The sequence below is a fragment of the Cannabis sativa genome, chromosome 9 (genome assembly GCF_029168945.1).
Source record: "Cannabis sativa cultivar Pink pepper isolate KNU-18-1 chromosome 9, ASM2916894v1, whole genome shotgun sequence".
Taxonomy (NCBI): Eukaryota; Viridiplantae; Streptophyta; class Magnoliopsida; order Rosales; family Cannabaceae; genus Cannabis; species Cannabis sativa.
The window spans coordinates 31,667,132-31,739,220 of NC_083609.1; the positions used below are offsets into that span (position 1 = coordinate 31,667,132).

General features: G+C 33.3%; 2 protein-coding genes across 6 annotated transcripts; one reads left to right on the top strand and one right to left on the bottom strand.

Moving 5' to 3' along the window:
* The first annotated feature begins 22,777 nt into the window (after positions 1–22,777).
* On the top strand, positions 22,778–27,005 carry LOC115722175 (PTI1-like tyrosine-protein kinase 3). 3 transcript variants are annotated; one of them, XM_030651308.2, is made up of 8 exons: positions 22,778–22,936; positions 24,077–24,251; positions 24,708–24,964; positions 25,048–25,174; positions 25,281–25,554; positions 25,969–26,101; positions 26,203–26,289; positions 26,407–27,005. In XM_030651308.2, the coding sequence occupies exons 2-8, from the start codon at positions 24,158–24,160 to the stop codon at positions 26,527–26,529; spliced, it is 1,095 nt and encodes a 364-aa protein (XP_030507168.2). In that variant the 5' UTR covers positions 22,778–22,936; positions 24,077–24,157; the 3' UTR covers positions 26,530–27,005. The 3 variants fall into 3 exon arrangements, with proteins under 3 accessions (XP_030507168.2, XP_030507169.2, XP_060959677.1); XM_030651309.2 differs by having other exon boundaries at positions 22,789–22,936; positions 24,121–24,251; XM_061103694.1 differs by having other exon boundaries at positions 22,828–23,349.
* Positions 27,006–32,049: 5,044 nt separating this feature from the next.
* On the bottom strand, positions 32,050–35,593 carry LOC115723200 (pentatricopeptide repeat-containing protein At5g64320, mitochondrial). Of its 3 annotated transcripts, none has more exons than XR_004012914.2 (3): positions 35,398–35,593; positions 32,761–35,283; positions 32,050–32,301 (listed from the first exon to the last, which is right to left on the bottom strand). XR_004012914.2 is itself a non-coding variant. In XM_030652635.2 (2 exons), exon 2 carries the CDS (start codon positions 35,188–35,190, stop codon positions 33,016–33,018), a length of 2,175 nt encoding a protein of 724 aa, XP_030508495.2. In that variant the 5' UTR covers positions 35,191–35,283; positions 35,398–35,593; the 3' UTR covers positions 32,050–33,015. The 3 variants fall into 3 exon arrangements, 1 of the variants encoding a protein (XP_030508495.2); XR_009684348.1 differs by having other exon boundaries at positions 32,720–35,283; XM_030652635.2 differs by having other exon boundaries at positions 32,050–35,283.
* Positions 35,594–72,089: the final 36,496 nt, after the last annotated feature.

Consider the following 72,089-nt stretch of genomic DNA (forward strand, 5'->3'; position numbering starts at 1 on the left):
TCAAATTTTTGAAAAGATACTTAGTCAAATAAGATATTTTCTAGATAGTAATTTCTAGACTACTTATTATTTCTAATATTCAAATAGGAAAATATTATACATTGTGAAATTAATTATTTAAATAATTAATTTTGGTACAATTTTATTTAAGTATATTTTTCCTAGTATTAAACTAGAAATTAATAATTAAGCCTTCTCTACACTTAATTATTATTTCTTGAATTTAATACATTTAATTAACTTGAAAAATCTAAATATCTAAGTTGATTTTAATCATGATACTTGAATATTTATTGATTTTTCATGACACTTAATTAAATAGAAAATTATTTTTAGGTTGAAATTTAATTTTTCAACTTAAATTTAAATAATTTTCAATATATATTTTTCCTTTATTTTATTAATCAATTTCGAAAAATGGCATTTTATTTATGCAATATTTTCGAATTTTTTTATTTTGAAAAATAGATTGAGTTGTAAATTAATTATTTATTTTAATTAATTCTTGGGCCAACTTAAATTAATGATTTTTTCAAATATTGATTAATTTAAAATAAAAGAAATTTAAAATATATATATATATATTATTAGAAATTGAATTAATTAGTCAAAAGAAAATCTAGATAGGTGATATTTTTGCTTGAAGTATTTCTTTTCTAATTTTTATTATTTTTCGAAATTTGTATATTTCTTTTATATACTTTAAATTTTCGAACTCAATAAATATATTCTCAAAGGAAATTTTTAAGTTGCTAATTATTTAATTTAATTCAACTTAAATTAATTTTCTTAATATTTATATTTAAGATTATTACTAAGATGAAAATAATTAATTTTATTTCAGTCACCATCTAAGTATAATTTTATAAATATTATATTAAATTCTTATTTTTGAATTTTAATTCTAAATTTCGAATTTAATGAGAATTTATTTATTAGAATAATAAAGAAAATACATTTTAAAGAATGAGCTTTATTATTATTAAGATATTCGATCTCCATTGTGGGTTTTACACCGCGTTTGTTTTAGTGAGTAATCCTCCCTAATGGAGGAACGTTCATTAGCAATTTCGCACCGTTTAATCTCGCATGATAAGTGGTTTGTAAGTGTTTTATATGGTATAGATCACCCTAATGGTGGCGACCATATTTGACTTGCAAATTGCAAAACAATGGTAGAAGCTCATAAGATAGAATAGCCTTGACTCTCGCCTAAACGGGACAACGCTGGATTCCAATCTTGATCGAATAAAAGGTTGCTAGAATGTTTAACATTTTAGATGAGCTGACAACTCTATTCAATGGATGGTAGCTTTGACTCTCGCCTAAACGGGACACTGATATCAGTTTGTTGAAAAACCTTGGAAATTATTTAGGATTGAATTTTTTAAGTATTTTCTCATATCATTCCTACTTGCTACGTGCTTATAATTTCTGAATTGATTTTGTGTTAAGCCATTATTAATTTCTAGTTGTTGATTTCTATTATTTTGTAGTATCTTGTATTATCAAAATGAATCCCATGTTATCACTGTTGACTGAAAACAAGCTGAATGGATTTAACTTTAATAAGTGGAATGAGAACATTAATATTGCTCTCATAGGAGAAAGTGCCTTGTTTGTTTTAACTGAGCCGTCACCTGAAGTGCCTGGGGACAATGCTTCCAAAGTTGTGAAAGAAAAGTATGAGCGTTGGCAGAAAGCAAATGACAAAGCTCTATACTTTATGCTTTCTAGCATGGTTGACACCCTCAAAACTCGGTTTTCTAAAACTGAGAAGGCTGCTGAAGTTATGACGAAGTTAAATGAGCTATTCGGTAAGGCATCACTTCAGTCACGCTTTGACGCGACTAAGAAGTACATTAATGCACGGATGGAATCTCATCAAAACGTGCGTGACCATGTTCTCCTAATGTCAAGTTATTTCCAAGAAGCCCAGGATCATGGTGCTGAAATGGATAGTGCTACTCAAGTAAGTCTTATCTTGAATAGCCTAACTCCAGTATTTCTACCATACACTTCAAATTATGTCATGAATAAGAAGGAAATTGACTTTCATGAATTAGTCAATGACCTTCAAACTTATGAAAATTTGATTGGAGGACCCAAGAAGAAAGGGAGTAAACCTCACAATCCTGGGAATGGTAATGGGACGATGAAACCTGAAGCAAATGTTGCCTTTGCTTCGAAGCCCAAATCGAAGAAGAAGTGGAACAACACCAAGAAGCGAACAAAAGCCATGAAGAATAAAAAGGCTGTTCCTTCTGGTGATGCTACACTTAAAGGAAAGTGTTACTACTCCAATGAGAAAGGTCATTGGAAACCCCAGTGTCCTAAACTTCTTGCAAAGAAACAAGGTATTTCCATTTATAAACTTTAAAAGTTTTAGTGAATTATTATCCAATTGGATTTATGATTCTGGACTAACTTTGTTTATTTGTTTTCTTCTTCTTATAGGCCAAGCTACTTGAACTCAGATGAGTTGGATCAGAAAGCTGGACCAAGGGTGAAATTGTCCAGATGAAGATGAAGCTCTTCAATTTATTTTTGAATTAATTGTTTTAGTTTAAAGACAATTTGGATTTCAAATTTTAGTTAGGGATATTTATCCCTGTTTCTCTCATATTGTTGCAATATTTTTTTTTATTAATAAAGTTTCTATTTTTCGAAATTTACTATTACAAATTATGAGATTGAGCTTCATTTATTTTATCTTCATCAACTATTACCACATTATATTTATATGTTTGCATGTGTAAGTGTTTTTATTATTGATGCAAATTCTATTATATTTACAACTCTTCATAGAGTTATATTAAATAAATACTAGAAATTATTTCTATGTTTATTAATAATTGTTCATTCTAATACAATTATTAAGAATTTGTTTAATAAAAGGATCTTTTGATCTGATAGGGGTGGAGAAAAGTTAAGAAAACTATGGAGTTCAACGATCTTTTAAATCTAATGAACTCTGGATAGTATTCAACTCCACATAAACTCTATCACACTAAGAGAATAATGATCTTTACAACCTTTAGGGGTGGATCATAATCTCTATATACTTAGGGGTGGAGGTTATCCACAAGTACCCTATATGTATATTCTTAGGGGTGGAGTCCATTCCACAATTCCCTATGTAACACATATCTTCTTTAAACATGGAAGTAATATAATGAGTTAGCTGTTATCAATATAAATTCTTGATCTTGATTGTATGTTCCATTTCGATTTTACTGTTGTAAGTAAAAGTTTGATACCTTTGAAAGTTCTTTGTTAAAGTTTCACACTACCTTAATTGAGTGGGAGAATTTTTAAATTCTATACCCATCTTCATTAGGTTGATACTTGTGATAGGTACTTAAGAACATTACTGAAAAGCAAATCTATCCATTCACATGGATAGGAATAGCTTATCAGAATTATGAGAATAAGATAAAGAACTCTAGTTCAGTCCATTCGAATGACTTGAACTTAGAATTCTTAATCCTCATAAAATTTTATGGTATCTTAAATTTGATTACTTTATCTCTGGCATGTATTTTTCACTTCAAAAGACTAGTCTGCTATGTTGATGACTTAGTCTTAACTTAAAGTTTCAGACTAATACAAAAGTCACAACTGGATAACTTTCTAAACAATAAGAGGTTAAAAGTATTATTTAACCAGACATCTGTTATTGAGTGGGAGCTATCTGAGATGTAATCAAATAGGGAACATTAGAAGATATTCAAGAAGGATTTATGAAAGTGATCTATATGTTAGATATTAAGGAACTGTGTATCAGTTGTCTTTGTATCTCACCATCTAATTTCGAAATTCTTGAGATGGTGCTTACTTTGGGGGTGGAGAAATTATTGAATAATAATTCAAGCTCTACCAGAGAAGAATTGTAACTTGGTCTATTCGAAAATACCAAAAAGTTATATCACTGAAGAAAAGTCTACACTGTATTATCTCAATTACATATTTTAAAATATGAGAGACATGTCTTCTATTTATTCAGATGTACTTTTAAAACAGTAAAAGATTTCAGTATCCCTTGATGAGTAAAGCATATAGTAAAGGATGTTTCATAAGAGTATTTATGAACTAGTTCCAGAAGTTTGGGTGGATTCAAATATACTACACTTGATCTGAAGATCAAGATATCAGATTGACCTATTTGCACAGTTTGTTTTATATTAGTGCAAGTGGGAGTTTGTTGGGTTTTATGCTCTAAATAAAACTCTTTACAATCTGATTAGTTATCAATATAAGAAATTTGAAGTGATTGATGTTTGCATGAAATTTACATGCTAATGGTTTAAATATGTTTATTACATTTACACACAAAATCAGTTTAATCCAGATCATATGTTTATTCACAATTATAGTATCGTCAACACAGTGGAATGTGATTGTGATCATATGAATCAAAAGACTTGGTCCCTGTTTCATCAGTGTTATTGGGTTTACACTAATGTGATAATCAGCGATGATGTATACTTACACTTGGAGTAAGTGTTATGTTCTTTCCAGGACATTAGTAAAGTATACTAGTTTCGAATGTATGGAGTATACATTGGACTGGACCGATATTGCAACTAAGTTAAGATATTACAAACTTACCGTTATACATATCTTTCCAAGTCAATATCAGTAGTTGATCTTAAGATTAAAAGAATCTAAATCCTGATATGCTTAGGCTCAACTCAGGAGTGCTATTCATGTTCTTTGATTTATTAGTTAAGCCTACTTTTAGGTCAGGGTGATACGTATATTTTGGGAACATGATAGTATGATTGAGTGGGAGTGCTGAACATAAATATGGAATCTATAGCTTCTACTGGTGTATAGAAGTCAAGTGATGATTCCCTTCGAGCTTGGCAAATAGAAGTAAATGGATGAGCTCTTGTTTAACTGACTAATTATTAGATCACTAAACACCATTTACAGGTAGCTAAGTGTTTTAAGGGGCAAAATACATTGAGGGGTGAGAACGGTAAAGAAATCCCATCTCGATGTAGATCATCTATATAGAGGATCTTTAAATCACAATAAGATTATAACAATGGTTAAATGAGATAGCATATTGATATCGTGGAACATATAATATGCTCTATATAAGTCTGAGAGTGCAATTCTAAGTTCTAAGAGTGGATTCAACGAAGAATTAATAAGTAGAAATTTACTTGGTAAATTTGGTTCACTTATTGGAAGCTCAGCATATAGATCCACGGTCCCCATTCTAGTTGAGAACATTCTGCTTGTAAGACTCATTAATTGATTCGTGATTGATCAATTATAATTCTAAAGTTAGACTATGTCTAATTTTATAAATTTTCACTAAGCAGGGGTGAAATTGTAAAGAAAAGAGTTTCTAGGTTTATTTATTTATTAATGGACTTTATATGTCTAATTAATAATTAAATTAAATGACAATATTATTTAATAATCTATTTTAGTTATTAAATAATTAGTTTTGGCATTTAAAAGGTTAGAATTGGAAAATTGGCGTTTTTGAGAAAATAGAGATAAAATTTGATAAAACTGCAAAATCAAGTGGGGCCCACTATAACACCATGGCCGGCCACTTATCATTGGTTTTTCAAATTAATATTTTTCATTATTTTAATGCCAAATAATTCTGAATCTAAACCTAGTAGTTGCCTATAAATAGAAAGTGATGGCTCAGTCACAACATATGCTTTCACAAGTTTTCATATCATCTTCTGGCAGAAATTTCTCTCTTCAGAAAAACTGAGCCTTCCCCACTTTCTATACCTGGCCGAAATCCCTATTCTCTTTTCCCTTCATCAATTTCGAACCCTAGTGAGAGAGAGTAAGTGCCCACACACAGCAAGCAGTAACTCAATCATAGATTGGAAGACTGTGAAGGATCAAACTTGAAGAAGAAGGACATTCGGGCTCAGATCTTGATTATACTCTGCTACAGAAAGGATACAAGGGTTAGAGATCTGAGTGGAAGGAGACATTAATTCCGCTGCATCAATGTAATGTTTTCTTAACTTTATATGTGTTTAATTTATCGTTTTAGAAAGTTCATATTTAGGGTGTTTAAACAACATACTTGTGAGTAGATCTAAGATCCTGGTAAAATAAATTTCCAACAGTCTGATCATAACCCGGGATTTATGTATGATTATGATTTATGCTTTTCTTACTGAGTATGTCGACTCACAGTGCTATGTTTATGTGTAGGTAAGGGCAAGGCCAAGGCTGAGGAACCGTGAGGATGAGCCGATGAAGATTGTACATGTCGGGGCGGTTAGGCCTAGAGCGTACGATCCTTGGGACAACAGTGCTTTTTGTAATTAGTCGCTAGGCGACAAGTATTTTGTATTAATCAGTAACCTTTTGTAAAGTTTTTTTTTTTTGTAAATGGGATCCCACAGTATTTTGTAAGAAATATTTTATAAGTTTAATTAAAAAACAAAAATTTTAATTAATCACGATTTCCATAAACCTCGTTGATTAGCAACGAGCTGCACAGTATGTTTAAAAATCACGTAATACGCCTATGCTAGTTAGGGTGTTACAGCTCACAAAACCTCCCGTCCTTTCTAAACCTCTAGACGGTGAGGAACTAGGGATATACCTAGTAGTAACGGAGCATGCCGTGAGTTCCTAACTGATCAGAGAAGAAGACGGCATGCAACATCCAGCCTATTCCATTAGTAAAAGACTCGTCAAGGCCGAAGGCCGATATCCGTTAATAGAAAAGCTCGCCTACTGCCTCATTCTAGCTACAAGAAAGCTAAGACCTTACTTTCAAGCTCATCCTGTTCGGGTGTACACCGACCAACCACTACAACAAATACTGCAAAAGCCAGAATCCTCTAGACGGTTACTCAAGTGGGCGGTAGAATTGTGTCAGTACGAAATCAACTTCCAACCCCGAACAGCTATCAAAGGCCAAGCCTTGGCCGAATTTGTGGTGGAATGCACAGGCAAAACTGAAAGCATACCAGAAAGCAATCTCGAGTCAATACCACAGCCGAGTAATACTGAAATCGAACCGACCTGGAAGCTACTTGTGGATGGGTCAGCAACAGATCAATTATCCGGCGCAGGAATCGCCCTTGTCACACCTGGGGGCAACACCTGCATGCAACGGTCAAATTAGGATTCAAAGCCTCTAACAACAAGGCCGAATATGAAGCCCTAATCGCTGGACTTAAACTAGCGAAGGAGATGAAGGTCGAGCGCATTGAGATCTGCAGTGATTCATAGCTAGTGGTAAATCATGTATTTGGAGAATACGAGGCTCAGGAAGAAAAAATGATAGCATATCTGAGCAAAATACATGATCTGCTCGCACAATTCAAAAGCTACAACCTCAGACAAATTCCAAGAGAAGAAAATACAACGGCAGATGCGTTAGCCCGATTGGCGAGCAGCAATATAAGTGACAAGGCAAACCTGGTCCCGATCTAGTTTCTTGAAGAGCGTAGCATCACTGGCACGGAAGAAATCGAAATGATTGACACATCTCCAAACTGGATGACGCCAATAGCAGCCTATCTCAACTCTAGGGAACTCCCAGATAACTGAAATGAAGCTCGAAAAATGAGAAGAAAGGCAGCATGGTACATCATAGTAGAAGGGATCATGTACAAAAGAGGATTCTCAATGCCATTACTCAGATGCGTCACACGAAATGAAGCTGCACGGCTTCTATATGAAGTTCACGACAGATTCTACGGAAATCATGTAGCCGGATAGAGCTTATTAAAGAAAATCCTAAGGCAAGGCTACTTCTGGCCGACGATGATTGAAGATTCGAAAGCTTATGTCAAAAAGTGCGACAAATGCCAGAGATTTTCAAAGATACCAAGAGCTCCGCCCAGCGAGCTGTCACAAATGCAAAGTCTGTGGCCCTTTGCCATTTGGGGAATTGACCTAGTCGGGCAGTTACCTAAAGGTAAAGGCGGAGTGCAGTACGCAGTGGTAGCGGTCGACTACTTTACTAAGTGGACTGAAGCCGAACCACTCGCAACTATCACATCAAAGAAGGTTCAAGACTTTATAGTGAAGAACATCATATGCCGGTTCGGGCTACCGTACAAAATAATTTCGGACAACGGCAAACAGTTCGACAGTCAATCTTTCACTGATTTCTGTGCGAACCATGGTATCATCAAAAGTTTCTCCGCAGTGGCACATCCTCAAGCAAACGGTCAAGTTGAAGCAGTCAACAAGACCTTGAAGGATACATAAAAGAAGAAACTAGAAGATGCCAAAGGAAATTGGCCAGAAGAACTCCCCGAGGTTCTATGGTCATACCGTACAACGGAAAAAACAACAACCGGTCAGACACCATTTGCAATGGCGTACGGTTATGAAGTTATGCTGCCCGTTGAACTCGAGCCACCGTCCCACAGAAGATTGACGTACGATCAAGGTACCAATCACATACTCCTTGCTGAATCACTTGATGAAATCGAAGAAAAACGAGCAACTGCAAACTTAAAGTTGGTAGCTCATCAACAAAAAGTAGCTCAGTATTTCAACAAACAAGTGAAAGCTCGGAAATTCTTCGTAGGAGATATGGTCCTAAGAAGGGTATTCCTAGACACCAAAGACAGCACGTCAGGTGTACTAGGACCTAACTGGGAAGGACCATACTAGATGGTCGAAGTTCTCGACTCCGGAGCATACAAACTGGGTAAGTATGACGAAAAAATGCAACTCATTCTAGTACCACGGTACTGAAATGGAGAAAATTTAAGGAAATACTAACAATAAAGTACTCAGGTCGGGTAGACCGTTTCAAAGTACTCAGGTCGGACAGACCAGTTCAAAGTACTCAGGTCGGGTAGACCATATTAAAGTACTATTGAATATTCGCTTCTAAGTGAATGGCCTCTTAGGCGGACTACGCGCAAAGGCTTCAGAAACAAAGTACTCAGGTCGGGTAGACCACTTTAAAGTACAGTTTCTTATTTGTTTTATGTCATGTTAAGGTGAAAGATCAGATTAGATCACTAGCTCTGATGTAAGTTACTACGGTAACAAATACATTTTCGATCAATAAATGAATAAAGATAGTATTTCCAATTCTATTGAGTCGAAAAAATCAGCATGATTATAATTTACCTAAAGTGCGTACAAAAGGTTTAGTAAAACCCAAAACACCGAACAGAAAAGCAATATATTTGCGAAAGACAAGTGACCATGAGTCATACGTCTGCTCGGTCACTTGGGGGCACCTATACCTGTACAAAGCATTTGGTAAACATTAAACAATCACAATTGCACAGCAATTATAAACAGAGAATGAAATTCATTAAGGATGACAAAAGCACGTAGTACCGGGATTAAAAGCTGCTCGATCAGCCCGTTGTCCAAAAAATGAAAAATAATTCCAAGTTTAAAGACTGCTTGGTCGGTCACGATGTCTTAAAGGCCTTGAGGCCACATAATATATATATAAACAGGAGATAAAAAGAGAAGTGTTTAAACAGCTGGAGTCTCAGGCTCTTGGTTCAGTTCTTCTGAGCCAACTAGAGCAGGAGGATCTGTTGTTCGAGCAGGAGAAGCATCAGCAGCCTGGTCAGAAGCTTGGCCAGAAGTTGAAGCAGCCACCTCTTTCCCACCATAAGCAACTTGGGTCGCGCAACACTCAAGGTACATGTCCTTAGCGTCGCCCAAGTAGTCGAAATTGGCCTGGGGATTAGCCTTCCAGAAATCGAAGAAGAGCTCGAGGCCGGCAGTCTCCAAAGCATTAACCTTCTCCTTCAATTGGTACGCCTCGGTCACCTTGGCGTCTCTCTCCTCCTTTAGCCGAAGAAGAACTTGCCCCAGAGAACTCCTCTCATCCTGAAGACTGTTAACTTCAACAGATAAGATCTCGATGGTCTCCTCAAAGCGATCAGCAGCCTCGAGGTCCTTTGTTAGCACGGAGATCTTCTTCTCGGCAGCAAACAACTTCTTGTTAGCTTCGCCCAGCTCATGCCGAACAGCTCCAGTTTTCGCCCTGGCCTCCTCAGCTTCCTTCTTGGCCAAGTCCGCCTCCACCCTCAAGGTGTCGGACAGAGCCGCACTCTTGGAAGTAGCAGATTTAGCCCGGGAGTAAGTGTAAGCCAACTTCAAACCGGCCTGCACAAAGGAAAAAGTCAGCATATGGAGCTAAGTGTGAAAAGTTAAAAGGGAAGTATCAAAAAAGACTAGCCCTGGTGAGCTCCTTCAAGACTCCGCCCACCAACACATCGAGAGATGAGTCACTATCAGCACCAGCCAGTTGCTCACTGACCTCAAGAACCAGCCAGTTCATGTAGTGGGCCAGCATCTCCTTGCCCTTCTTGCCCTCTGGCAGCACGGGCAAAGGTGGAGTTGGTGCCTGTACCCGCTCAGGGACCCTCCTGACCAGCTTAGACCCAGTCATTGGTGGCCTAGACTCCTTAGACTTGGCAGATTTGGGAGTAGAAGGATTTGCAGCAGTCAGCTCCTCGGAAAGGTCAATAACCTCTCCAGAAGGTCTCTTCTCCGAAGACCCCTCTCCGCCCTTAAGCTTCTTGGCCGGAGGGGAGGCGCTAGAGCTTCCGCCCATCCTCTTCCTTAGAGCATCAAGCATCTGCCGAGACATGTCTGCACAGAGCAAAAACAGCGTGGTTAGAAAAAGCCAGCAGAAAATACAAAGCATGAAAGTCAAGAAGCTGAAAAAGAAGTAAAATGAAGAGTGACTGCCCGCCCAGAAAATTGGAAGTCCATCATCACCTGACATCAAGTTTATCTCAGACATGACAGCCTTCCCTTTTCCAGCAAAGGGATAAGATGGCCGAACAGGTGAAATGGGCTCCCTTATGCGAATTTCATGTTCAACAGGCCTGGGCGTGGCCGGGAGTTTCTTTTTCCTCTTCAATGGGGTCACCTGCTCAGCCTCAGCCTCAGCCTCGACTTCATCTTCAAGATTCATGGGCTTTTGAGCATACTGCTTGGCCCTGGCACCTCCCTTCAACTTAGCCTCTCGCTTTAGTTGAATCAACTCATTCTCCGGATGAGTTCGTTCAGGCCGGCCAGCATTAGACTTCCCCTTCTTCCCCGCCACGGACTTAGGAGAAAAGTCCTCTGGGTAAAGCCCATACTTCACCAGATTATCATCGGAGGTCAACTGGATGATATTCCTGTCTTCCTCCGGCAAACGGGCAAGATTCTGAGCTCTATCCCTAAGAGCAAGGGTGAGGGGAGGACGGTGATATGTCGGAATTTGCTGAAACCGAGTTCGGGTGATGTTCGGATCCTTCACCATGAAGTACTCATCAACAAAATGCCCTATTTTGCTGATGGCCTTGTCATCCGTGCCGCTCAACCACTTGAAGCCTGGCTGAGAGAAGTAAAAATACCCTGACCTGCCTTGCTTGGGGGTAGACTTCAGGTCGAAGAACCAAGAGACCTCGTGAGGGGAAGGAGCATCCCATCCTTGGGAAGCGTAGAGGACGAAGAGAGCGGACAAATACTTAATGCCCTTTGGAGTAATCTGGGCCGGGCAGAGGCCAAAGAAGTCCGCCACATCCCTGAAGTACTTATGCAAGGGCATCAGCGCCCCTTACTGGCCGTGAGCCCCCGACCAAGCACACATTCCCTTATCAGGATTTGTGGCGCGATTGTCGTGGGCGGGAATGTAGCAGTCCAGCTCGCCCAGGTACCCGTCCTGGTCGAGAGTGCGGAGGCGTGCCTCCGAAATCTTGGACGGAGGACTTACCCACCTGGCGCCCAAGGCACCCTGCCTCCTACGAGGAACCGCCTCGGCAAGCTCCTCACTGATGTAGTCCACGCCCTCAACCAGGACGTCTCCTTCAGCATCGACTGGTTGCCTAGCCTCATTGTACTCCCCGAAGTCAGAGGGTCCAACCTCTTCCTCTCCCTCCGCAGCGGGAGGACTGCCCGGACGCGCTGTTGGAAATATTTTACCAGGATCTAGATTTACTATCAAGTATGTTTCATTAACATCCTAATATGAATTCTAAAACAATGAAATAAACACATATAAAGTTTAGTAAACCTTACATTGGGTGCAGCAGAATATAATGACTCCTTCCGTTCAGATCTCTAGCCCTTGATTCCTTTCTATAACAGAACATAATCAAGATCTGAACCTGGATCTCTTTCTCTCCTTCTTTGATGTTGATTCTCCTTCTTGTTGTTTGGATTCTCCTACAGTCTTACACACTATGATTGAGATACCACTTGATGTGTGTGGGCACTACTCTATCACTCAAGGAATTTTCGAAATTTGAAGAGAAGAAAAGAGAGAGGAAAGTGGCTATGGCTTTCTCTGAAAGAAACAATGTGCAAGTCATGAGTTTCCTGAAGCCAATACTTTCTATTTATAGAATGCCTTCTAGGTTTAGGTTAGAATTGTATGGCATTAAAATGATGGAAAAATAAAATGGTAAACCCTTTGCATAGTGGGCGGCCATATAAGGAACTTGGGCCTCACTTTGCAACTTTCCCATTTTCTTATTTTTCATTCCCATTTTCTCAAAAATGCCAATTTTCCAATTTTAACCATTTAAATGCCAATTCTAATTATTTAATAACTTAAAAATAATTATTAAATAATATTGTCATTTAATTTATTTATTAATTTAGACATATAAAGTATCTTAATTAATAAATAAACCTAGAATCTCTTTTCTTTACAATTTCGCCCTTGCTTAGTGAAAATTCATAAACTAGACATAGTCTAACTTTAGAATTCTAATTGATTAATCAAAATAAATTAACTGAGTCTTGCAAGCAGTATGGTCTCAACTAGTATGGGGAACATGGGCCTATATTTTCGAGCTTCCAATAAGTCGAACCGAATTTACCAAGTAAATTCCCTAACTTATTAATTCCTTATTGAATCCACACTTAGAACTTGGAATTGCACTCTCAGTCATATAGAACGCTCTATATGTTCCACGATATAGATACGTCATTAGTTATCCATTGTTATAATCCTAATTTGATCAATGACCCTCTAATAGATGATCTACATTGAATAGGCACTAAATGACCGTTACACCTTCAATGTATTTTATCCTTAAAACACTTAGCTCCGTATAAATGATATTTCAGCGAAGTGAAATGAGATCTCCACCATTTATCTCTGTTTAGCCAAGCTCGAAGGATATCATCGTTTCACTTCTAAATTCCTATAGAAGTTATAGACTCCATATTTATGTTAGCGCTCCCACTCAATTATACTATCATGTTCCCAAAATGTACGTATCACCCTGACCCAAAAGTAGGCTTAACTAACAAATCAAAGAACATGTATAGCACTCTTGAGATCGAACCTAACCATATCAGGATTAAGATCATTTGATCTAGGATCAGCGGGTGATATTGAATTGAATAGATATTACGGTAAATTTTAATATATCTAATCAAAGTTCAATATCGGTCCCTTCCGATGTATACTCCATACATCCGATATTGGTAAACTTTGCCAATGCCCTGGAAAGGACATAACACTTTTCCAAGGTGTAAGAATACCTATCGTTGATTATCATGTCAGTCTAAATCCAGTGAACTGACAAATCAGGGAATAAACTTTCAAACATATAATTAAGATTATATTCCACTGTGCTGAGAACACAATAATCTTTAACAAATTCATATGTTCTGGACTTAAATAGAATTCATACATTATATATATAATCATGAAATAAATCATGTGAACCATGTAACATAAAATGTTATTTATGATCTTTATTAATAAGTAAATCTGATTATATTGAAATGGGTTTTATTTAGGGCATAAAACCCAACACGCGCCTCGTCCAGCTCCTCAACCTCCTGGACTTCAGCGTCCCCCTCACGGTCCTCCTCCATCGGAACTGCCAAATCCTGTTCGGCGTCGGGCAGAGTGGCGAGCCGAGCCACTTGAGGATCAGAAGCGTCAACTAGACGTGTGATTTTCTTCGTACGAGCCATCATCCTATGGCAGAGTACGGGGTCAGAAGAATTTCCTTCGCTAGAAGGAGGGCTAGCACGAAGACGAGGGTGAACTTCGTGCAGAAGTTGAAGCAAATCCTTGTCGATCTGATGCTCGAGCTCCCAAGACTCACCTGGGTTCATCTACAAAAGACAACACACAAGATGAGTGTTGGACGGAGTATCATACGAAAAACAAGCAAGTGTGCCGACCATGAGTACTCAACAGATTAAAAAACGACCATATTCGAAGAAAAGTCAAAACTCAAGAAGTCAGAAAGTTTTCTTGAGTTAGGGCAAAAAAGTTCATGAAGCTTGGAATAAGCAAGATGGAAAACAGACGAAATGCAGTTCAAAAATAAGCCCTACGGCTGAAAGCCAACATAAGGACATGGAAAAGAAGAGTCGCAGAAGTTTCTAACCCTAGGGTTTCCTAAGCGTTCTTTCTACAACATAGTTACATTCAAAGCGTAAACATGCAATGGAAAGCATAAAGGGAATCAGAAACTTACTCAAAGATTCGAATGTCCGGGTTCAAGCAAGCCAGTAATCGTCTGTAGGCACTTCGGCAACTCTGAAGCCAGAAAACTCTCTCTTTGCGCTCTGAAGTTTACTTAACAACGAAGGGTGATAAAATGAGTAATGTGTCAATACAAGGAGTATTTATAGGCAAAAGGGTAACTGTACATGAAGGAACCTTAGACACCTCGGCTTCCCACCTCAAAAGTAAATATGGGAAATCAAAAGTAATCGAGTGCAACCATCAGCCGTGGAGAGAGAAATTCAGATTTTCAAAATATTAATTGTCAGAGCATTAATTAGCCAAAAACCGAAGGGACGCTCAGTCAGCTTCACATCGAGTCTCGAACGGTCATGCTCGACACGTATCCCCTTCCAAAGGCAGAGTCAGCTCGGAATAAGTTTACATGCAACCTCGGAGATCCCGTACAGACTTGGGGGGCTGATGTTATCCCAAATTTAGCACTCTGACGTGGCATCACGAGAATGGTGACACGTGGACTCTACTTGGAGCATCTGTTCGGAACAATATGCCCAGCAGGATGACTCGCTGGCACATCCAGTATGGAATATTCACAAGCCGTGCAGAATGATCAACACTTAGCGAATTCAGCTTAACGCATCATGAGTCACCAGCTCAATCCCTACAACTCAGGGATCAACTTACGTGGATGTGGCACACACACGATCCCACTATCGGTGTATTCAGCCTCAATCCCACGATCCTTGCATTCAGCATTGATCACACGATCTTTCTGTTTATGCGCATTGTAACAAGAGAGGAAACTCTTCCTCCTCAAGTTTCCAGCCCTATAAATAGTGAGGAATGTTCACTGGGCAAAGGACCGAGAAATTATAAGCCGAAACGCAGTAAGCTAAGGCTATCTAAGAATTATACATTCAGAGATACTATTGTAAGAGCTATAAGAAAAGGAAACTTCTTCCTTGTTCTTAAGTCAATACAAATAACGAGAATTAGGCTATTACCGAACTACTCGGGGCTGAACCTCTATAAAATTTCTGTGTCTTGTTATTGCTTTATTATATATTCTCATTCCGACATATCGTTCATCGCTTAGCAAAAATACTCATTGTCGTTGGCTAAAAGCGAAGTCAACAATAACAATCATGAACTTTAAAAGTAACCCCTAAACGTTAAATTTAAAAGTCTCGATGATTCATGCAAATACATGCACAGCCACCCAAGTCTGACCGGTTCGCCTTTAACCACATTTATTTTGCAACGACGGCACCCTTCGGGAAACTTTGGGGGTGGAAAAAAGAGATCACCATTCCTTTGAAGGCGTGTGAACCTCCTTTCATTTTCCACCCTTTCACGTTCAAACCATTCCATACATTCCCTTTTCTCTCTTTGCTGAAAGCAACAATATTCTTAACTATGTTTCGCTCTCAATTGTCTGACTTGACATTTAACATCAACAAGAACACGAAGGGGGATTTTTTGCCCTTCATTAGCACATAAGTTGTGCATCCAATCAAAGTTAGATAGCGTATCGCTCCTTTTCCTAGCTAGATAATGATCCACCAATCTACGAACCTGCTCGTCATGGCTTGCAGAACTAGAATTACCAAACATATACAGCTTAGAGGAGACGAATACTCTAGGGTTAAAGAAGAAGAAAGATATATAACATATGAATAAGAATTTTTCTTTAATAGATCAAACTAGTTGTTAGGAAGGTGGGATAATAAATTGTTGGAATATGTTGTTAGGAAGACATATATACTGTTGTAAGAGCTATAAGAAAAGGAACCTTTCTCCTTGTTCTTGAGTCAACACAAATAACGAGGATTAGGCTATTACCGAGCTGCTCGGGGCTGAACCTCTATAAAATTCTTGTGTCTTTACATCGCTTTATTATATATCGATTGCTATAAATCACCTATCGCTTACTAAATAAGACCCATTGTCGTTGGCTAAAAGCGAGGTCAACATAATGCTAAGGGGTTGTGGTTTTTTTTTTTAATTTTTTTTTAATATTTATATGGGGTTTTAATGCCATATGTTTGTAAAAAAGATGGAAATCCCATATTTGTAAATAATAATAAGTTTTGTCGAAAAAGTCACCGGTGTTGGAAAAGTCTTCAGTGTCGAAAAAATCACCGGAAAAGTCACCGTCGCCGGAAAAAGTGTTGGGTTTTATGCCCTAAATAAAACTCTTTACAATCTGATTAGTAATCAATATAAGAAATTTGAAGTGATTTATGTTTGCATGAATTTTACATGCTAATGGTTTAATATGTTTATTACATTTACACACAAAATCAGTTTAATCCAAATCATATGTTTATTCACAATTACAGTATCGTCAACACAGTGGAATGTGATTGTGATCATATGAATCAAAAGACTAAGTCCCTGTTTCATCAGTGTTTTAGATTTACACTAATGTGATAATCAGCGATGATGTGTACTTACACTTGGAGTAAGTGTTATGTTCTTTCTAGGACATTAGTAAAGTATATTAGTTTCGAATGTATGGTGTATACATTGGACTGGACCGATATTGCAACTTAGTTAAGATATTATAAACTTACCGTTATATCTTTCCAAGTCAATATCAGTAGTTGATCTGAAGATTAAAAGAATCTAAATCCTGATATGCTTAGGCTCAACTCAGGAGTACTATTCATGTTCTTTGATTTATTAGTTAAGCCTACTTTTGGGTCAGGGTGATACGTATATTTTGGGAACATGATAGTATGATTGAGTGGGAGTGCTGAACATAAATATGGAATATATAACTTCTACTGGTGTATAGAAGTCAAGTGATGATTCCCTTCGAGCTTAGCAAATAGAAGTAAGTGGATGTGCTCTTGTTTAAGTGACTAATTCTTAGATCACTAAACATCATTTACAGGAAGATAAGTGTTTTAAGGGGCAAAATACATTGAGGGGTGAGAACGGTAAAATTATCCCATCTCGATGTAAATCATCTATATAGAGGATCTTTGATCACAATAAGATTTTAACAATGGTTAAATGAGATAGCATATCTATATCGTGGAACATATAATATGCTCTATATAAGTCTGAGAGTGCAATTCTAAGTTCTAAGAGTGGATTCAACGAAGAATTAATAAGTAGGAATTTACTTAGTAAATTCGGTTCACTTATTGGAAGCTCAGCATATAGATCCATGGTCCCCATTCTAGTTGAGAATATACTGCTTGTAAGACTCAATAATTGATTCGTGATTAATCAATTATAATCCTAAAGTTAGACTATGTCTGATTTGTAAATTTTCACTAAGCACGGGCGAAATTGTAAAGAAAAGAGATTCTAGGTTTATTTATTTATTAATAGACTTTATATGTCTAATTAATAATTAAATTAAATGACAATAATATTTAATAGTCTGTTTTGGTTATTAAATAATTAGTTTTGGCATTTAAATGGTTAGAATTGGAAAATTGGCGTTTTTGAGAAAATAGAAATAAAATTTGTGAAAACTGCAAAACCAAGTGGGGCCCATTATACACACCATGGCCGGCCACTTAAATAGGTTTTTCAAATTGATATTTTCATTATTTTAATGCCAAATAATTCCTAACCTAAACCTAGTAGTTGCCTATAAATAGAAAGTGATGGCTCAGTTAAAATTACACACTTTTTCATTATTTTTTTGTCAAAAAATTTTCTCTTCGGAAAAACTAAGCCTTCCCTTTCTCTTCTTTGGCCGAAATCATTCCATCTCTTTTCCTCTTCATAAATTTCGAACCTTAGTGATAGAGTAAGTGCCCACACACAGCAAGTGGTAACTCAATCATAGATTGGAAGACTGTGAAGGATCACACACAAATAGAAGGACATTCGGGCTCAGATCTTGATAATACTCTGCGACAGAAAGGATACAAGAGTTAGAGATCTGAGTGGAAGGAGACATTAATTCCGCTGCATCAATGTAAGGTTTTCTTAACTTTATATGTGTTTATTTTATCGTTTTAGAAAGTTCATATTTAGGGTGTTAAACAACATACTTGTGAGTAGATCTAAGATCCTGGTAAAATAAATTCCAACAAAAAGTTACTAAAAAAGTCATTAAAAGTAGATGTCTCAAATATAAACAAAAATAGAACCAGTTCTATAACATAATGAATGAAAATAAATAACACAAAATAACTTAAACCGGTTATAATTGAAATATAACTAGTTCTGTAACATAAAAAATAAAAACAAATAAACTAAAATAACTTAAACTAATTATAATTAAATTATAACCGGTTCTATAACATAATGAATGAAAATAAATAACACAAAATAACTCAAATCGGTTATAATTGAAATATAACTGGTTCTGTAACATAAAGAATAAAAATAAATAAAACAAAATAACTCAAACTATAATAAAATTAGAACCAGTTTTATAACAATGTTATAATGAATAAAAATAAATAACTTGAAATAACTCAAAATAGAACCGATTATATAGACATAATGAATGAGTATTTTTTAGGTAGATATGGTATGAGTGTAATTATTTGGTGGGTTTGAGCATGTTGAATGGATGCTTTTGTTTAAGCTATTTTATTTAACTGGTTTGTGTGTGTGAGTTTTTAACTTAGTTGCTTTTCGGAACCAATTTTTTTGTCTTAAATTTTTAACTAGTTGATAAATATAAACGGTTTCTTTATATTATATTTGAGTTATTGTGTGTTATTATTTGTGTTTATTTATTTTGTTATGGAACTGGGTCTTTTCATATTTATGCCTCAATATTTTTTGAAATTGATCTTCATTTTTTAAAAAAAATTATAATCAATTTTATGATGTATTATGGGTTATGAGATTTTTTTTATTATAGAACTAGTTTTGTTTTTAATTTATGTTTCAACGTTTTAGGAACTGATTTCCCCTTTATTTTTTAATTGTAATCAGTTTGAATTATTGTGTATTACTTGTTTGTATTCATTATGTTATATAACCGGTTCTATTTTAGTTATGACCGGTTTTGAGTTATTTCATGTTATTGGTTTTTAGTCATTATAACAATGTTATAAAACCGGTTCTATTTTAATTATAACTGGTTTAAGTTATTTTGTGTTATTTATTTTTATTCATTATGTTACAGAACCGGTTATATTTTAATGTAATAATTACATAAGGCACCATTTTTTATAAAAAAAATTACATTTTTATGTTTACAGATTTTTTTTTTATATATTTTTACGGTCTTTCATAAAAATAACACGAAAACAACAAGAGAACTACATAAAAGTAACATGAAAATAACATCTAAATAACAACAAAAAATAACATACAAATAACAGAAAAATCAACAAAAGTACAACATAAAAAGACCGTATTTTCTGTAAATAAAATAAAAAAATCATAAAAATGTTTAAAATTCCGTTAAACCGTATTTTGTAACTTTTTTGTTGTTTTTGTGTATTTGTGAAATAATCCATATTTTAATTATAAACGGTTTGAGTTATTTTGTGTTATTTATTTTTATTAATTATGTTATAGAACTAGTTCTATTTTTATTATATCCGATACATTTGATCTCCAGTTTTTTATGTTATAGAACCAGTTCTATTTTTATTATATCCGAGACATTTGATCCCCAATTTTTTTTAAATTATAACCGGTTTTATGAGGTATTTTGTGTTATGAAGTATTTTATTGTGAAACTAGTTTTGTTTTTAATTTATATATCAGTGTTTTAGGAACTGATTTCTTCTTTGTTTTTAATTGTAATCGGTTTGAGTTGTTGCATGTTTTTTTTTGAATTAATAAGGAGATTTATTAACTAAACTCATTCAAAACAATAGAACACACTTCAGAGGAACAATCCTCCAACTGAAGCACACAACCTATAGAGAAACAAGAGTCTCTTGCCAAGCAATGAGCCAACTTGTTTGCAAATCGTTTTAACAAAACATAACTCAACAAAAGGTAAAGCCAAAAGTAAATTCCTAACATCTTGAACAATAAGACAAAACTGTGAGGACATAAAAACTTTACTTTGGACTGCTTGGACACACACCAAACTATACGTTTCTAACACTACATTGTCCCAGGGATGAGTCACAATCCAACTCAATGCTTCTTTGATGCCTACGATCTCAACAATTTCGGTTTGGACATACCCAACCTTTTCCTTCTTGAAAGCTTCTACCATGGTTCCATGATGATCTCGAGCTACACAGCCCATTCCAAACTGACCCTCTTGTTCAAATAAAGCCCCATCAACATTAACTTTAATCTTGTTTAACACAGGTGCAATCCAACGCTCACAGTTTCGCCCCCATCATTCAAAGGAGACAACGAAAGGCCCTTCCTTTCCTGAGCAAATTTGTATTGATCAAGTAAGATTCTAGCCGATGTTACAATATTTGAAGCAAGCCAACTCTTCTTTTGCCAAACAAAGTCATTCCGCGCACGCCAAATAGCCCAACTCACCATCGCTGCTTCCTCCATTTTAATTCGTGCCCCTGGTGAAAATTCCCAACAACCAGCTGGTGAACGTTGCAGCCCCAGCCCCGACGTCCACTATGCTACGATGCCAAGCAGCCTTTGCGACCGAGCATTCCACCAATGCATGTTGAATAGTTTCAGTACTAGAGTTGCACACAGGGCAATCAACATTGACAATAACATGACACTTTTGGAGTTGAAAACAAGTTGGAAGCACACTCGAAGCAGCTCGCCATAAAAAACTACTGATCTTAGGAGGAATTTTTAATGACCAAAGCCGCTTCCTAAACTCAGTATTGGCATCCCGGCATTAAGCACCCTTAGATTCTTGCAAGAACTTATATGCACTTTTAACCAAATAATTCTCACAAGTCTCAAGTCGCCAACTCCAACCATCATTAGCGGCCGAATCACTGAGCTGAATGGACAAAATAAGGTCATGATCATGGGCAACAAACAGGTCCCTCACAACATCCTCATCCCACGCGAGAGAGTTGTTGCATGTTAATTGTTTGTATTCATTATGTTATATAACCGGTTTGAGTTATTTCATGTTATTTGTTTTTATTCATTATAACACTATTATATAACCGATTCAATTTTAATTATAACTTATTTGAGTAAGTTTATGTTATTTGTATTTATTTATTACGTTACAGAACCAGTTATAGTTAATTATAACCGGTTTGAGTTATTAGTTTTTATTCATAGAACCGGTTATATTTTAGTTATATCTAAGACATTTACTTCTAGTGACTTTTCCCGCAACAATGACTTTTCCGGCGACATTGACTTTTTCGGTGACTTTTCGACGACAGTAATTTTTTCGGTGCCATCGACTTTTTCGGTGACTTTTCCAATGCCGACGACTTTCCAGCAAAACTTATTATTGTTTTACAAATATGAGATTTCTATTTTTTTTTTACAAAAATATAACATGAAAAAACCCATATAAATATAACATGTAAAAAAAATAAAAAAACTTATAACCCTATAGTATTATTTATTTATGTCATACAAATCTAAACTAGTGGAAATTGCATTGTATACCCTTTTTACTTTTTTCGTTTTGATTTTTACCTTCATTATCATATTCTTTAAGATATACCCACTTTTATAAATGATGTTCCTATTATACCCCTTATATTAATGTAAATTATGTGCTACACTTAAGTGAATGACAAAGATATATTAGACAAGTCACTCATAAAAGTGGGTAGATTTTAATGAAATATAATATAAAAGTATTTTTAATTAATGCATAGAAAAAAGAGGTATTCCTCAACTTATCCACCTTCAATTCCCATATTTATATTTATAAGAATTCCCATTAAAGATTATTCCAAAACCGTCCAACCATAAATGTGGAAAGTTCTCATACAAACTGAAAAGAACTTTAAAAAAAATAAAATAAAATATAAAACAAACCAGTTAGAAAAATTATATAATATTCTTTTGAAAAAAAAAAAAAAAACAACAAAAGAAAAGGAAAATTATATAATATATAGGGATAAAAAAGAAAGTTGTGAATAGTCGACAAAAGAACACCGTTGGCAATTCCCCACCACTTTGCTTATAGCCCACCGACCTTAGGCTTTGGACCTTTGCTTTGCTTATTCGCTAGATAAACATTTCCTAAAGCCATTTTTTATTTTTTTGACATTTCTATAAAATCATGTCATATCCATTACATTAATTTTTTTTTGACTTGATATCATTACATTAAATTAGTCATATATAAATTTTATAAAGCATTAAATTAGCCTTAATAATTTTGTTAAAAAAAAAAGCCATTATAATGTAAGGAAGGAAAGGGAGATTTATTGATTTATTAAAAAAAAGTAAATTATTATGATTTTTTATTTTTATTTTTATTTTTTAAAAAAATAGGAAAGAAGTGATTTTTATTGGTTTGACGTTCCCAACCCAAACCCCGCGTTGCTTCTCTGTCCATCTCTCTCAGACCCAACAAAAGCAACCAACAGCCAATCTCACCTGTCTTCTTCCTCTTCTCACACAATCACAAACCCTAGAATTTCAATAAAGGTAATTTCTTCATTCTTTGTTGATCTTCTTCTTCTTCTTCTTCTTCTCCTTTGTTTTCTCTGTTGTTATTATTTTCTGTTACTCTAATTTCGGCTTTGACGATCCAAACTTCTATTTTTATTTTTGAATTTTCTTGTATCCAAACGCTCTAATTTTAGCATAGCCCATCTGTCAATCCTGTGTTTTTCCCTATTTGACTCCTTCGTTTTCCTTTCCAATTCTTTCCTTATCCCATACGGTTCTCCTATTTCTTCTTGCTTGGTTGTTTTTTCTTTTTTTCAATTTCGCTATTTTTTTTAACTCTTTTGGGAGAACTGGGATCATTTCATTTCAGAAGTTTTTCATTTTTGTGACATTATAAAACTGTATTTTCTTTTATGGATAGAAGAGATTATCAGCGAAACGGTTTAGTGGTAAGAATATATTGGGGAGTTCTTTGTTTTTGAAATATGGGATTTTCATTCTTTGGCCAATAAATGTATGTATGATGCATATTTGTATACATGGATAATTCTTGTATTATAAAAATTATTATATATTTTGTGAAGAAAATGAATTTTCCTTACAGAATTGCTACAGTAATCATTTAAATAAAAACGTATAAATGTATATTAAATCACTAGATAGTTAAATTGGTGTTGAAATCATCGTTTTCTGTTTCATGATTACCATTGATTTTCTTGTCATTTTCAATCAAAAACCCTTGAATTGTGTTCTCAATAGGTGTTTTCTCTGATGCCTCAGTTTTATGTCATTTTCATGGTTGGTGAATGTGCCCATGATTTCTGTCTTTCACCACACATTTTTATTATATATATTTATATATACATCTGATTTGATTTGGAATTGGTAATTGTGTTAGATTGACTTTGATTTGGATTTGGATGCCACTGGCTGCATTTAGCTATTCAATTGTTCTACTTTGTTACATTTGAATTAATCGGTGGATCAAACAAGAATTTGTTCTTAGTTTGACACAAATTGGGGATTTTGTTTGTTGTATTTTCTGTAAGCGTTATGTTGGTATTGGTATTTGTTTTTGAATTGGGTTGAAATTCTCATGGAATTAGTATCCATTACGAATTTCTAGGATGTCTTATGCTTGGGGTTATTATGATTCAAGATTTACTCACTGTGCAGGCACATGCACCTCCTCCTGGCTACTTTGTACGTTTGGAAAACAGAACTGAAGACGATTTGTATTTGAGGAAGAGAGTCAGGATGCGTAGGTGGCTTTGTTGTACTTGTCAGGTAGAAGAGTCTTACCCTTCAAATGAAAATGAGCATTTGAAGAGTCCGAGGAATTATTCAGATGGTATGTACAAGCGAAGCTGTTTTTTGTTTTTCCCTAATTATATATAATATATATATCATGACAAGCTTAGAATATAGTTCAAACAAATGTCTTGCAATATATTTCATACCATATTGTTGATTGTGCTTCCTATCTGTCGTCAGTGCATTTGTCTTAATGGCCGTACCTGCTGAACTCATTGAGAGCTTCTGTTCTGTGTATTTGTAGACTGTTGTAGGGTTCTTTTGTAATAGAAACTTCTAACTATAAGTCATATTGAAGTTTTTCATTTCTAAAAAACTGAGAAAAAAAACCTTGAAAGATTCTATACATGTATTCTACACATATTATACATCTATATGTAAGTTAAACTTCTGACCAGTCTATCATTGTTTGTAATTTGTTTTTCCTCTTTACTATTTTCTTGTTTGTTTATCAATGTATGATAACTGGGTCTTTTATTTTACTGATGGTAAGGGAACCAAAAGGGTTCAAGAGTAGCAGCTCCTGTCAAACCTGACGTACAAAAGGCAGCACCACCACCTATTGAGGTGGCTGCTTTGTCTCTGGAAGAACTCAAAGAGAAGACTGATAATTTTGGATCCAAGGCATTGATTGGTGAAGGATCCTATGGAAGAGTGTATTATGCAAGCCTGAACAATGGGAAAGCTGTGGCTGTAAAGAAACTTGATGTTTCTTCTGAACCTGAGACAAATGTTGAATTTTTGACCCAGGTGTGCAACAACTTAAATGTTGATATAAATTGCCTTGTAGCTTTTTAATTTTCTTTCTGACTGTTTGATATGAATTTTTACAGGTTTCCATGGTTTCTAGATTGAAGCAGGAAAATCTTGTTGAGTTGCTTGGTTATTGTGTTGAAGGAAATCTTCGTGTACTTGCATATGAATTTGCCACCATGGGATCTTTACATGACATATTGCATGGTGAGGAATGCCACTTTCATCTTGTCCATTAATTTACAAATTGATTTTTCATCTTTAAAAGTTGAGAATAGTTGTAACATTTCAATTTTCAAATCACGATTTGCAGGTAGAAAGGGAGTTCAAGGTGCACAACCAGGTCCAACACTTGATTGGATGCAGCGAGTGAGGATTGCTGTTGATGCAGCTAGAGGATTGGAATACTTGCATGAGAAGGTTCAACCTTCTATAATACATAGGGATATCAGATCTAGCAATGTGCTTCTCTTTGAAGACTTCAAAGCCAAGGTTGCAGATTTCAACCTTTCAAATCAGGCCCCTGACATGGCTGCTCGTCTTCATTCTACTCGAGTTTTGGGAACCTTCGGTTATCATGCACCAGAGTAATGTTTCTGGAATTCCTTTTCTGCATCTATACTAGTCTATGAGACGTTTTTGTTTCACACGTTTCTTAATCGATATTGCCTGTGCTGTACAGCTTAGTTGCTGTTTTTAACTGGTCTAACTAGTAATAACCATACTTTTTGTATGGTTTCATGTTCTTCCGATTCAGTTAGAGTCTGAGTAATAATTTTGTTTCTACATTGGACAGGAGTAATGGTTATCAAAACTAGGTGATGGTAACGTAATTAGGCATATCCTTGTATTTAAAGTTGTTAACTGGGTATTGTTTGCAACGCTGCAGTCTTTCCTATAATGAAATTCTATTTCTCCCTCTCCTTTTTTAATCTGAAAGCAAAATTTTTGTATATTTAAATGTTATTCGGTTGCTAAATTGTCATTAAATTGTTCTACAGGTACGCAATGACAGGACAATTGACACAGAAAAGTGATGTGTACAGCTTTGGAGTGGTTCTTCTTGAGCTTTTAACTGGGAGGAAGCCTGTTGATCATACCATGCCTCGTGGACAGCAGAGTCTTGTTACTTGGGTTAGTTTGTTTGCCTTTCTCCTCTACAATTTTGTATTTTACCAATATTATAATCTGACATGTTTGCACTCACCACCGTTTCTTTTCTTTGTTTTCTTCAGGCTACTCCAAGGTTGAGTGAAGACAAAGTCAAACAATGTGTAGATCCAAAGCTGAAGGGAGAATATCCTCCCAAAGGGGTTGCAAAGGTCTCTCTCTCTCTCTCTCTCTCTCTCTCTATATATATAGATATATATATACGCATGTTCCAACTAACTTGTCTTTTAGAATTTCGCAACTGATGCAAATTTCCTCCGGTAACACAGTTGGCAGCTGTGGCAGCATTGTGTGTTCAGTATGAAGCTGAGTTCCGGCCAAATATGAGCATTGTTGTGAAGGCACTTCAACCGCTCCTGAAGCCACCGGCCCCAGCTCCAGATGCTTCATAAACAGAGCAGGTCAGGTATCCCAGTTCTATCAGCAGTCACAACATTGTTAATTATTCAGAAATGCGGGGTTTGTTTGCCTGGGAGGATAGCAAGACGGAAGTTTCTATATAAATATATATTTGTTTATTTTTTATGAGATTGGATGTGTAGGGTTGGATTGGCCAATTTCATTTCCTTGCCAAAAATTTGTCTGTTGATTACTGAGCCAGAGTGTAAAAGACTGCTAGAAGAGTCACAAACTGACTGGGATTGGGTTGGGGAGGGTGGAGATTTCTTTCTTTCTTTTGCTAAATCTTTTTTCTTTCTTTTTTCCGGATTTATATTTATAATTTATGTGCTACAAAATGTGTTTGGTATTCTGTTCCTCATACACTATTGCTTCTTTCACTGTTGATTATTAACACTTGTACAAGGCAAACCTAATTGTCGTCTACATTGATGATATCCACTTCATGTAAAGTTTGATGTCTTGTTCATCCAGCTCGCAATCTTTTCTTTTTTAGTTTTTCTCTGGGCAATAAATATTTACAGTATTTGTTTGCCTAGAACATGAGAGAAACTATTACATGCATAAAATTGATTTTAGTTATTATGCATATTTCGATGTTTGGAAAATAAAAAACTGTTACTCGGAAACACGGAGTCCAAGAGAAAAATCAAGAGTAATTTATGGTATAATATTTAAATATAATTTATGATTGTAGATAAATATTTAAGTTGAACGGTAATATCATCTTTTGAAACTTTTATAGGCATCATGGTCATGTGGGGTATTAAATTTTTATTTTATTATTTAAAAATAAATTTAAATATACTAATAAAAAATAATGGATAATAACTTTGATTTAATAATTAGATACTTAGAGCAGTTCCAATGCTTTTTTTATTACGGATGTCCATCTGTCTTTGTCAGGGGTATAGCTACTAGGAAGAGGAGCTAATGCATTGGAGCAAAAAATACTTAACTACTCCAGCTAGGGGTGTTTACAAAGTATCCGATTCAATCCAATCCGCACGATCCAATCCAATCCAATCCGCAAAATGCGGATATCCGCACTTGTGCGGATTGGATTGGATTGAAAAATCCAAAATCCGCACTTGTGCGGATTGGATGTTGTTTGACCTCAAAAAGTAACCGATCCAATCCAATCCGCACTTAATTATATATATTTTTAAAAAATTATAATATATAATATATATTAATCAAAACAAAGACACAAACTTCTAATTTCTTAATCTTTTTTTAGTAATACATTGAGTTAGTAATACTTGTGCGGATTAGATGTTGTTTGACCTCAAAAAGTAACCGATCCAATCCAATCCGCACTTAATTATATATATTTTTAAAAAATTATAATATATAATATATATTAATCAAAACAAGACACAAACTTCTAATTTCTTAATCTTTTTTTAGTAATACATTGAGTTGGTACATTTTATTTATTTTATAATAAAAAACACAAGAAAAATAATTCTTATTCACATAGACACATACACATAAATTTAAATATATGTATACTAGCTTATTATTTTAGTAAGAGATACATATATATTTTAGTGTAAATCTAAAGATAAGTACATATACATTGATATATAAATATATATATATATATTGGTTTGATTTGTATATAAATAGATTATTATTGGAGATTAAAAAACAATAGTCTTTTTTTAATTTTTTTTCTATGAAATATTAAATAATTTATTATTAAAAAAATAACCGATCCAAAATAACCGATCCAATCCGCACTATTGCGGATTGGATTGGATTGGATTGGATTTAAACTCTTATGCGGATCGGATTGGATCCAAACTATGAAATCCGCACTTAGTGCGGATTGGATGTTGTTTGACCAAAAATGTGCGGATTGGATCGGATGAACACCCCTAACTCCAGCTACAACACAGGGGCAATGGTCAATATTTTTTTAAAAAATTAAAGTAAATATTGAAGATAAATATAGTGTGTGGAATCATAGTAGTAACTTTTATAGTTGTTAAGTATTGGAGTAATTTTTAGTAGTAAGTGGCCAAAAATAATGTGGATGAGGGAAAAAATAAAATATTATATTTTGGAATGATGTGGAATTTTATGGCAATTTTTAGAATTATTTGCATTGAAGATGCTCTTATGGAAGTTTTAGAAATATAATTTAAATACTATTACCGTTAAAAATTAAACTTATGGTGTGAATTTCTTGCTTAGAAATATGAGTTCAGTCTCGTGAAAATTGCCACGTGGAGGTAGTCCACATAGGAAAAGATAATTTGTTGCAAGTGTGCACTTGTCTCCACTCCTGTGCTGTTAACCACAGAAAGTGTTGTTAATCGCAGAAAGTGATGTTAACTGCAGAAAGAAGTGTGGACACAACAACCAATGTGATCAGAGAATGATCGCTCCACCTCGCATGATGCGAACTTGTGAGAAAATGCAACCGGGGCAGGGTCTAGTAGCATACTTCCTTTCTCCAGTTTCGATTCGAAAAGAAAAAATGGAAAAAATAAAGAGAAAAACAAATATCAAATCACACCAGAGTATAGAGATACTCATCATTATATGCAAATATAAAAAAATAAAACAGTTATTTACACAAAAAAAAAAAAAAATTGAGTCATATATTCAAAAGTAATAAAATTATAAAAATAACTTTCGAGTACTAACAAATATTAAATATGAGCTTTTTTTAAAAAAATTACAAACCTATGAACTATCTAAACTCATAAAAAGGCTCAAATATTAAAAAAAAAAAAAGGGGGTAACTTACAAAAATACTGGCTTTTCACCTAATCTTTACAAAAATACTGCCTTGGGATTCTTTTTTTCTTTTATACTGTAAATACCGAAAATAAAAACAAGGTCTCCATCTTCCACACCTAGCGATAGAACCACCACAACAACACCAGAATAGCCGAAAAACAACCATTAAATCCGGTGAGATGAAGCAGAAACATTAAAACCATTAATATTGGAGCTGTCATGATTTTTCTAATGTTGTTTTTAGGTTGTTCCACTATTGTTTCGTATGTTTAGCAAATGTTGGTTTTAAATTACATATGTTAAACCAAGCACTGAATATTTATTTGAGGTAACCAGAATGAAAGAATCATGTAATGAAATAGTCTTACCTTCCATTAAAGTGGTGAAATCTAGAAGACAAAAAAAAAAAAAAAAAAGAGGATGGAAGCTGGTTGGGAAAAGAAATAATATAATGAAGGGATTATTTCATAAAAACAATAAAAAAATTACAAAAATACGGTTTCACAGAATTTTAAACATTTTTACGATTTTTTTTCATTTTATTTACAGAAAATACGGTCTTTTTATGTTGTAATTTTGTTAGTTTGTTGTTGATTTTTTGTTGTTATTTTGATGTTATTTTTATGTTACTTTTATGTAGCTTTCTTGTTAATTTTATGTTGTTTTCGTGATATTTTTTGGAAAACCGTAAAAATGTAAAAAAAAACATTTTTTGAATGTAAAAATGTAATTATTTTACAAAAAACGGTACCTTATGTAATTATTCCTATAATAAATGCAGTAAATGTGGGGAGCTAGGGCACAACAAGAAAGCATGCAGGAGAAGATATCAAAAATGAAAAGAAGGAGAACAACTAAAAAATAACAGTGGAACAACAAAAGAAAACTGAACATATATTGGAGTATATGATATTGAAAAAAATAACTTACATACAAATTTCATTAGAGCAGTACAATAATATTTAGAAAAATATGATAAAAAATGAAAGAAAATAACAGTAAAACAATAACAAAATAAGCCATAAAAGCCATCAAAAGATACAACACCACCACTCACAAAACCAGAGCTAACTATAACCCCCCCCCCAACACCACCACTCCCCACCACTCAAAAATAAATAAAGATTTTTTTTTTTTTTACTTAGAAAGTTTGAGTTGTCTGCTGTTCTTCTTCTTCCTCTGTATTGTTCTTCTTGAAGATATTCTCATTGGGATAGGCTCTCTTAACCAAGAGAGCCTCCACACTCCTTCATCAGCATGTCGTTTCAAGTTTTCTCTCTCAGCACACCCACAAAAACTTTCTCTCTCTATATATATATCTTGCTTTTCTCTCTCAAAACTCAAGTAAAAAAAATGAATGAAAGGAGTGAGCTTTGTAAGTTTTTGAAATAGTGAAGAATGGAGAGAAAAGTTTTATGTAAAGTCGTTGGTTGATGGTCTTTATCTTAAACACCAATCTTAAGAATTTCTCTATAGACACCAACCCACAAAAAAAGATAGAGAGAGAAACAAAATACATATATAAACTTGGGAATGGAGATCACATGGGTGGGTTGTGTCCAATTTAAAATTTAAGTCAAAAAATTGTCTCATCAATCAACTAAACACATATAAATATATACATATAAATAAATATATAAATTTTTAAAAATGGAATCATGTAAGTGAGTTGAACTTAAATTTCAAATTTAAGTTAAACAAAAAAAATTGACATAAAAGTAACATAAAAGTCATCAATCAACTTTTAAAAACTTTTTATATATATATATATATATTTATATATATATAAACACATATATATTATTAAGTGAAATTAATTAGGCTTACTCAAAAATAAAAAAAAAAAGTAAAAATGTAATAATTGTCGTGTAACAGTAAAAAAGATATAAAATAGGAAAAATCAGTATAGGGTGTAAATTTCCAAAAAAAAAACCATAAAAATTGATTAAACATAAATATGACATATTTATGAAAAAAAGTTAATAGTATCCTTTACAAAATTAAAAAAAAATATATATTAAACATAATATTTTGTAGTTTAATTTGTAAAATAATTTTATATTTTTTATTGAATTTTCAATAATTTACTTTATTTTTTTTAATATATAAGTTTGTAAATATAAATAAACTTGATTCTTTTAATTTATTTTTATGATTAAATCTTAGTTTTTTTAGAAAATTTATGTACAATTAATTTTTTTTTATTCTAATTAATTAATTTTACTAATTTCAAAAATTTTATCAAACTTTGATTAATTTTTCTTTGATTTTTCAAGAATACATAGTTTTTTTTTTTTTTTTAAAAAAAAAAATTAAATTTTCCAATAAAATGATGCAAAATATGGTATTAGTCAAAGTTGTAAAAATATGAAATTATTATCGGTAAAAGAAACGAAAACTAATCCCAAAGTGCAAAGAGAATTTGTAACAAGTATATTCTAATAGTGTCATAACTTTAAAGAACAAAAATACTAATTATTCGAAATACTACATAAGCATTTAAGTACAACCAACTAGATTACATAAGGATTTTGGTCACAATTCTCTGTAATTCATTTCAAATAGATATAAAGCATATGAAGATTCAGATAAATAAATTCATGATCAAAATTGTATGTGTGTGTGTTTCATTTTCATTAGAATAACAATCTCCATTCTCATATTGTGAAATATGTGCATAAACCCGTCTTCTTACATTCGAGTATTGTATGCACTACTCGATAGTCAATTGAAAACATTTCACTTAAGTAAAAGGGAAAAAGAAAAAAAATCTGTACATCACTTCCTCTTTTCAATTAAGAAAGAAGAAATGTTTGACAGCTTCATTATATTCCAACCACGGAAAAATGTTACCATCCTCTGTACAAGAAGCAATGGCTATGCAAGTAATACTACTAATAGTACTAGAAAACATCTATACATGTCAATTATGTGAATCTTATTATAGGTCTTTAAGAGATTCTACAATTTACACATTCATGTGGTTCTTCTTCCCCTTGCACCAATCACACCTGTACATATTAAGAGATTAAATCCATCAAAATCTACCTAATCAGATCTAAATACAAAATAGAAGTCTTTGAGATATGGCAGAATAGTATTGTCTAGTACTGATTATACATGATTTTGCACCGTATCCTTCTCCTAGAGAGGAAGTTGAACAAAAGGGGTCATCCCAACCATGATGATGCCATTTTTCTTAAAACTCTAAATTTTCTCTCAACTGATAGCTGGATCATAATCTATACTCCATTACCTTATCTAAACAATGCATTTGCCGATATGAATCTAAAAATCATACATAGGTAGAACAACAGTTTCACCCTGTCTGAATACAATTTTACAATGTAGATGAAAAAGGAAGAATGGCATATTATTGATGTTTTTATTTAACAACATATTATTGATAATTGATTATAAGAATATTACCAAAAACAGTAAGAGTGAACAATCGAAGATTGACGACATACTTTTTAGGAATAGATGACAGAGTAGTTGTTAGCTGAAGTACACACCATGCACCCCTTCCATCATTTTACAAGCTCTACAAACAAGACAAAGCTTAATTTCCCAGGATCTTACCCTTCTTGCCAGCCACATAACTTTACGTTCCATCATTTTACAAGCTCAACAGGCCAGATAAAACTTAATTTCCCAAGATTTTACCCTTCTTTTAAGCCACTTAATTTTACCAGACTTTGCACTCCTGTCAGTGTTATATGAAATCAAGGCTGTGCATATGAACTTCCACTCTCCTTGGTAGCTCCTTTAAACAAATTATTGACCACTATGTACCAAGTTACATCATTTGGGATGAATCCCTTGTCCACACCCCTATATAGTAGCATGTAAGCATCATTTGCCATGCCTTCTCTGCAATAAGAACTGATTAAAGTGTTGTAAGTGATAGCATCTGGACATATTCCCTCAACTTGTACTCTTTCAAAGAGATTCAAAGCTTCCCAGATTCGTCCTACCTTGCATAGGCCATTTATTAGGCTGTTGTAAGTAACTATGTCTGGAGTTGAACCTCGATGAATCATATCCCTTAGAAATTCAAGGGCATCACGTACTCTACCACTTCTACAGAGACCATTAATTAAAATATTGCATGAAATATTATCTGAATGAATCCCCTTCCTCGTCATTTCATCAAACAGTGCCATGCCTTTCTCAACAGCCCCAGCTCTGCAGAGTGCCTTTATTAGGCCATTGTATGTTATTTTGTCAAGAGGGCATCCCTTAAATAACATATCATTTGCAAGTTTAAGTGCTTCTTGGATTTCCCCTCTTCTCAAAAAGGCATGAATCAATGTATTGTAAGTGACAGTGTTGGCAATAACACCCTCCAAAAACATATCACGATAATGTCCCAATGCTTCTTCCATTCTACTAACCTTACATAGTCCAAATATTAGAGAGTTATATGTAAATATGTCTGGCTTACATCCATTGAATGACATTTCATTATACATTGTCAAAGCTTTATCAACATTTCCAGATTTGCATAGAGCAGATATAAGGCAATTATATCCCACAGTATTGAGACAAAGCCCCTTGGTTTTCATCTCGTTCAAAACATTGCCAGCTTCCTCTAGCTGGCCTTCCTTGCAGAATCCATCAATCAACGTTGTGTATGTAATCACATTAGGCTCACAACCCGTAACTGTCATCTCATCTACCAATGCAAGAGCTGAATATAGTAAACCTTTCTTGCAAAGTCCATAAATCAGTATGTTAAATGTAAAAGCATCAGGCTGACAACCGAATTTTAACATGTCATCATAGATTACTGCCTTAGCTTCATCAAATCTTCCACTCGTAACGTATCCATTAATCAATGTATTGAAAAGCACGTTATTGCGATTTGGCACTTTGTTCAGCAATGCCCTTGCGTCATCAACTTGTCCCATTTTACACAATCCATGCATTAGAACTCCGTAAGTTACATCATCAGGAGCAAAACCTCGAAGAATCATACGATCAACGACTTTGGCTGCCTCGTGAATCCGATTGGCCTTGCAAAGCGCATGGATTACATCATCAAAAGTCCGAATGTCAGGTGTACAACCCATCAGAAACATTTCTTCCAAAAGTTTTAATGCTTCATTGTCACAGTTATTCTTGGAGAGTGAATGTATTAAAGTCTGGTAAACCACTGAATTTGGCACGCATCCATGTTTTGTCATATCCCTCAAGAGTGAGCATGCAGAGTCCACATCACTAATCATACAAAGTGCTTTCATCACTATTCCAAAAGTGTAAACAGTGGGAGAGACACCCTTGCTCAGCATGTCATAGAAAACATTGGATGCAACTTTAGGGCAGTTTCCATCCACTAGTATTTCCAATACAACATTGTATGATCTAAACGTCGGTTCACAAAAGTAAACAGCTTTCATATCCAAGAGTAGCCTAGTTGCTTGACCTGGAAAACCAGATTTCCCATAATATTTCATAATCAAGATGAAAAGGGACTCCCTGAAAATAATATCTTCTTCTTTCATCTGTGCCAACAACCTTTCAATAACTTTAAACTCACCAGCAGCCCCAAGCTTATCAATTAGCAAAAAGTAGACATCAAATGAGTGGCAATAACCCTTTTGGGAGCCTGCCCTTTCAAATATATCCATTGACGTAGCGACATCAAGTGGAAGTTTAAGCAGCTTACAAAGCTGAAATGGGGAAATTGGAACAAGCAATTTCTGAAGTTCATTCAAGTCGAAAGGTTTTAGTAACCTTTCCCATTCAGTTTCGGACTCTGACCCATTATTATTAATTGTATGTATGTGAATATGATCCTTAAAGCCCCCGGCTGAGCAAAATGCAAAGCAGGATGTTTTGAACAAATAATGTAAGCTTTTGCCCATGTGGACAGAGAGTGTTGATCTTATTAACATTACTCTAAAACTGTACTTAAAAAGATTTATCAAACTAACCGCATAACCAAAGGATTCTCGAATTTGAACACATGACTTGATTCATCATTTTTCCTGCAAAAGTATATAAAAATTTCTATTACAATTCAGATGTATATAATGCTTTAGGCATGCTTCAGTTGATTTGAGAATTGTCCTTCCCTCGTGATTAGAACAAAAATTCAGTACCTAAAGCGTTCTTCGTTCTGCCGCTTCCTTTGTTCCGCCACCCACTCCTCGGGTCTGCCAGCTTAATCATCCACTACAGAGTACAGAGGGATTCGTCTTCTTGAAGTTCCGGTGGCGACTCTCTGTAGCCGCTGCTTTGAAGCGTAGTTTGTTTCTTTGATTTAAACAAAAAATGAAAAGAGAGATTCGACCATACTAAAAATGAATTCCTACAGCTTTTGGTAACACGTTATTTTCAAATTTTTTAATCACAAAAATATAAGTGAAATTTTTATTTTTAAAATTTTGTTTTTAAAAATTAAAAATATGTTCTATAACTTATTTTTTAATTTTAAAATGAAAAATAAAAATATATTCTGTAAATTTTATTATTATTTTTATTTGTTGATTTTATTTAAGTCGGGTCAGAACCCAGTTCGAAGTCAAGACAGGAGGCGAGTCCAAGTTTAGGGTTGGATTTGAGTTTAGTTTTTAAGGTTTAAGTTGAGAATGAAGTCTAAAATATTGATTAAAAAACTGTTTAAAAAAAATTAGAAATAATTTTTTTTTTATTTTTAAAATTTAGATTCTTAAATTAAAAAATTAAAAAGTAAAAAAGTATTATAGAACATGATTTAAAAAAATATTTTCATTATTTTAATTTTAAGAACAAAGAAAAAACTTAATTAAAAAGGTATTACTAAACGCACCCGCACCCGTAATTAGCTATCTATTTTTTTTTTTATTTTGATATAAAATATTATTATTTTTTATTATTTTATTCAACTAATTTATAATTAACAAATTCAAATTATAAAATATTATTAAAATAATCAAACACTAATTATAAAAAAATTTAATTATATATGCATAGATTAACTTATGTGTACTAATATTGGGGGAATATGTCAACTTTCCCCTTATTTTAAAAATGCCCTCTCCATTTTAAACCCCAACTCATCTCTCTTCCTTCTTTTCTCTCTCGCTCTCTTCTCCTTCTTCCCTAAACTAAAATGCACCAAATTTAAACCTCAAGCGCCACCCATGAAGCAGCCCAACCACCTCACACCACCAACGAAGTTCTCTAACCATCGAGTGCCACCCACGAAGTTTCCCCAACCATCGATAACCACCCACGAACCGAGAATGTGGAAGGTTAGTTTTATTTTTAAAAATTAGTATCCATTTAAACCCTAAATTATCCATTCAAACGATCTGTGATTTCTTTGTGTTTTTTGTTTATTATTTGGTAAAAAATCGAATTTTGGTAAAATCTGCGTTTTCTATGATTTTTTTGTATATTGTACAATTAATGGGGTACGATAGTGGTCTGATGGTAGGTACGATAATAGTGTAATATGGAGATTAGGGATGAAGCTCCTATGGTGGTCTGATGCTTTGCTGTTATTGAAATGAGCAAAGGTTGAAGACGTAGGTCCGATGTAGGCCCAATGTAGATCCGATAGTGGCCCAATGCTACCTATTTTTCTTATTTTTTTTTAATGTTATTATACATAAAAATGGGTATCATCGGAACTATGTCTTCAACCTTTACTAATTTCAACAACAGATAAGCATCATACCACCATCGGACCATGTCCTACATTTATAGGTAGCATCGGACCACCATCAGTCTTCAACTTTTCTCATTTCAATAACAGAAAGGCATTGAGTCTGTATCGGACTACCATCAGACTTTCATCCCTAACCTCCAGATTACACTACTATCATACCCACTACCGGACAACTATCATACCCCATCGTACCATATACAAAAAAAATCACAAAAAACCTAAATTTTACCCAAACTCGATTTTAACCAAACAATAAACAAAAAAGCAAAGAAACCACAGGGGGAATGGAAAATTTAGGTGGCGTTTGGTTGGAGGTAATGAAATGGAATGGAAAGGAAACAATTTTCATTCCATTCCTTTGTTTGGTTGCATTTTAAAGTATTGGAATGGCATTCCAATGGAATGCATTTTCCACCATTTTGGTGGAATGGCTATTCCATTTTAAAAAGAAAGGAATGACCATTCTAATGTAACAAGAAAAAAAATTTAATTATTTTTTTATCAATTTTTTTTATGTATTTTAAATTTTATTCCATTCCATTCCTATTCTCATTCCCATTCCCATTCCTATATTTTCATTCCTCCCAACCAAACGCCTCCTTAGGGTTTAAATGGATAATTTTTTTTTTTTTTAAAAAAATTAACCTTTGACGACGACATTACCGGTCAATGGAGAAGCTTGAGGGTCCGTAGTGGTTGTTGGGCGTGCGAGTCATGTGGTCGTGGTGGTCGCAATGGTCATCGATAAGAGATCGAGGTGGCTGTTGGTTGTGCGTGGTGGTTGTGGGTCGATTTGTTATGGTTAGGGTGAGTTCAAAGCAAGAGAGAGAAAGAGAGGCGATTGTTTGAAAATGGGAGGAGTATTTTAGGGTTTAAGGTAAAGTGTACCTATTTTAACAATTTAGATATATTTAAGTTTATGATTAATATTTACCCCTAATGCATGCATAATTAATTAAATTTTCCAATTAAAATTGTAACGACCGCTTTAGTAATTTGGATTAGTAAGGGCAATTAGCACTAATTTTTATTATTATTATTTTATTATTATATGTGACTTAATTTAATTGTTGACCCCAATATTTAGAAATAAATATTAGAGTTATAATTTCTCAATTCCGGAGATTTTATTAAACTCTAGGGGTATTATTTAGCTTATATGTGAAATATGTTATTTTTGTAATTTTTGTTCGGCGACAACGGAAAATGCGATGGATGACTATATTGATCACATGGGTAAGTTTAGAACCTTATTTCATAGTGGAATATATTTTAGAAAAAATAATTTATCGGGATTGAGCGGGATTATGGATTTTGACCATTTTACCCCTAGCTTTAGAAAAGTCATAGTTTTTGGGTTAAAGGCATTTTAGACATTTGGTTTAATGGTGGATTAGGTGGCTGCCATGAATAAGTGACACCTAGCTAAGTTGATTTCAGCCAAGGGAAATAGATTTTCCCAACCATTTACTTCATTTAGTGAAATTAAGAAAAACCAAAAAATTGAAGAACTCTCTCTCCTTTCTCCTTTCTCTCTTCGAAACCAGTAAGGCCAAGGGAAATTGTTGCTGAATTTTGGAGTTTTCAGCAAGGGATTCAAGAGAAATCAAGACAAGGTAACCCTAGTTTCTTTTCCCTTTAAGTTCTTGAAGTTGTAGTTTAGTTTCATTATGAAATTTCTAGGTTTAGTGGCTGTTTGGTTTTGAAATGCTTAGGGTTCAAATTCTAGGGTTAGTTTGAGTTGATTTAAGTTCCTAGCAGCTGGTTTTGATGCTTGGTGTTAGTTCTAAGCAAGCTTGAGTTTTGAAACTCAAGCTTTGAGCTTTAATGGCAACTTGAATTATAATGGTTTGTTCTGTGAATTGTTGGCTGGAATATGTTGTTTATGCCCTAATTAGGTACTCTGGAAGGTTTCATTGCATTTGGTGGAGAATTGAGCATTGAATGAAAAGTTTGGGGAAAACTGGTGCAAACCGGCTAGCCGGTTTGCAGTGCCACAAAAACCGGCTAGCCGATTTTGGCAGGGTTCCCCGGGCTTTTCATTTTCTCAATTTTTGCCATTTCGATGCCTCGGTTGGGTGTTTTCCCATTTCCAGAGTTAGAATAACCCTTTAAGAGCATAGCAGAACCTAGGGTTTTGGTTTTGGGTTTCCTGGGAATAGGTTTTTAATCATGTGACTTACCAGGTTTCAAAATGTGATTAGGGCATCCATCTAGCACGAGATTTCTGTTCAGGTCGGCCAGCACACTTGAATTCGGAATACAGGTAAGAACTGAATATAATATGTGATGTGATTATCTGAATGTGTGTATATGTGTTTATATATGCATGCTTAAATTATGATTTGCACTACCAACACTTGTATGAATATGTTACAGAGTGCATTGGTATAGTGATATTTGTTATTGTAAGTACGATTCAGTGATACCAACAGGGGCACGAGAAAGTGCTAAAGTGTGTGGTATATCACTCAGTGGTACTCAGGGTACGGAATAAACCCTACCAACACTCGTACAGTGAGGTACGATGTGCATGTGGTATAGTGGTTGTACCCTAGTGTTGAACGTTCATACTCATCTGTTAAGCTCTGTAAATAGGTGTATGGGCGCCTATTTACAGGTCGGAAATTATATGATAAGTTATATGCATTTCTTACTGAGTCTGTTGACTCACAGTTCTGTTTCCATGTGTAGGTAAAGGAAAGGCGAAAGCTGAACAGGAGTGAGCCTGAGCTTGGGTGAGGTTGTACATGTCAAGCAGCGCGACCTGGAGTGTTCGGTCTCGGGACATCTGGGAGTTGTATGTTGAAAGTCGCTATGCGACTAGTAAATTTGTGTATTTTGGAATGTATATATTGAAAAGTAAATTTTACAAAGTTTGAAAACGGGATCTCGGCATTTGTAAATATTCTATTATATTACAAAGTTTAATATTTAATGCAAAAGTTTTAATTTGACACGTTTTTCGAGAAACTTCTTTGATTAGCAAAGATTGCACAATAATTGAAAAAGCACTGTAGCGTGCCTTAGCATTAGGGCGTTACAATTTTGGTATCAGAGCCGTCAGGATTGTCTACCGAAGCTTGCTAAGACATGTACAATCTTCATCAGAGAAAGCTCGGTTCACGGTTCAGTAAGCCTGTACTTGTTTAGTATTTTAAATAAATGTGAATGTGAAAGTATGTTAGGATGCATATTAGATTTTAATTATTTATAAAAGAAAAGTGTGTTGCCTTTAAGTTATTAAGAGCAGTGTTAAGTTTTGATCGCTGTCTAACCTGCCTGGCTTATGGATTCGCAGGCTAAGTCCTATTAAATGGACGCCCCGCGAAATACAAGAAGTCAGGGTGATATGGTGGAGACCGGAGGCGGTCAGAGGAATCCCCAAAATCCTCGTGGTCGCGGCCGTGGCCGTGGCAGAGCTCAGGGTGGTCGCCCTGTAAATCCACCTCAAGCTCCTCCTGACTGTTGGGTTTTATGCCCTAAATAAAACTCATTTCAATATAATCAGATTTACTTATTAATATAGATCAGAAATAACATTTAATGTTGCATGGTTCACATGATTTATTTCATGATTATATGTATATAATGTATGAATTCATCTGAAACCCTTTTCACATACTTGATCCTGTTTATTGTGCTGTCAACACATTGGAAAGTAAACATGACTATGTGAATAAAGTTTCCTAGATTTATCAAACATAGGGTTTTACTGATATGATAATCTACAACAGAGTTTACTTGCATTTGGAAAAGTGCTATGTTCTTTCCAGAGCATTGGTTAAAGTAAAGCTCAGGTTGGATGCATGGAGTATGCATCGGAAGGGACCGATATTGAACTTTGACTTAGATTTATTAAACTTACCGTAATATCTATTCAAGTCAATATCGCCTAGTTGATCCTAGATCAAATGTTCTTAATCCTGTTATGATTAGGCTCAATCTTGAAAGGCTATTCGTGTTCTTTGATTTGTTAGTTAAGCCTACTTTTAGGTCAGGGTGATACGTACATTTTGGGAACGCGGTAGTGCAATTGAGTGGGAGCGCTAGCATAAACATGGAATCTATAGCTTCTATCTGGTGAATAGTAAGCAAAGGATGATCTCCTTCGTGCTTGACCAAACGAACATAAATGGTGGAGTACTCATTTCACATAAGCTGAAATATCATTTATACGGGGTCAAGTGTTTTAATGAATAAATACATTGTAAGGTGTAACGGTAATCTAATCCCTTTACAGTGTAGATCATTCATATAGAGGATCATTGATCACATTAGGATTATAACAATGGATAACTAATGATGCATCTATATGGTGGAACATATAGAACATTCTATATACTGAGAGTGCAATTCTAAGTTCTATGCGTGGATTCAACGAAAAATTAATAAGTTAGTGATTTTAGTGATAAATTCTTGATCTACTTATTGGAAGCTCGGTTATATAGACCCATGGTCCCCGCACTAGTTGAGATAATATTGCTTGTAAGACTCATGTAATTGGTTTTGATTAATCAATTATAATTCTCAATTTAGACTATGTCTACTTGTGAATTTTTTCACTAAGTAAGGGCGAAATTGTAAAGAAAGAGTTTTAGGGGCATATTTGTTAATTATGATACTTTGTATGGTTTACTTAATAAATATGATAAATGACAATATTATTTAATAATTATTTATAGTTATTAAATAGTTAGAATTGGCATTTAAATGGTTGAATTAGAAAATTGGCGTTTTTGAGAAAATCAGATGCAGAAAAGGTAAAACTGCAAAATTGCAAAAAGTGAGGCCCAAATCCACTAAGCATGGCCGGCCACTTTTGAAGGCAATTTAAACTGATATTTTCATTATTTTAATGCCAAATAATTCAAACCTAACCCTAGTGGAATGCTATAAATAGATAGTGAAGGCTTCAAGAAATTTACACTTTTCTTCTGACACTTATGATTCAGAAAAAACTGAGCCTTCTCTCTCCCTATCTGGCCGACCACTCCCTCTCTCTTCTTCCCTCTTAAATTTTGAAATTCTTAGTGTATGAGTAGTGCCCACACACAGCAAGTGATACCTCAACCATAGTGAGGAAGATCGTGAAGAAAGACTTTCAGAAGGAGTTTCAGCACTAAAGAATCAGAGAAAGAGATCCAGGTTCAGATATTGATAATGCTCTGCTACATAAAGGAATCAAGGGCTAGATATCTGAACGGAAGGAGTCATATTATTCCGCTGCACCCAATGTAAGGTTTACTAAACTTTATACGTGTTTATTTCATCGTTTTAGAAAGTTCATATTTAGGGTGTTAATCAACATACTTGTGAGTAGATCTAAGATCCTGGTAAAATAATTTCCAACAACTGGCCTCAGAGCCATGGTAATTGATTTGCTTGCAAGAAATTTGGACTTTAAAACGATTGTTTGATGTTTTGGATGGTATCATGTTGTATTGAGTGTTATTTGATGATTGATTGATGTTTGTAAATTTTCGTGAAAAATAATTGAATATCTGTTTCTGGAATTATTTTTATTGGATAGTATGGAAAAAATTAAGCAAGTTACTTTTTTACAGAATTCAATTTCGATTTAATTTGAATTAGTTATGATTTTTTGAAGTTTCGAAAAAATCGGGGTTGAGCTGTCACCCTCATGCGCGCGCGGATTTCATGCACATCCCACCAGCGCCGAGTTTGCACGCCCAAACACCCGTTGCGCGCGCGGACGGGTATGCACAGCATCCCGTCCGTATAGCTTGCAATTTTTTCGTTTTTCTTCATTTTTTCATGCTTTTTCATGGAATTAACTTCTGATTTTTTGTGTAGTTCTGTATTTATACTATTACTATTCCTAATTCAACTCTAATTATCATAATGAATTAATTTAATATTTTTTAAATTTAATTCATGATATTAGTGTAATTTGAATTTAAAAATAGTTAGTATCTATCTTTTTTTGCTTAATAATCTATCTTATTTTTAAATTTTATTATATCTTATCTTATTTTTAAATTTAAGGTCAGATTTTAATATTTTAAATTAAATCTTTTTTTAAATAATTTGACCTTATTTAAATTTAAAATAAGATAACAATAATCATGTAATTTTAAATAGATGTAAGATATTTTGTTAATTTTTAAATTTTGTTATTTTATTTATTTAAATTACATTTAAAATCTCAAAAAGATATTAATTTATCTTTTTTAATTTTTTATTTAATTTTTATTTATAAAATAACATTTAAATTTTAAAAGTAGTTAGCAAATTTTGAAATGATATTTAGGTTGGTTGAAACCTAATTTTTTAAAATTGTAGGTTTAATTTTAAATTAAAATTTTTTAAAATTTTCGAATTTTTTTTATTTTATTTTCAAAAATAAATATTTTATTTATTTATTTAATTATTTCGAAATTATTTATTTATTTAAAATTAAATAAATCCTACATCGAACTATCCAGCTAACCTTGTTGCAGGAGTATGTGTTTTAGCTTGTTTGTAAGTTTTCAAAACCTATTATTACTTGATTGCAAATAGCCATGGTTACTTTTTGCCAGATCTAATGATCTGATGGCTCCCTTGGTCAAGTAAATAATTTGTAACAGGTATATTTACAATCTTCTTTCATCTGTGTATGACCTAGCAACATGATAGGACCCATCCAAAGTGTGCCTGTGTGAGCCTATGTGTTTAATTTCATTATAGATGCATATAGGTTGTTGTTGCTAAATAAATTATCATAGTTCTTGATAGATTTTATTTAGGCCCATTTAGTTTTTGGGTCTATTCAATTAATAACAATTGTTCATTTTAAGGTTAAATTCCTCTCTTTTGGGCCTTGTGTGAGAGTTGGGAGCCATAGAAGTGGGTACGACATACTGAACCCAGCACCCCCTCACATGAACTACCCCAATCGTGAAGGCCCATTTGCCTGAGTTGAATAACTGTACTAGGTTAATTAAACTAGTTTAAACTAATAAAATTGATTAGCAACATAATTAATTTTATTTATTTTGAAATTAATTTAAGAAAATTATAGTATAAAGAATTCTTTATTCTAATGTAAACTATATGTATTTTCTTGTATTTAATTAAATAGAGAATTATAACCATCTAGATTCTTTCTGAAGCTTAATTTAAATTTTTCATTAAATATTCCTATTTAAGTTGATGTTTAGTTATCTGTAACTAATCAACTTAAATCTGAATATCTTTAGGATTTAAAATTTCAAAAATTAAGTTGAGGAATTTTAGGCATTGGTTATTAAAATTCTTTAGATATTTTTTAAGTTAATATCTTTTCGAATATTAACTTAAAATGGAATATTTTAGATATTTTTTAAGTTGATATCTTTTCGAATATTAACTTAAAATAGAATATTTTCAAATTAAGTGGTTACAGCTTAATTTTTGATATTTAATTAAATTTAAATTTGAAAATATTTAAGTTCTAGATTTTTTCTAATACAACTTAAATTAGATATTTTTTCAAATTTTGTGGAAAAGATACTTAGTCCAATAAAATATTTTCTAGATAGTTATTTCTAGACTACTTATTATTTCTAATATTAAATAGGAAAATATTATACATTGTGAAATTAATTATTTATATAATTAATTTTGGTACAATTTATTTTAAGTATATTATTCCTAATATTAAACTAGAGATTAATAATTAAGCCTTCTCTACACTTAATTATTTATTTCTTGAATTTAATACATTTAATTAATTTGAAAATTAAATATCTAAGTTGATTTTCATCATCATACTTAAATATTTCTTTTTCATGACACTTAATTATAGAAAATTATTTTTAGTTGAAATTTATTTTTTCAACTAAATTTAAATAATTTTCAAAATATATTTTTTCTTTATTTTATTAATCAAATTTCGAAATTGCATTTCTTAAATGCTGGAATTTCGAATTTTATTTGAAAAATTGATTAAAGTTGTAAATTATTTATTTTAATTTTGGACCAACTTAAATCAATGATTTTTTCATTTATTGATTAAATTAAAATAAATGAAGTAAAATATATTTTATTAGAAATTTAATTAATTAGTCAAAGGAAAATCTAGATAGGTGATATTTTTGCTTGAAGTATTTTTCTAGTGTATTTAATTAAATAGAAAATTAATATTTAAGTTGATTTTCATCATCATACTTAAATATTTGAAATTTTTCTTATACATATTTAATTAAATAGGAAAATTATATTTTTTGTTGTAAATTAATTTTATTAATTAATTTTGGGCCAACATTAAATTAGAATAATTTTTTCAGGATTTATTTTTTATTTTAATATGCAATTTCGAAAATGGTATTCTTAAATACTTTAATTTTTCGAAATGCAATACATATTTTAGAAAATTAAATTTGAGTTGTAAATTAATTTAAATTAATTTTGTAACAACTTAAATTGAATATTTTTATAAATATTTATTGGAAATTATTACTAAGATGGAAATAATTCATATTATTTTCATATCCATCTAAGTAAAATTTATAAATATTAAATTAAAATTTACATTTAGAATTTTTTATTCTAAATTGGAAACTTTAATTAAATAAATATATATTTAAAATAAATAGATTAAATAAAGAGAATAAAAAAAAATACAACTCACTTTAAATAATGAACTTTATTATTATTAAGATATTCGATCTCCATTGTTGGTCTTACAATAGTTAAATGTTTTCAATATAACCTTGAGACACTAGACTTCGTCCCCCTATGGATGGTTATTCGTTGAACGCATTTAACACCGTAAGATCTCCTTTGATAAGTGTTTTGTAAGTTTTCGTCTCTATTAGACTCTCCTCTACTGTGACTACTTAGAGATAAACTTATAAAACATGAAACAATGGTGGAAGCTCATAAAATGAGAATAACCTTGACTCCCGCCTACCGGGACAATGTTGGATTCTTATTTTGATCGAATAAAAGGTTGCTAGAATGGTTTGCATTTTAGATGAGCTGACAACTCTATTCAATGAATGATACTTTGACTCTCGCCTACCGGGACACTGTATCAGTTTGTTGGAAATCTTGGAAATTACTTAGGATTGTATGTTTTAGTATTTTCACTGGTCATTCCTACTTGCTATATGTTTAATAATTTCTGAATTGTGTATGAATTTATATTGAACCATGTTATTTTCTGTTATTAAATTGTAGTTTAATTTCGAATCTTCATTGTTGGTCCAACATGTTTGTTTTTCTAATGAGATAAATACCTGGTGGATTTTCACCATTAGACATACATAATAGTGTTACATCTCGACAGATAAATATTGTATATGCGACATCTAGCTGTTCATCAATTGATGACACCTTAGACTAGTATTTTTACGATATGAAATAAGAAGATTATATAAATAAGATTACTTTGACTTTCGCTAATCGAAGCATCGTTGGATTCTTATTTAATAAACGAAATTATCCTAATTCCTCTTAGCTTATTCATTTCGAAAAGTTCAATAACATATCATTGGATGAATGGTCTATAAATCATTTCATGTCATTCTATATTTTCTCTTAAGAAATTAAATGACGCATATGATTATAATCCTGAAATTCTATTCCCAATTGATATAAATCCTCAATCTTAGAAATCTCCTACTTGTATGAGCAAATCTGACTTAGAGTTTGTATTAGTAGTGGTGGTCCAAGATAGAATTACTCATTATATTTGGTATAAATTTAAGTCTTTGACTTTAATTTTAGATTCCAAATAGAAATTTTCTTATATTTCTAATTCCAGAATACAATACAGTTACACTTTCTCAAGTGTTTAATATCCATCTTCTATTAATGGATTAAAACTGTATGGAATATGAGTTAGGTATTCTGTGACCAGAATCCACTTGCAGTATTCTAAGAACTCTATGATGTAACTAAACCTATATCATCAAAAGACACTACTATATTTTTTTTTAATCTATGGCATTTGTATCTTGTTCATAGTAGATTTGACAAGATCAATCTCTGCAAAGAGTTAATATGCCTAAATCCACTGAAAGTAGTTCATCTCATTCGCAGATGGATGTACATTCAGGGGTGGATATGAGTTTTTCGTTGTATTCTTAAAACGATAACTCTAGATTATACCTTTTAGCAAGAAATTTGAAATGTTTGAATAATTTCATTAATTTCTAGGAATGGTTAAAACCATTAAGGTAAGTGGTTAAAGATCTTGCGAACTGATAGGGGTGGAGAAATAGTTAGTAGATATGCAGTTCAAAGATCATTAAATTGATTTTTGAATTATATGCAAACTTACCTCCCCAGAAATTTTGAGTTGCATGTTGATGTTTAATTCTTGATTCCAAAAGTGTTCTATCATCTTATTTGACACATAATGATCCCACTGCCTCTGTTGTCTTGTCACAACCAAAGAGGTTAATACCATTTAGTTTTCTTAGACATAATTCACGGTACCTTGTCGTAGTGGGAGAGTTTCTAGGAAGTCACCTTCTTATGACTTGAGAGACACTAGTGATTAAAATCCATTGTGAGTTTAAACAAGTAATGGATTGTCAAGATAAGAAACTAAGAAGAAAGCCAAAAGAACTATGGTTTAATCCATTCACATGGAATAACCTAAAGTTTTCTATTACAAGGACATAAAAGGAAATTTTCGTATATAAGTCCATTCAATGGACTTAACAAAACTTCCTATTCCTAGTATTATAGGTTTGAGTTTATCTAAACCTATGGCTTGTGGTATACCTGGTAATTACTTACTCTAATGCAAGCAACTTACTTTAGTGAGATGCTGAAGCATTTTCTTTCTAATGGCAATCTATAGAAGCTTCACAACTTCTTAAACATAGATTTTATTTATCTAAGGAAAAGTTTCAACTATTCCAGGAAAGATAAAGCCATGAAAGAATTTCTTAAATCAATAGTGAGAGGTCTTAGATATGCTTTTGTATGCCTTAGACCAGACACCTGCTGTTGAGTAGGAGTAATGAGTAGGTATCAGATTAATCCAGGAGAAGAACATTGGAAGACAATCAAGTAAATCTTAAGATTAAGAAGATGAACTATAGGTTAGTCTATAAGGGTGTGTTTAAAACTCTTAGACTACACCACATAATATTTTGAAATTTGCCTTTGTGCTAGAAAATCTTTCTGATAAGATGGTGGTTACTCTGGGGGTGGAATAGTGATTTTGGAGAATTGTAAAAACCTATCTGAAGTCTCTAGGTCTACCAGGAAGGGACTGAATGTTAAAGTTATAGGAAAGGTACTTATTCAGTCTAAGGAAAGTTCTATACATTTTTGGCACCATTCGAAATTGCCTAAACTACTAGTGTTATTTCCCTATTAACCAAAAGTAGTTGCCAAAAGTATAGAATCCAGTATCCCAAGAGAGTAGACATATAGAGAGGAATTTCATATTATCAATAATTTTGTGATTAAGGAAGAGTAATGGTGGAGGAAAGGTTGTGGTTAATTCAACCTTTCAGATCCTATTACAAGGAGTTTACTACAACTACACTTGATTTGTATATCGAGGTGTTAAAATTATTTGAAACACACTTTTTTTTTTTTTATATTAGTGCAAGTGGGAGTTTGTTGGGTTTTATGCCCTAAATAAAACTCATTTCAATATAATCAGATTTACTTATTAATATAGATCAGAAATAACATTTAATGTTGCATGGTTCACATGATTTATTTCATGATTATATGTATATAATGTATGAATTCATCTGAAACCCTTTTCACATACTTGATCCTGTTTATTGTGTTGTCAACACATTGGAAAGTAAACATGACTATGTGAATAAAGTTTCCTAGATTTATCAGACATAGGGTTTTACTGATATGATAATCTACAACAGAGTTTACTTGCATTTGGAGAAGTGCTATATTCTTTCCAGAGCATTGGTTAAAGTAAAGCTCAGGTTGGATGCATGGAGTATGCATCGGAAGGGACCGATATTGAACTTTGACTTAGATTTATTAAACTTACCGTAATATCTATTCAAGTCAATATCGCCTTGTTTATCCTAGATCAAATGTTCTTAATCCTTTTATGATTAGGCTCAATCTTGAAATGCTATTCGTGTTCTTTGATTTGTTACTTAAGCCTACTTTTAGGTCAGGGTGATACGTACATTTTGGGAACACGGTTGTGCAATTGAGTGAGAGCGCTAGCATAAACATGGAATATATAGCTTCTATCTGGCGAATAGTAAGCAAAGGATGATCTCCTTCGAGCTTGACCAAACGAACATAAATGGTGGAGTACTCATTTCACATAAGCTGAAATATCATTTATACGGGGTCAAGTGTTTTAAGGAATAAATACATTGTAGGGTGTAACGGTAATCTAATCCCTTTACAGTGTAGATCATTCATATAGAGGATCATTGATCACATTAGGATTATAACAATGGATAACTAATGATGCATCTATATGGTGGAACATATAGAGCATTCTATATACTGAGAGTGCAATTCTAAGTTCTATGCGTGGATTCAACGAAGAATTAATAAGTTAGTGAATTTTAGTGATAAATTCTTGATCTACTTATTGGAAGCTCGGTTATATAGACCCATGGTTCCCGCACTAGTTGAGATAATATTGCTTGTAAGACTCATGTAATTGGTTTTGATTAATCAATTATAATTCTCAATTTAGACTATGTCTATTTGTGAATTTTTTCACTAAGTAAGGACGAAATTGTAAAGAAAGAGTTTTAGGGGCATATTTGTTAATTATGATACTTTGTATGGTTCTATTAATAAATATGATAAATGACAATATTATTTAATAATTATTTATAGTTATTAAATAGTTAGAATTGACATTTAAATGGTTGAATTAGAAAATTGGCGTTTTTGAGAAAATCAGATGCAGAAAAGGTAAAACTGCAAAATTGCAAAAAGTGAGGCCCAAATCCACTAAGCATGGCCGGCCACTTTTGTAGGCAATTTAAACTGATATTTTCATTATTTTAATGCCAAATAATTCAAACCTAACCCTAGTGGAATGCTATAAATAGATAGTGAAGGCTTTTGGAAATTTACACTTTTCTTTTGACACTTCTAATTCAGAAAAAACTGAGCCTTCTCTCTCCCTATCTGGCCGACCACTCCCTCTCTCTTTCTTCCCTCTTAAATTTCGAAATTCTTAGTGTATGAGTAGTGCCCACACACAGCAAGTGATACCTCAACCATGGTGAGGAAGATCGTGAAGAAAGACTTTCAGCAAGAAGGAGTTTCAGCACTTAAGAATCAGAGAAAGAGATCCAGGTTCAGATATTGATAATGCTCTGCTACAGAAAGGAATCAAGGGCTAGATATCTGAACGGAAGGAGTCATATTATTCCGCTGCACCCAATGTAAGGTTTACTAAACTTTATACGTGTTTATTTCATCGTTTTAGAAAGTTCATATTTAGGGTGTTAATCAACATACTTGTGAGTAGATCTAAGATCCTGGTGAAATAATTTCCAACAGTGACATGCGCCACTTTCGAGTTTTAGGAAGACGCCCTCGTGTGGTGGGAGTTGATAACCCTCACTCGGGACGTCACAGTGATGACCTGGGAAGAATTCAAGGAGTTGTTTAACTCCAAGTATTATAACGAAGCAGTCCGCAGTGCAAAGCGGAAAGAGTTCACCGAATTGGTTCAAACTGAGGGAATGTCGGTTACTGAATATACGACAAAGTTTGACCAGTTGACCAAGTTGGCAGCGGGAATTGTGCCAACTGATTTCAGCAAGAAAGAAAAATATTTGGCGGGTTTGAGTGCAAAGATTAGACATGATCTGGTTATTACTACTACTGAGGCAACCACATATGCAGAGATGGTTGAAAAGGCCTTGAGAGCCGAGGGTGCAGTGAAATTCCTTCAGGAACCCCGGGTGGCTCCGAGTGTTGGTGGAACCCCCACTGTTCCTACTCCTGTTTATGGTAAGGATGGTGGTGACTCCACCACTGAGCAGAAAAGAAAAGTTGTTCCAGCTTCTAGTGGCTCGGGGCAAAGTAAGCGGTTCCGGGGGAACCAAGGCAGAGGTGGACGCCAGGGTTACTCTTACCCTGAGTGTCCACGATGCAAGAAACATCATCCGGGAGAGTGTAACCGGAAGACATGCTTCCTGTGTGGCATGGTGGGGCATTTCAAGAAAGATTGCCCCCAGGCAAAGAAAGAGGAGCTGAAAGCAGAAGTGAAACCGGTTCCTGCTCGAGTGTTTGCCATCACCCAAGCTGATGCTACAGCCAGTCCTTCTGTTGTGACAGGTCAGCTTCCCGTCAACAACTTATTGTTTACAGTATTATTTGACTCGGGAGCTACACGCTCATATGTAGCTACAAGAGTAATTGATCTTTTGGGTAGGCCTTGTGATATTTTAGAAAGAGGGTTTGTAACCCTTATGCCTAGAGGGGAATTGGTTATCTCTAATAGGCGCATTAGGTCTATGCCGATTAGAATAGAAGATAGGGAGTTGAGCGCTGACCTCATAGAATTAAAATTAACTGAGTTTGACATTATTCAGGGAATGGATTTTCTATCCAAGTATTCGGCCAGTATAGATTGTAAGCGGAAAATGTCGACTTTTCAGCCAGAAGGTGAAGATCCATTTGTTTATGTTGGATCAGTTCAGGGGTCTCGGATCCCAGTTATTTCTGTATTAAGGGCTAGGGATTTACTATGCAGTGGCTGTGTAGGATTTCTAGCGGTGGTATTTGACGCCAGCAGACCTGAAACATTTGGGCCTGAGGCAGTCAGGGTGGTGAAAGATTTTCTTGACGTGTTTCCCGAGGAGTTGCCGGGATTGCCGCCACAGCGAGAGATTGATTTTGTAATTGATCTGGCACCAGGAGTCGAACCTATTTTTAAAGCTCCATATAGGATGGCTCCAGCAGAACTCAAGGAGCTTAAGTTGCAGCTTCAGGGGATGCTTGATATTGGGTTTATTCCGCCCAGTGTATCACCCTGGGGAGCTCCGGTTCTCTTTGTGAAAAAGAAAGATGGTTCCCTCAGAATGTGTATTGATTATCGGGAACTAAACAAGCTGACGATTAAGAACAAGTACCCGTTGCCCAGGATCGATGATTTGTTCGATCAGCTTCAGGGAAAGATAGTGTTTTCAAAGATAGATTTACGGTCTGGATATCACCAACTTAGAATTCGAGAGGAGGACATAACGAAGACTGCTTTTAGGACCAGATATGGGCATTATGAGTTTCTGGTAATGTCATTCGGATTGACTAATGCTCCTGTGGCCTTTATGGATCTTATGAATAGGGTATTCAAGGATTTCCTCGATAACTGCGTTATAGTGTTTATCGATGACATTCTTGTATACTCTCAGTCAGAAGAGGAGCACGAGCATCATCTTCGAATGGTATTGCAGCGACTTAGGGATCACAAGTTGTATGCAAAGTTTAAAAAGTGTGAATTCTGGTTGTCTGAGGTGTCCTTTCTAGGTCATATTGTTGGAAAGAATGGAATTATGGTTGATCCAAACAAGGTAGAATTAGTGAAGAACTGGCCGAGACCCAAGTCTGTGACGGAAGTTCGAAGTTTTCTCAGGTTAGCAGGGTATTATTGACGTTTCGTCGAAGGATTCTCTAAACTTTCTATGCCCCTAACCGAATTGACCAAGAAAAATCAAAGATTTGTGTGGTCAGATAAGTGTGAAACAAGCTTTCAGGAGTTGAAGCAACGTTTGATAACAGCTCCGGTGTTAGCTTTGCCATCAGATCAAGAGAAATTTGTGGTGTATTGTGATGCGTCCAGACAGGGTCTGGGATGTGTTCTGATGCAAGCTGACAGAGTCATAGCCTATGCCTCTCGTCAACTAAAAGATTATGAGCAGCGTTATCCAACTCATGATTTAGAGCTCGCTGCTGTGGTTTTTGCTTTAAAGATATGGCGACATTATCTTTACGGTGAAAAGTGTGAGATTTATACTGATCATAAGAGTCTCAAATACTTTTTCACCCAGAAAGATTTGAATATGCGGCAAAGAAGGTGGTTGGAATTGGTTAAGGACTACGACTGTGAAATTTTGTATCATCCCAGGAAAGCCAATGTTGTGGCCAATGCTTTGAGCAGAAAAGGTCCCGGGTAGGTTTGTACTACGGTTATGATAGCCCCTCAACTAGCTTCTGAAATGGTTAGTGCAGGGATTGAGTTCGTAGTTGGGAAATTGCATAATTTAACACTCCAATCTGATCTATTGGAAAGAATCAGAAAGGCACAACTAGAAGATCTTGAGCTAGTTAAGGTTCGAGACGAAGTAATGGCTGGTCGGCCTAAAGGCTTTTCAGTTTCGAACAGTGGAATGTTGTTATACAACGCTCAAGTTTGTGTTCCTAATGTTGATGAGCTTAAGAGAGAGATACTAGATGAAGCTCATACCACACCTTATTCGTTGCATCCGGGAACCACCAAAATGTATCAGGATTTCAAACCCTACTTCTGGTGGTATGGGATAAAAAGAGATGTGGTGGACTACGTGTCCAAATGTTTAACCTGCCAGCAGATTAAAGCTGAACATCAGAGGCCGGCAGGGTTACTGCAACCTTTGGTCCTTCCTGAATAGAAGTGGGAGGACATTGCAATGGATTTCGTAACTGGTTTGCCCAGAACTACGGGAATGTATGATTCAGTATGGGTCATCATGGACAGATTCACAAAGTCAGCTCACTTTCTACCAGTGAAAGTTACATATTCAGTGGATCAGTACGCTGAATTGTATGTAAAGGAGATAGTTCGTCTCCATGGAGCCCCTAAATCTATTGTGTTAGATAGGGATCTAAAGTTTACATCGAAATTTTGGGTGAGCCTTCAGAAGGCTATGGGTACCAAGTTAAAGTTTAGTACAGCCTTTCACCCTCAGACTGATGGTCAGTCAGAAAGAACTATTCAGATTTTGGAAGACTTACTGCGAGCCTGTGTTATGGATTTTGAGGGTTCTTGGAGTAAGTACTTGCCTTTAATTGAATTCTCCTACAACAATAGCTACCAGAGTACAATAGGGATGGCTCCCTATGAGATGTTATATGGTAGAAAATGTCGTTCTCCTATTCATTGGGACGAGACGGGAGAAAGGAAGTACTTGGGTCCAGAGTTAGTGCAGAGAACCAATGAAGCTATTGATAAGATCAAGGCTCGAATGCTTGCTGCTCAAAGCAGGCAGAAAAGTTATGCTGATCCGAAGCGCAGAGATGTTACATTTCAGGCAGGGGAACATGTTTTCCTGCGGGTTTCACCAATGAAGGGTATTAGACGCTTCGAGAAGAAGGGTAAGTTAAGCCCTAGGTTCATTGGGCCATTTCAGATACTCGAGAAGGTCGGGCAGGTAGCGTATCGGCTAGCCTTACCACCAACATTATCGGCTGTTCATGACGTATTTTACATTTCCATGTTAAGGAAATACGTGTCAAACCCGACTCATGTCTTGAGTTATGAAGCTCTTGAACTACAACCAGACTTATCCTATGAAGAGCAACCTGTACAGATTTTGGATAGAAAGGAAAAAGTTCTTCGGAACAAGACTATTCCACTGGTTAAAGTGCTCTGGAGGAACAGTAAGGTGGAAGAAGCCACCTGGGAATTGGAGTCTGATATGAGGACTCAACATCCAGAGCTATTCAAGTTAGATTTCGAGGACGAAATCCTATTAACGGGGGGATAATTGTAATGACCGCTTTAGTAATTTGGATTAGTAAGGACAATTAGCACTAATTTTTTTTATTATTATTTTATTATTATATGTGACTTAATTTAATTGTGGACCCCAATATTTAGAAATAAATATTAGAGTTATAATTTCTCAATTCCGGAGATTTTATTATACTCTAGGGGTATTATTTAGCTTATATGTGAAATATGTTATTTTTATAATTTTTGTTCGGCGACAACGGAAAATGCGATGGATGACTAGATTGATCACATGGGTAAGTTTAGAACCTTATTTCATAGTGGGAAATATTTTAGAAAAAATAATTTATCGGGATTGAGCGGGGTTATGGATTTTGACCATTTTACCCCTAGCTTTAGAAAAGTCATAGTTTTTGGGTTAAGGGCATTTTAGACATTTGGTTTAATGGTGGATTAGGTGGCTGCCATGAATAAGTGACACCTAGTTAAGTTGATTTCAGCCAAGGGAAATATATTTTCCCAACCATTTACTTCATTTAGTGAAATTAAGAAAAACCAAAAAATTGAAGAACTCGCTCTCCTTTCTCCTTTCTCTCTTCGAAACCAGCAAGGCCAAGGGAAATTGTTGCTGAATTTTGGAGTTTTCAGCAAGGGATTCAAGAGAAATCAAGACAAGGTAACCCTAGTTTCTTTTCCCTTTAAGTTCTTGAAGTTGTAGTTTAGTTTCATTATGAAATTTCTAGGTTTAGTGGCTGTTTGGTTTTGAAATGCTTAGGGTTCTAATTCTAGGGTAAGTTTGAGTTGATTTAAGTTCCTAGCAGCTGGTTTTGATGCTTGGTGTTAGTTCTAAGCAAGCTTGAGTTTTGAAACTCAAGCTTTGAGCTTTAATGGCAACTTGAATTATAATGGTTTGTTCTGTGAATTGCTGGCTGGAATATGTTGTTTATGCCCTAATTAGGTACTCTGGAAGGTTTCATTGCATTTGGTGGAGAATTGAGCATTGAATGAAGAGTTTGGGGAAAACTGGTGCAAATCGGCTAGCCGGTTTGCAGTGCCACAAAAACTGGCTAGCCGGTTTTGGCAGGGTTCCCCAGGCTTTTCATTTTCTCAATTTTTGCCATTTCGATGCCTCGGTTGGGTGTTTCTGTCGGATATTTATTTTACCAGGATCTTAGATCTACTCACAAGTATGTTGTTTAAACACCCTAAATATGAACTTTCTAAAACGATAAATTAAACACATATAAAGTTAAGAAAACCTTACATTGATGCAGCGGAATTAATGTCTCCTTCCACTCAGATCTCTAAGCCTTGTATCCTTTCTGTAGCAGAGTATAATCAAGATCTGAGCCCGAATGTCCTTCTTCTTCAAGTTTGATCCTTCACAGTCTTCCAATCTATGATTGAGTTACTGCTTGCTGTGTGTGGGCACTTACTCTTTCACTAGGGTCACGAAATTGATGAAAAGAGAAAAGAGGAGAGGGTTTCGGCCAGGTATAGAAACTAGAGAAGGCTCAATTTTTCTGAAGAGAGAAATTTCTGTCGGAAAACTAATGAAAGCATGTGTTTGACTGAGCCATCACTTTCTATTTATAGGCAACTACTAGGTTTATGTTAAGAATTATTTGGCATTAAAATAATGAAAAAATCAATTTGGAACTCCACAAATAGTGGCCGGCCATGGTGTGTTAGTGGGCCCCACTTGATTTTGCAGTTTTATCAAATTTTATTTCTATTTTCTCAAAAACGCTAATTTTCCAATTCTAGCCTTTTAAATGCCAAAACTAAATTATTAATAACTAAAATATATTATTAAATAATATTGTCATTTAATTTAATTATTAACTAGACATATAAAGTCCATTAATAAATAAATAAACCTAGAATCTCTTTTCTTTACAATTTCACCCCTGCTTAGTGAAAATTCATAAAATTAGACATAGTCTAACTTTAGAATTATAATTGATCAACCACGAATCAATTAATGAGTCTTACAAGCAGAATGTTCTCAACTAGAATGGGGACCATGGATCTATATGCTGAGCTTTCAATAAGTGAACCAAATTTACCAAGTAAACTCCTACTTATTAATTCTTCGTTGAATCCACTCTTAGAACTTAGAATTGCACTCTCAGACTTATATAGAGCATATTGTATGTTCCACGATATCAATATGCTATCTCATTTAACCATTGTTATAATCTTATTATGATTTAAAGATCCTCTATATAGATGACCTACATCGAGATGGGATTTCTTTACCGTTCTCACCCCTCAATGTATTTTGCCCCTTAAAACACTTAGCTACCTGTAAATGGTGTTTAGTGATCTAATAATTAGTCAGTTAAACAAGAGCTCATCCATTTACTTCTATTTTCCAAGCTCGAAGGGAATCATCACTTGACTTCTATACACCAGTAGAAGCTATAGATTCCATATTTATGTTCAGCACTCCCACTCAATCATACTATCATGTTCCCAAAATATACGTATCACCCTGACCTAAAAGTAGGCTTAACTAATAAATTAAAGAACATGAATAGTACTCCTGAGTTGAGCCTAAGCATATCAGGATTTAGATTCTTTTAATCTTAAGATCAACGACTGATATTGACTTGGAAAGATATATATAACGGTAAATTTGTAATATCTTAACTGTTGGGTTTTATGCCCTAAATAAAACTCATTTCAATATAATCAGATTTACTTATTAATATAGATCAGAAATAACATTTAATGTTGCATGGTTCACATGATTTATTTCATGATTATATGTCCATAATGTATAAATTCATCTGAAACCCTTTTCACATACTTGATCCTGTTTATTGTGCCGTCAACACATTGGAAAGTAAACATGACTATGTGAATAAAGTTTCCTAGATTTATCAAACATAGGGTTTTACTAATATGATAATCTACAACAGAGTTTACTTGCATTTGGAGAAATGCTATGTTCTTTCCAGAATATTGGTTAAAGTAAAGCTCAGGTTGGATGCATGGAGTATGCATCGGAAGGGACCGATATTGAACTTTGACTTAGATTTATTAAACTTACCGTAATATCTATTCAAGTCAATATCGCCTAGTTGATCCTAGATCAAATGATCTTAATCCTGATATGATTAGGCTCAATCTTGAAAGGCTATTCGTGTTCTTTGATTTTATAGTTAAGCCTACTTTTAGGTCAGGGTGAAACGTACATTTTGGGAACACGGTAGTGCAATTGAGTGGGAGTGCTATCATAAACATGGAATCTATAGCTTCTATCTGGCGAATAGTAAGCAAAGGATGATCTCCTTCGAGCTTGACCAAACGAACATAAATGGTGGAGTACTCATTTCACATAAGCTGAAATATCATTTATACGGGGTCAAGTGTTTTAAGGAATAAATACATTGTAGGGTGTAACGGTAATTTAATCCCTTTACAGTGTAGATCATTCATATAGAGGATCATTGATCACATTAGGATTATAACAATGGATAACTAATGATGTGTCTATATGGTGGAACATATAGAGCATTCTATATAACTGAGAGTGCAATTCTAAGTTCTATGCGTGGATTCAACGAAGAATTAATAAGTTAGTGAATTTTAGTGCTAAATTCTTGATCTACTTATTGGAAGCTCGGTTATATAGACCCATGGTCCCCGCACTAGTTGAGATAATATTGCTTGTAGGACTCATGTAATTGGTTTTGATTAATCAATTATAATTCTCAAATTAGACTATGTCTATTTGTGAATTTTTCACTAAGTAAGGGCGAAATTGTAAAGAAAGAGTTATTAGGGGCATATTGGTTAATTATGATACTTTGTATGCTTCAATTAATAAATATGATAAATGACAATATTATTTAATAATTATTTATAGTTATTAAATAGTTAGAATTGGCATTTAAATGGTTGAATTTGAAAATTGGCGTTTTTGAGAAAATCAGATGCAGAAAAGATAAAACTGCAAAATTGCAAAAAGTGAGGCCCAAATCCACTGTGTAGGGCCGGCCACTTTTGTAGGGTTTTCCCTCTGATATTTTCATTATTTTAATGCCAAATAATTCAAACCTAACCCTAGTGGAATGCTATAAATAGATAGTGAAGGCTTCAGGAAATTTACACTAAATTTCTACACTTTATTCTGACACTTTCTGAATCAGAAAAACCTGAGCCTTCTCTCTCCCTATCTTTGGCCGAACCCACTCTCTCTCTCTCTTCCTCTTGAATTTCGAAATCCTTAGTGTATGAGTAGTGCCCACACACAGCAAGTGATACCTCAACCATAGTGAGGAAGATCGTGAAGAAAGACTTTCAGAAGGAGTTTCAGCACTAAAGAATCAGAGAAAGAGATCCAGGTTCAGATATTGATAATGCTCTGCTACAGAAAGGAATCAAGGGCTAGATATCTGAACGGAAGAAGTCTTTATATTCCGCTGCACCCAATGTAAGGTTTCTTTAACTTTATATGTGTTTATTTCATCGTTTTAGAAAGTTCATATTTAGGGTGTTAATCAACATACTTGTGAGTAGATCTAAGATCCTGGTAAAATAATTTCCAACAACTGGCCTCAGAGCCATGGTAATTGATTTACTTGCAAGAAATTTGGACTTTAAAACGATTGTTTGTTTGTTTTTGGATGGTATCATGTTGTATTGAGTGTTATTTGATGATTGATTGATGTTTGTGAATTTTTGTGAAAAATAATTGCGATTTTGTTTCTGGAATTATTTTTATTGGATAGTATGGAAAAAATTAAGCAAGTTACTTTTTTACAGAACTCAATTTCGATTTAATTTGAATTAGTTATGATATTTTGAAGATTCGAAAAAATCGGAGCTGTGCTGAAATTTTCCTGCGATCGCAAAAACTGTCCGTATAGCTCACAATTTTTTCGTTTTTCTTCGTTTTTTCATGCTTTTTCATGGAATTAACTTCCGATTTTTTGTGTAGTTCTGTATTTATACTATTACTATTCCTAATTCAATTCTAATTATCATTTTGAATTAATTTAATATTTTTTAAATTTAATTCATGATATTAGTGTAATTTGAATTTGAAAATAGTAAATATCTATCTTTTTTGCTTAATTATCTATCTTATTTTTAAATTTGATTATATCTTATCTTATTTTTAAATTTAAGGTCAGATTTTAAATTTTTAAATTAATTTTTTTTTCAAATAATTTGACCTTATTTAAATTTAAAATAAGATAACTATAATCATGTAATTTTCAATAGATATAAGATATTTTGCTAACTTTTAAATTTTGTTATTTTATTTATTTAAATTACATTTAAAATCTGAAAAAGATATTTATTTATCTTTTCTAATTTTTTATTTAATTTTTATTTATAAAATAACATTTAAATTTTAAAAGTAGTTAGCAAATTTTTTGAAATGATATTTAGGTTGGTTGAAACCTAATTTTTCAAAATTGTAGGTTTAATTTTAAATTTAATTTTTTTTTTAAAATTTTCGAAAATTATTTTATTTAATTAATTATTTTCGAAATTAATAATTTAATTTAAAATTAAATAAATCCTACATCCAACTATCCAGCTAACCTTGTTGCAGGAGTTTGTGTTTTAACTTATGTGTAAGTTTTCAAAACCTATTATTACTTGATTGCAAATAGCCATGGTTACTTTTTGCCAGATCTAATGATCTGATGGCTCCCTTGGTCAAGTAAATAATTTGTAACAGGTAATTTTCACAATCTTCATTCATCTGTGTATGACCTAGCAACATGATGGGACCCATCCAAAGTGTGCCTGTGTGAGCCTATATGTTTAATTTTATTATAGATGCATATAGGTTGTTGTTGCTAAATAAATTATCATAGTTCTTGATAGAATTTATTTAGGCCCATTTAGTTTTTGGGCCTATTCAATTAATAACAGTTGTTCTTATTAAGGTTAAATTCCTCTCTTTTGGGCCTTGTGTGAGAGTTGGGAGCCATAGTAGTGGGTACGACATACTGAACCCAGCACCCCCTCACATGAACCACCCCAATTGTGAAGGCCCATTTGCCTGATTTGAATAACTATACTAGGTTAATTAAACTAGTTTAACCTAATAAAATTGATTAGCAACATAATTAATTTCATTTATTTTGAAATTAATTTAAGAAATTATAGTTTAAAGAATTTTTTATTCTAAGCTAAACTATATGTATTTTCTTGTATTTAATTAAATATAGAATTATAACCATCTAGATTCTTTCTGGAGCTTAATTTAAATTTTTCATTAAATATTCCTATTTAAGTTGATATTTAGTTATCTACAACAAACAACTTAAATCTGAATATCTTTTGAATTTCAAAATTTCAAAATTAAGTTGAGGAATTTTAGGCATTGGTTATTAAGATTCTTTAAGATATTTTTAAGTTAATATCTTTTCGAATATTAACTTAAAATGGAATATTTTAGATATTTTTTTTAGGTTAATATCTTTTCGAATATTAACTTAAAATGGAATATTTTTGAATTAAGTGGTTACAACTTAATTTTTGATATTTAATTAAATTTAAATTTGAAAATATTTAAGTTCTAGATTTTTTCTAATACAACTTAAATCAGATATTTTTTCAAATTTTGTGGAAAAGATACTTAGTCAAATAAGATATTTTCTAGATAATTATTTCTAGACTACTTATTATTTCTAATATTAAATAGGAAAATATTATACATTGTGAAGTTAATTATTTATATAATTAATTTTGGTACAATTTATTTTAAGTATATTTTTCCTAGTATTAAACTAGAGATTAATAATTAAGCCTTCTCTACACTTAATTATTTATTTCTTGAATTTAATACATTTAATTAATTTAAAAATTAAATATCTAAGTTGATTTTTATCATCATACTTAAATATTTCTTTTTCATGACATTTAATTAAATAGAAAATTATTTTTAGTTGAAATTTATTTTTTCAACTAAATTTAAATAATTTTCAAAATATATTTTTTCTTTATTTTATTAATCAAATTTCGAAATTGCATTTCTTAAATGCTGGAATTTCAAATTTTATTTGAAAAATAGATTAAGTTGTAAATTAATTATTTATTTTAATTCATTCTTGGATCAACTTAAATCAATGATTTTTTCATTTATTGATTAATTTAAAATAAATTGAATTAAAGTATATTATTAGAAATTGAATTAATTAGTCAAAGGAAAATCTAGATAGATGATATTTTTGCTTGAAGTATTTTTCTAGTGTATTTAATTAAATAGAAAATTAATATTTAAGTTGATTTTCTTCATCATACTTAAATATTTGAAATTTTTCTTATATATTTAATTAAATAGGAAAATTATATTTTTTGTTGTAAATTAATTTTATTAATTCATTTTGGGCCAACATTAAATTAGAATAATTTTTCCAGGATTAATTTTTTATTTTAACATGCATTTTCGAAAATTGTATTCTTAAATAGTTTAATTTTTCGAAATGCAATATATATTTATAGAAAATTAAATTTGAGTTGTAAATTAATTTATATTAATTTTGTAACAACTTAAATTGAATAATTTTCTAAATATTTATTGGAAATTATTACTAAGATGGAAGAAATACATTTTATTTTCATATCCATCTAAGTAAAATTTATAAATATTAAATTAAAATTTATATTTAGAATTTTTCATTCTAAATTGGAAATTTTAAATAAATATATATTTAAAATAAATAAATTAAATAAAGAGAATCAAAGAAAATACAACTCACTTTAAATAATGAGCTTGATTATTATTAAGATATTCGATCTCCATTGTTGGTCTTAAAAAAGTTAAATGTTTTCAATATACCCTCGAGACGCTAGACTTCGTCCCCCTATGGATGGTTATTCGTTGAACGCATTTAACACCGTAAGATTTCATTTGATAAGTGTTTTGTGAGTTTTCGTCTCTATTTAGACTCTCCCCTACGGTGACTACTTAGAGATAAACTCATAAAACATGAAACAATGGTGGAAGCTCATAAAATAAGAATAACCTTGACTCTCGCCTACCGGGACAACGTTGGATTCTTATTTTGATCGAATAAAAGGTTGCTAGAATGGTTTCTATTTTAGATGAGCTGACAACTCTATTCAATAAATGATACTTTGACTCTCGCCTACCGGGACACTGTATCAGTTTGTTGAAAACCTTGGAAATTATTTAGGATTGTATGTTTTAGTATTTTCACTTGTCATTCCTACTTACTATATGTTTATAATTTCTGAATTGTGTATGAATTTATATTGAACCATGTTATTTTCTGTTATTAAGTTGTAGTTTAATTTCGAATCTTCATTGTTGGTCTAACATGTTTGTTTTTCTAATGAGATAAATCCCTAATGGATTTTCACCATTAGACATACATAATAGTGTAAGATCTCGAAAGATAAATATTGTATATGCAACATCTAGCTGTTCATCAATTGATGACACCTTAGACTAGTATTTTTACAATATGAAACAAGAAGATTACATAAATAAGATTACTTTGTCTTTCGCTAATCGAAGCATCGTTGGATTCTTATTTATAAACGAAATTATCCTAATTCCTCTTAGCTTATTCATTTCGAATTAGCTCAAAACATATCATTGGATGAATGGTCTATAAATTATTTCATGTCATTCTATATTTTCTCTTGAGAAATTAAATGACGCATATGATTATAATCCTGAAATTCTATTCCCAATTGATATAAATCCTCAATCTTAGAAATCTCCTACTTGTATGGGCAAATCTGACTTAGAGTTTGTATTAGTAGTGCTGGTCCAAGATAGAATTACTCATTCCAGGAAGCAATACAGTTACACTTTCCAAGTATTTAATATCCATCTTCTATTAATGGATTAAAACTGTATGGAATATGAGTTAGGTATTCTATGACCAGGATCCACTTGCAGTATTCTAAGAACTCGTTGATGTAACTAAACCTATGTCATCAAAAGACACTACCATTTTTTTTATCGATGGCATTTGTATCTTGTTCATAGTGGATTTGACAAGATCAATCTCTGCAAAGAGTTAATATGCCTATATCCACTGAAAGTAGTTCATCTCATTCGCAGATGGATGTACATTCAGGGGTGGATATGAGTTTTTCGTTGTATTCTTAAAACGATAACTCTAGATTATACCTTTTAGCAAGAAATTTGAAATGTTTAAATATTTCATTAATTTCTAGCAATGGTTAAAACCATTAAGGTAAGTGGTTAAAGATCTTGCGAACAGATAGGGGTGGAGAAATAGTTAGTTGATATGCAGTTCAAAGATCATTAATTTGATTTTTGAATTATATTCAAACTTACCTCCCCAGAAATTTCGAGTTGCATGTTGATGATTAGTTACTAGTCGTTGCCTAATTCCTTCTATGGTAATACAATTTCAAAATGATGTAATGGTTGTATACTTAATGTAAATCATTACTAGATTCATGGATGACCTAATCAAAATCTTAAGAAAAGCTAGAACTGTTAACCATGGTTTGTTAGCTATTCTAAGTGATTAGGGGTGGACCATCCCATTGTCAATAGATAAGAAAGTTTTTGTTCAAACAAATACTACTTTTCTAAGATAATGACTAAGTCTGAAAACAAGTAGCAAATAAAGGAGATATTTAATTCTTGATTCCAAAAGTGTTCTATCATCTTATTTGATATATGATGATCCCACTGCCTCTGTTGTCTTGTCACAACCGAAGAGATCAATACCATTTAGTTTTCTTCGACATAATTCACGGTACCTTGTCGTAGTGGGAGAGTTTCTAGGAATTCACCTTCTTATGACTTGGGAGACACTAGTGATTAAAATCCATTGTGAGTTTAAACAAGTAATGGATTGTCAAGATAAGAAACTAAGAAGAAAGCCAAAAGAACTATGGTTTAATCCATTCACATGGAATAACCTAAATTTTTTCTATTACAAGGACATAAAAGGAAATTTTCGTCTATAAGTCTATTCAATGGACTTAACAAAACTTCCTGTTCCTAGTATTATAGGTTTGAGTTTATCTAAACCTATGGCTTGTGGTATACCTGGTAATTACTTACTCTAATGCAAGCAACTTACTTTAGTAAGATGCTGAAGCATTTTCTTTCTAATGGGAATCTATAGAAGCTTCACAACTTCTTAGACATAGATTTTATTTATCTAAGGAAAAGTCTTAACTATTTCAGAAAAGATAAAGCAATGAAAGAATTTCTTATATCAACAGTGAGAGGTCTTAGATATGCTTTTGTATGCCTTAGACCGTACACTCCGCCGTTGAGTGGGAGTAATGAGTAGGTATCAGATTAATCCAGGAGAAGAACATTGGAAGACAATCAAGTAAATCCTAAGATAAAGAAGAGGAACTATATGTTAGTCTATAAGGGTGTGTTTAAAACTCTTAGACTACACCACATCAGATTTCGAAATTTGCCTTTGTGCTAGAAAATCTTTCTGATAAGATGGTGGTTACTCTGGGGGTGGAATAGTGATTTTGGAGAAGTGTAAAAACCTATCTGAAGTCTCTAGGTTTACCAGAGAGGGACTGAATGTTAAGGTTGCAGGAAAGGTACTTATTCAGTCTAAGGAAAGTTCTATACATTTTTGGCATCATTCCAAATTGCCTTAAACTACTAGTGTTAATTTCCTGATTAACCAAAAGTAGTTGCCAAAGATATAGAATCCCAAGAGAGTAGACATATAGAGAGGAATTTCACATTATCAATGATTTTGTGATAAAGGAAGAGTAATGGTGGAGAAAAGGTTGTGTTTAATTCAACCTTTCAGATCCTATTACGAGGAGTTTACTACTACTACACTTGATTTGTATATCAAGGTGTTGAGATTATTTGAAACGCTCTTTTTGTTTTATATTAGTGCAAGTGGGAGTTTGTTGGGTTTTATGCCCTAAATAAAACTCATTTCAATATAATCAGATTTACTTATTAATATAGATCAGAAATAACATTTAATGTTGCATGGTTCACATGATTTATTTCATGATTATATGTACATAATGTCTAAATTCATCTGAAACCCTTTTCACATACTTGATCCTGTTTATTGTGCCGTCAACACATTGGAAAGTAAACATCACTATGTGAATAAAGTTTCCTAGATTTATCAGACATAGGGTTTTACTGATATGATAATCTACAACAGAGTTTACTTGCATTTGGAGAAATGCTATGTTCTTTCCAGAACATTGGTTAAAGTAAAGCTCAGGTTGGATTCATGGAGTATGCATCGGAAGGGACCGATATTGAACTTTGACTTAGATTTATTAAACTTACCGTAATATCTATTCAAGTCAATATCGCCTAGTTGATCCTAGATCAAATGATCTTAATCCTGTTATGATTAGGCTCAATCTTGAAAGGCTATTCGTTTTCTTTGATTTGTTAGTTAAGCCTACTTTTAGGTCAGGGTGAAACGTACATTTTGGGAACACGGTAGTGCAATTGAGTGGGAGTGCTATCATAAACATGGAATCTATAGCTTCTATCAGGCGAATAGTAAGCAAAGGATGATCTCCTTCGAGCTTGACCAAACGAAAATAAATGGTGGAGATCTCATTTCACATAAGTTGAAATATCATTTATACGGGGTCAAGTGTTTTAAGGATAAAATACATAGTAGGGTGTTACGGTAATTTAATCCCTTTACTGTGTAGATCATTCATATAGAGGATCATTGATCAAATTAGGATTATAACAATGGATAACTAATGATGTGTCTATATGGTGGAACATATAGAGCATTCTATATACTGAGAGTGCAATTCTAAGTTCTATGCGTGGATTCAACGAAGAATTAATAAGTCAGTGAATTTTAGTCCTAAATTCTTGATCTACTTATTGGAAGCTCGGTTATATAGACCCATGGTCCCCCACTAGTTGAGATAATATTGCTTGTAAGACTCATGTAATTGGTTTTGATTAATCAATTATAATTCTCAAATTAGACTATGTCTATTTGTGAATTTTTCACTAAGTAAGGGCGAAATTGTAAAGAAAGAGTTTTAGGGGCATATTTGTTAATTATGATACTTTGTAAGGTTCAATTAATAAATATGATAAATGACAATATTATTTAATAATTATTTATAGTTATTAAATAGTTAGAATTGGCATTTAAATGGTTGAATTTGAAAATTGGCGTTTTTGAGAAAATCAGATGCAGAAAAGATAAAACTGCAAAATTGCAAAAAGTGAGGCCCAAATCCACCTAGCATGGCCGGCCACTTTTGTAGGGTTTTCCCTATGATATTTTCATTATTTTAATGCCAAATAATTCAAACCTAACCCTAGTGGAATGCTATAAATAGATAGTGAAGGCTTGAGGAAAATTATTTGGCATTAAAATAATGAAAATATCAGAGGGAAAACCCTACAAAAGTGGTCGGCCATGCTAGGTGGATTTGGGCCTCACTTTTTGCAATTTTGCAGTTTTATCTTTTCTGCATCTGATTTTCTCAAAAACGCCAATTTTCAAATTCAACCATTTAAATGCCAATTCTAACTATTTAATAACTATAAATAATTATTAAATAATATTGTCATTTATCATATTTATTAATTGAACCATACAAAGTATCATAATTAACAAATATGCCCCTAATAACTCTTTCTTTACAATTTTGCCCTTACTTAGTGAAAAATTCACAAATAGACATAGTCTAATTTGAGAATTATAATTGATTAATCAAAACCAATTACATGAGTCTTACAAGTAATATTATCTCAACTAGTGCAGGGACCATGGGTCTATATAACCGAGCTTCCAATAAGTAGATCAAGAATTTAGCACTAAAATTCACTAACTTATTAATTCTTCGTTGAATCCACGCATAGAACTTAGAATTGCACTCTCAGTATATAGAATGCTCTATATGTTCCACCATATAGACACATCATTAGTTATCCATTGTTATAATCCTAATGTGATCAATGATCCTCTATATGAATGATCTACACTGTAAAGGGATTAAATTACCGTTACACCCTACAATGTATTTTATCCTTAAAACACTTGACCCCGTATAAATGATATTTCAGCTTATGTGAAATGAGTACTCCACCATTTATGTTCGTTTGGTCAAGCTCGAAGGAGATCATCCTTTGCTTACTATTCGCCAGATAGAAGCTATAGATTCCATGTTTATGATAGCGCTCCCACTCAATTGCACTACCGTGTTCCCAAAATGTACATATCACCCTGACCTAAAAGTAGGCTTAACTAACAAATCAAAGAACACGAATAGCCTTTCAAGATTGAGCCTAATCATAACAGGATTAAGAACATTTGATCTAGGATCAACTAGGCGATATTGACTTGAATAGATATTACGGTAAGTTTAATAAATCTAAGTCAAAGTTCAATATCGGTCCCTTCCGATGCATACTCCATGCATCCAACCTGAGGTTTACTTTAACCAATGCTCTGGAAAGAACATAGCACTTCTCCAAATGCAAGTAAACTCTGTTGTAGATTATCATATCAGTAAAACCCTATGTCTGATAAATCTAGGAAACTTTATTCACATAGTCATGTTTACTTTCCAATGTGTTGACGGCACAATAAACAGGATCAAGTATGTGAAAAGGGTTTCAGATGAATTCATCTATTATATATATAATCATGAACTAAATCATGTGAACCATGAAACATTAAATGTTATTTCTGATCTATATTAATAAGTAAATCTGATTATATTGAAATGAGTTTTATTTAGGGCATAAAACCCAACACTAAGATCCTGGTAAAATAATTTCCAACATTAACTTAGTTGCAATATCGGTCCAGTCCAATGTATACTCCATACATTCGAAACTAGTATACTTTACTAATGTCCTGGAAAGAACATAACACTTACTCCAAGTGTAAGTACACATCATCGCTGATTATCACATTAGTGTAAATCCAATAACACTGATGAAACAGGGACCAAGACTTTGTATTCATATGATCACAATCACATTCCACTGTGTTGACGATAATGTAATTGGGAATAAACATATGATCTGGATTTAACTGATTCTGTGTGTAAACATAATAAACGTATTAAACCATAAGCATGTAAAATTCATGCAAACATCATTCACTTCAAATTTCTTATATTGATAACTAATCACATTGTAAAGAGCTTTATTTAGGGCATAAAACCCAACAAACTCCCACTTGCACTAATATAAAACAAATTGTACAAATAAGTCAATCTGATGTCTTGATCTTCAGATCAAGTGTAGTATGTTTGAATCTACCCAAACTTCTGGAAACTAGTTCATAAATACACTTATGAAACATCCTTTACTATATGCTTTACTCATCAAGGGATACTGAAATCTTTACTGTTTTAAAAGTACATCTGAATTAATAGAAGACATATCTCTCATATTTTAAAATATGTAATTGAGATAATATAGTGTAGACTTTTCTTCAGTGATATAACTTTCTTGGATTTTCGAATACACAAAGTTATAGTTCTTCTCTGGTAGAGCTTAAATTATTATAGAATAATTCCTCCACCCCCAAAGTAAGCACCATCTTAAAGATCTCGAAATTAGATGGTGAGATACAAGGACAACTGATACACAGTTCCTTAATATCTAACATATAGGTCACTTTCATAAATTTTTCTTGAATATCTTCTAATGTTCCCTATTTGATTACATCTCAGATAGCTCCCACTCAATAGCAGATGTCTGGTTAAATAATACTTTTAACCTCTGATTATTTAGAGAGTTATCTAGTTGTGACTTTTGTATTAGTCTGAAACTTTAAGTTAAGACTAAGTCATCAACGTAGCAGACTAGTATTTGAAGTGAAAAATACATGCCAGAGATAAAGTAATCAAAATTAAGATACCATAAAATTTAATGAGGATTAAGAATTCTAGATTCAAATCATTCGAATAGACTGAACTAGAGTTCTTTATCTTATTCTCATAATTCTGATAAGTTATACCTATCCATGTGAATGGTTAGATTTGCTTTTCAGTAGTGTTCTTAAGTACCTATCACAAGTATCAACCTGATGAAGATGGGTATAGAACTTTAAAATTCTCCCACTCAATTAAGGTAGTGTGAAGCTTTATCAAAGAACTTTCAAAGATATCAAACTTTTACTTACAACAGTAAAATCGAAATGGAACATACAATCAAGATCAAGCATTTATATTGACAATAGCGAACTCATTATATTACTTCCATGTTTAAAGAAAATATGTGTTACATAGGGAATTGTGGAATAGACTCCACCTCTAAGAATATACATATAGGGTACTATGGATAACCTCCACCCTTAAGTATATAGAGATTATGATCCACCCCTAAAGGTTGTAAAGATCATGATTCTCTGAGTGTGATAGAGTTTATGTGGAGTTGAATACTATCCAGGGTTCATTAGATATAAAAGATCGTTGAACTGCATAGTTTTCTTAACTTTTCTCCACCCCTATCAGATCAAAAGATCCTTTTATTAAACAAATTCTTAATAATTGTATTAGAATTAACAATTATTAATAAACATAGAAATAGTTTCTAGTGTTTATTAAATATAACTCAATGAAGAGTTGTAAATATTATAGAATTTGCATCAATAATAAAAACACTCACACATACAAACATATAAATATAATGTGGTAATAGTTGATGAAGATAAATTAAATGAAGCTCAATCTCATAAATTACAATGTTGAATTTCGAAAATAAAGAAACTTTATTAATAATAAAAAAAATGTATTGCAACAATATGAGAAAACAGGGATAAATATCCCTAACTAAAATTTGAAATCCAAATTGTCTTTAAACTAAAACAATTAATTCAAAAATAAATTGAAGAGCTTCATCTTCATCTGGACGATTTCACCCTTTCGTCCAGCTTTCTGATCCAACTCATCTGAGTTCAAGTAGCTTGGCCTATAAGAAGAAGAAAACAAATAAACAAAGTTAGTCCAGAATCATAAATCCAATTGGATAATAATTCACTAAAACTCTTAAAGTTTATAAATGGAAATACCTTGTTTCTTTGCAAGAAGTTTAGGACATTGGGGTGTCCAATGGCCTTTCTCATTGCAGTAGAAACACTTTCCTTTAAGTGTAGCATCACCAGAAGGAACAACCTTTTTATTCTTGATGGCTTTTGTTTGCTTCTTGGTGTTCTTCCACTTCTTCTTCGATTTGGGTTTCGAAGCAGAGGCAACATTTGCTTCAGGTTTCATCGTTCCATTACCATTCCCAGGATTGTGAGGTTCACTCCCTTTTTTCTTGGGTCCTCCAATCAAATTTTCATAAGTTTGAAGGTGATTGACTAATTCATGAAAGTCAATTTCCTTCTTATTCATGACATAATTTGATGTGTATGGTAGAAATGCTGGAGTCAGGCTATTCAAGATAAGGCTTACTTGAGTAGCACTGTCCATTTCAGCACCATGATCCTGGGCTTCTTGGAAATAACTTGATATTAGGAGAACATGGTCACGCACATTTTGATGAGGCTCCGTCCGTGCATTAATGTACTTCTTAGTCGCGTCAAAGCGTGACTGAAGTGATGCCTTACCAAATTGCTCATTTAACTTCGTCATAACTTCAGCAGCCTTCTCGGTTTTAGAAAACCGAGTTTTGAGGGTGTCAACCATGCTAGAAAGCTTAAAGTATAGAGCTTTGTCATTTGCTTTTTGCCAACGCTCATACTTTTCTTTCACAGCTTTGGATGCATTGTCCCCAGGCACTTCAGGTGACGGCTCAGTTAAAACAAACAAGGCACTTTCTCCTATGAGAGCAATATTAATGTTCTCATTCCACTTAGTAAAGTTAGATCCATTCAGCTTATTTTCAGTCAACAGTGATAACATGGGATTCATTTTGATAATACAGGATACTACAAAATAATAGAAATCAACAAATAGAAATTAATAATGGTTTAACACAAAATCAATTCAGAAATTATAAGCACATAGCAAGTAGGAATGATATGAGAAAATACTTAAAAAATTCAATCCTAAATAATTTCTAAGGTTTTTCAACAAACTGATATCAGTGTCCTATTTAGGCGAGAGTCAAAGCTACCATCCATTGAATAGAGTTGTCAGCTCATCTAAAATGTTAAACATTCTAGCAACCTTTTATTCGATCAAGATTGGAATCCAGCGTTGTCCCGTTTAGGCGAGAGTCAAGGCTATTCTATCTTATGAGCTACTACCATTGTTTCGCAATTTGCAAGTCAAATATGGTCGCCACCATTAGGGTGATCTATACCATATAAAACACTTACAAACTACTTATCTTTCGAGATTAAACGGTGCGAAATTGCTAATGAACGTTCCTCCATTAGGGAGGATTACTCACTAAAACAAACGCGATGTAAAACCAACAATGGAGATCGAATATCTTAATAATAATAAAGCTCATTCTTTAAAATATATTTTCTTTATTATTCTAATAAATAAATTCTCATTAAATTCAAAATTTAGAATTGAAAAAATAAGAATTTAATATAATATTTATAAAATTATACTTAGATGGTGAT

Excerpts from the sequence above, each read along its gene's own strand:
- LOC115722175 (XM_061103694.1), top strand. The coding sequence starts at position 23,314 with ATGGATAGAAGAGATTATCAGCGAAACGGTTTAGTG. Across the intron at positions 24,252-24,707 it reads TCCGAGGAATTATTCAGATG|GGAACCAAAAGGGTTCAAGA; the intron begins GTATGTACAAGC and ends ACTGATGGTAAG. Across the intron at positions 25,175-25,280 it reads TTTACATGACATATTGCATG|GTAGAAAGGGAGTTCAAGGT; the intron begins GTGAGGAATGCC and ends CACGATTTGCAG.
- LOC115723200 (XM_030652635.2), bottom strand. The coding sequence starts at position 35,190 with ATGTTAATAAGATCAACACTCTCTGTCCACATGGGCAAAAGCTTACAT.